At 42.5% G+C, this 72,089-nt stretch overlaps 1 protein-coding gene across 1 annotated transcript; it reads right to left on the bottom strand.

Annotated features, from left to right (window-relative positions):
• Positions 1-11,784: 11,784 nt before the first annotated feature.
• Positions 11,785-58,616, bottom strand: LOC126335663 (uncharacterized). The gene is made up of 4 exons (XM_049999118.1): positions 58,449-58,616; positions 55,319-55,375; positions 35,698-36,202; positions 11,785-11,918 (listed from the first exon to the last, which is right to left on the bottom strand). The coding sequence occupies exons 1-4, from the start codon at positions 58,614-58,616 to the stop codon at positions 11,785-11,787; spliced, it is 864 nt and encodes a 287-aa protein (XP_049855075.1).
• Between the last annotated feature and the right edge of the window lie 13,473 nt (positions 58,617-72,089).

The raw sequence follows: 72,089 nt of genomic DNA, 5'->3' as shown, positions 1-72,089 counted from the left end.
TCTTCGATGAAACAAGTGTAACTTAGAATGTTTATCTTGATGTACTGTAACAATGTCCAGCCTTCCCCAAAGTTGCAAAAATGAATCAGAACGTTATTTGAGAATTATTTGGCCCCTTCTTGACATCCACAAACTTCGTACGGTACTGATAGCCATTCGATGTCCGAGCATACGCCAATACTTCTCAAGTGACAGTACGGTGTGTGGCAAAGAGTACTTCAAATGCTGTTTATATCACCTCCTTTTTTTTCGAAATTGCAAGTGGTGTTCGAGTAGAACTGCTGTCGTTAAGGATCAGTATAAGCTCAAATATACACCCGAAGAAAAAAATTTTAAAAAATTCTACGCACAACGAAATAATTATCCGAATCTGATGGAGATCGATAGATCAGATGTGCACGTACGGCCGAAAAACTAGACGAGATTTCAGAAAAATGGGATGATTTATTCAAGAGAAAGAGTTTCGCAGATCTAGAAATTCCGTAACACGTTGGTCCACCTCTCGTCCTTATGCGAACAAGCTGTTGTTCGGCTCGTTATTAAGTGACTACTGGGCCAATTGAACAGAATTTGGTACGATATCCCTCAGTAGGAGATCCAACAACTCTATCAATCGACGCCAAGCCGAATAACTGCTTGCGTAAGGGCCAGAGGTGGACCAACGTGTCTTCAGTTTCTGAAGCTCATTCTCTTGACCAAATTACTGAATTTATCTGCAATTCTAAGCAACTGTTTGTCTGTACATGTACACCACATTTACTGATTTCCGTCACGTTCGGATAATTCCCCCCGTGGTGCGTTGTCCTTTTTCTTTCAGTGCAATTTTCACCGCTATGGACTTTTCACACAATGTATGTAACAGAAACTAAAACGTTCCATTGCCTTTCTTGGAACGTGTGACTTGATTACTTTAGCACTAAATTTCTCCTTAATGGAAAATGCCTTTCTCATATAACCTGTGCTTGTAGTTCGACAAGGGACACCGTCACAACTTTCAAATGTTCAAATGGGTGTGAATTCCTAAGGGACCAAACTGTTCACATCATCGTTCCCTAGACCCATGCCCGAGGGAGGACTCGAACCTCCAATGGGAGGGACCGCGCAGTCTGTGACATTACGCCTCAAACCGCTAGCCACTCCGAGCGGCTGACAATTTTCACACTTGCTGTACGAACCCAAGGACTTTATTTGGAACATCCATATCTCTTCCATTAATCCAACTTCATATGAATCGTAGGCTGGTGAGCAACACTAAGGATTCAATCTAACGAAAAATCTGTAAGTTATTCAACTGTCAATCGTGTAACCAAACGCCAAGGATTTATCTTCCTATTCTTTGTTGAGGATCAACTTTCAATCGCTCTTCTTATAGTCTGTCCTCAGGAGCCGCTTGGTGCGCAATGGACCGAATAGCAGGGATACGTTGTCACTGTTTCCACGTTCTCTGTATCTGATTTTATTTTAAGGAGGTCATAAAAGTTAAAAATGCGTTGTTATGTCACTCCAGCACCAGATCACCAACCTGACTTCACAAGCACTATGAGGCGATTGTGCATCAGTTACCGCAGAGCTGCTGTTCAGTCTGTGGGAAGAACTCTCGTAACAGCAGAATGTATGCTTTGTGGTCAATAATGTTGACATTGATCACTTCAGGACAAACTATTTGAACTACTTTTTGGTTTCATGGGTCAATCGTGTCTTCAGAAATACGGCTTAAGGATCCTCCTAATGATAGTATGTATTCTGTCTAATCAATAGCTGTCACATTGTATACTTTAGCATAAACTATTCGAAATACTCTTTAGTTTTACATGTCACTCAACCCTTCACAAACACGGTTGCAAGGACGCTCGTAACGTCAGGAAGCCTGCTATGGAGCCAACAGTAGCCACGTTGCACATTTCACGACAAATGATTCGAATAACTGTTTGGTTTTGTGTGTCACTCATGTCTTCAGAAAGACAGCGGAAAGAATCTTCGTAATGGTAGAGCGTGTACTGTGTAGTCAGCAGTGATCACACTGTACCTTTAGCACAAACAATTACAACTATTTTTTTGATTTCATGAATACTCACCCCTTCACAGACACAGCTGAAAGAACTTTTATAATGACAGGCTGCGTGCTGTGTAGTCAACAGTTTCCGCATTATGTATATTCCAGGACAAACTATTTGAACTACTCTTTGGTTTCATGTATCATTCATGCCTTCAGACACACGGCTGAAGCACGTGTCGTATTGAGCGCCCTAGACACTCTAATCAGAAAATCTGTTACTAACAGCATGCCTAACGTGTGGCCAATGGTGCTCGCATGGTACAATCCGAATTACTTTTCCATTTCATCTATCACTCGTCACTGTAAGTCAACGTTAATAAATACTGTTTGACGAAACTGTGTGCCGCTCTGGGACACCAGCCAGTATGCTTTTGTCTCTCGGAGCATAGCGCTTAAAGAATGGGATATGCAGTTACAACTCATGACCCGCCATTCACAGCTTCAGTTCTATCATTACGTTTCTCTTGCTGTCTTCACTACAGATGAAAGAATCTTTCTCAATCTGTTTCCACAACTATGATAAACATTAAATATAACATTATGTGACACCATAACCTGCTTTTTAAAATATCAGTTGATGTGTTAGCAGTTTCGGTCAAAGACCTTTATCCAACACAAGTCGTACAAAAGGTCACTAATAAAGAAAAATTCAGACGGAAAGGACACGTCAAAACCGTTGTAAATATACAAGCGACACTTACAACATGACTACGCATCATTTATAAATACAGGTACTATATTCCTAACCTGTGCGTTTTTGATGTATGTATGTAACTGTTGCTGCTACCCCAAGCTGTAATACTGTTTATTTTCAATTTTAGAACCTCAATTTTACGTGAAACTTTTCTATATTCCTGACATTTGTACAACAGATACTGAATCTACATCTACAGCCACAGACGTATTCCGCAAGCCACTAAATAGTGCATGGCGAAAGGTAATTCGTGCTACTGCCAGTGTTACTCTTTACCGCTCCACCCGCTAACGGAGCGACAGAAAATCGATTGTCTGCTGTCTTCCTTTACGAGCCCTGATTCCTTCTGCCTTGTCTTCACAATTCTTACACGACTCGTAAAGCTGCCAGTAGGGCTGTGCTGAAGCAATTTCTGGTTGTTTAAACTCTGGCAAAAGTGTTCCTGTAAAAGAACGTCTTCTTCCTTCCAGTGAATCCCATTTGAGTTCGGTTAGCATTTCCGTAATACTCACGAGTTACTCGAACCCACCGGCAGCTAATCTAGCAGCTTGTCTCTGAATTGTATCGATGCCTTCCTTTAATCCGACCTGGTGAAGATACAAAAACTCGAGCAGTACTCAAGAATGGGTCGCACAAGTATTCTGCACGTTCTATCATTTGTCATGCAGCACACCTATAATATTGTGTTCGAGCACAACAAGAGTATTTTTCTTGCTTACCTGCTTGATGTACATTGTACCACACTTTAGCAAACCGTAGTTCATCACACAAAATAAAAAATTACTCCAAATCATCCCGTGTTTTTCCACAGTCTATGGGACACCAAGAAATTTTTTCTTTGTTTGTGTGTTTTGTGAAATACGAACTATATGGACCAGAGAGTCCACAAACGTTAACAAGTACTTCTAGTACTGTCTGTAATCATAAAGGAAGGGGCAGCCTTCAAATTTCCTGTGCTGCCAGCAAAGGGGTGACTAGCTGTTTCTTATCGTCTCTTGTTCTCCAGCTTTCGCTACGTAAGCATCTGTCTTGTTAGCTCTTAGGGACCATGAATGTATTTGCATTTATTTAAATTATTAATACCTGTCAGATTTATTTATTTAACAACTCAAACATACCCCTTCATATTAATCTCTTTTAGCTAGCAGCCTTGTTTGCAGCTATTCGTGACAGAAATTCAAGAGTGCCAACGTGGAGCCCATCCGCCATTGGGGTAATCGAAATACTGATTAGAAAATTATCAGATCTTTTATCGTTCACAAATGAACCTGCAGTTTCTCGTAAGTCCGACACTCGGTTAACCATAAAGCATAACGCGATTGACCGATTACGTTATACGCTCACCTTTTCCAAATTATGCTGAGCCACGTCTGTAACTTTGTGTTTCTCTCCAGCACCAGTCTGGAATTACAGAAAATCACAAGAGGAATCAACAAGCACTGCTCCGCTGATTTAAGTTGACATTACTAAGTTGATTTTCAACTGGGAAGTGGCAGGTGATTGCGACTACATTGCTTACGTTCTCTATCTTCCTTCCACCTTGCAAAGCAGGCAAGGTAGCGGTTACAAATCAAGTCACCTAGAGAGGACACTGTCCGCAACAACAAGTAGCACAGCGTTATTAGCAAACAGTCGCAGACTGTTGCTTATACTATCGGTCAGAGCTTATATGTATGTTGAGAACAAAACTGGTCGTTATTAGCAAACGGTCGCAGATTGCTGCTTGCCCTACTGGTCAGAACTGTTGTGTATATTGAGAACAAAAGTGGCCTTATCACACTTTCCTGCGCACTCCTGTCGATACCTTAGGCTCCGAGAAACATTCGCCATCCAAACAACGTGCGGAGATCTATTACTTCTTCTTCTTTTTCTTTTTCTCTTGTTAAGGCGTTTGCAGAACCAGGCATAGCATTTAGTTCTCTTGTCCCCAAAATCTATTCATTGTCCCTTTTCTTATCTTACACTCTTATTCTGAGATCTTCAGTATCCTCTTCTCTTGTCTGCTCCACTGTCCTTTTCCTCTGTCCTTCCCTGTCATCGATCTCCGGCGTATTGGACAGTGCGTACTCCCTACTCGACTTTTCCTTTCATTCCACTTTGTCCCCAAATCTGACCAGTCCTTCCGGAGTTCAACAATCCAGCTGGTTCCTGTCTTTCTTCTTGTCCTCCACGTTGTTCCTCATACTCTTTTGGTCATACTGTCCATACACATGCAGCTCACATGTCCGACAAACCTCGCCCTTTTCAATCTGACTTCTTCTGATATCGTCCTCATGCTCCTGTACAGTTCTTCGCAGCTCTCACCACCTCGTTTAAGGCCAAGTCTATTCCTCAGTATTTCTCTCCTCTTTTTTCTAGTTGTTCTGCATCAAAGCTTTATAGTGTTGTCCTCTAAGCAGCATATGCCACTACACTTCTCACTGTTAGACTACTGAGGATCACATGAAAGAACTTACGTCTTCTTTCTTTTTCCTTCCTTTTGTTCCACTAATTTTATATTCTTTCCTTTGTTTTTCTCTTATTCCTTCTGTCCGTATTACGGTTGTATTTTTCTCTGTTTTCCCCTAGAAGTCCTTGAAACGTTTTGCTTTTGCTCTAAATTTCTCTTTTTCTCCTATTTTTTTCTCTGTTATTTCCATTTCCCTCAGTCTGTTTTAAGTTCTTTGATCCACGTCATTGATGTTTCTGGGCTTGTGTTAACAAAGTTAATTTCCACATTGCGATTTTAGATGTCTACATAGAATATAACTCGTCATGTCTAATGTGTTGGATATTCGTTCTGTAATTTCATAAACTTCACGTTTAAGTAATCATTTCCATTTCTGAAATAGTATCTTGGTCTTAGATCTACCTTGTTATTTCCCTTTATTCTTTTATATTTCACCTAATTCTTTGGCTGTTTTTAACAAAAGGCACCTTGAAGGATGAGGGCTTCCTGGTCTTATGACAGTGTTGTAATATCAGAGACTTGCATTAATGGAAGCGGACTTCATGTTACATAAGTTTTCTGTTAACTGAAAAGCCGCTTTCTTTTTTCTTGTCCTCCCAAATTAGCCTCTCTATCCAAAGCATTTCGTTGTCATTTCACCAATATATTTAAATTTCTAAAACTATTTCCATGTTTTTAGGTACCTCCTTTGAGTATGTCATAATCTCTGCAACTTCTAAAGATATAATAAGGCGTGCTTTTGAAACTTTATCTTGAAGAGAATTATCTGCATTGTTGCCTCTTCTATACTGGGCGGTTAGTCTGGAAAGCTTGTAAGGCTGTAGGAGGGGTAGGTTGTGCTAAGAAATAATTGTAAATTCTGAAGGATGGGACTTTACCTTTTCCAGATGTGCTAGTCCGCCGCCAGAATGATGGGTCATTGAGACATTCTGTGCGCAGAAAACCTACGCACACAGATCTATATCTGCAGGCGCCTAGCTACAATCATCCCGCACAAACCGCCATTGTTCTTAGTACCTTAATACATCGGGCGCACGTAACATCGGCCGATGAAAACCTTCGCGCTAAATTAGAACACCAGCAGAAGGTCCTTAAAGAGAATGGCTACAAATCACGCACAGCTATGATAAGAAACAACGCACTGAGGACACAACGTTCCTTCCACACGGCGGGAATGTGTCTTCTAAAACAGGCAGATTGCTTAGGAAAACTAATCTCATCGTTGTCTTCAATCCACCAGTGAAAAGCTTGGCCCTGGTTGGATCCGTTAAAGACGACTTGCAGTTCAAAAAAAGCGGGCGTTTACTAAATTCCCTGCATACATAGTCCAGGCGACACGAAATGTCCAGGAGCGTTATGTAGAACACGAAAGATGCACTCGAATACAATAGAACATAAATTTTAGCACAAGTTTCCAGTTTTTCGAATTCAGCAATCAAACAAAATCGACGGGGTCATTCGATACTCAGTGATTAAGCATCGCTCACTTCCACTACCGAGGGCAGCACACGCAATTCGTCTATACTCCGCATTTCATCACCTGACGCATGCACCGAAAGACGCCAGAACATTTCGCATGCGCGAGATTCGGCATAAATCCATAAATGCACCCGGGCTCTCAACAGCCACCCCTCTTTTTCTATGTCCCCTCCCTCCATCGGCTCCCCCCTTTTTTCTTTTCCTCACCCCCCCCCCCTTTTCCCCTCATCGGTCCAGGTCCTCCCTCGCCCCATCTGCCGTCGTTTCACCTATAGTGCTGTTTTAAGTGACTGTTGAGTGTTGTGCGTCCCCTGTCAGTGTTGCGAAAAGCCATCATACTGTCGCTAGTGTTTTTTTTTTAACCTCGTGCGAACAGGCTGCAGAGCAGTGTAATGTGGTGCTGCCAGCCCCAACCCTCCGGGGGAGGGGGAATCGAAATTAAAGAAAAAAATTAAAAAACTGGGCTCTTCAGTAGCTGTCTACTCAAATGAAGGTGACTCGATGACCCTGGGTCGAAATATCATGGCAAAATGTCGACAGGATCCAGGTGCACATCCGAAAATTATTATAACTGAGATATAATTATTAAGAGAAGTACTCGATACGTTGCACCGTTTCCGAGTTAATTACCACTGAAGCTAGTCAATTGTGCCTTTACACGAACGAATTGAATAGGGCCGCCAGATAAAATTAGTGTCAGTTGTTCTCTTAGGGTAGTCGAAAGCGCACGATACTGCTCAGCCTTTGCTTCGGGTTCGAGTGGCATCTCAATTTTTGTATCGCTGTCTTGTTTGGTTTTGGAAACAAACGAAGAACACGTTTGGCGACACAAATCTCTGGCGGGCCGCTTGAATTTCCGTGCGTGAGCTTGATTGCCTAACTTAAGTGCTAAGTAACTCGGAAACGGTGCAGCATAGCGAATTATTTTCTGAACAGTTAATTCTCAGCACAACCTACCGTGCATTACACTTACCAGCTTTTCAGACTCTTCCTGACTAAGTTTTTAGTTCCTTCAAGGGCGTAGCCAAAGGGAGGAGGGAGAGAGGAGTGGTGGTGGTGATGGTGGGGGGGGGGGGGGAGGGGGGTTCCACAGTGCCAGCGCCCTCCTATTACTTAAACGGAATTCCACACCTCCTAGTGCCCATGTAGTGAAAGTGTAAGATATAAACGGCGATCAGAAAGTTTCCGTTAGCTGGCGTTACTGCAGCTTATATGAGACGTAGCACGACTCCTGAGAGGGTAAATCAGCACCTGCTCGTGGGCAAGGAATTAGTGCGGCATTCGTGCCTTTCTGGCGTGCATGCAGTAAACGTGGAAGCGTTTACTATGGCGACGTTATTACCAAATGCTTCTAAACAGGATCAACGTGCTCTTATTCTTTTCTTGGTAACCATCGGAGAACTAAGAGTGTGTATAGCGCAGCACGTCTGACGAAAAGCACCGTTGTGGAACTGTGTGACAAGGGGCGCCCCCACTTCATGTTAGCGCACGTCCCCATATCGTAAATGTCGTATCACAAAAGTTACGCCAACTCAAGCCGGAGATAGTCGAGGACACATCCTACAGGCCTGATAACTCCCTATGCGATTATCACGCATTTGGCCCCTTAAAAAAGGACTTGATCGACAATTCCTGGTCCCGGTGGAGGTTCGAGTCCTCCCTCGGCCATGGGTGTGTGTGTGTTTGTCCTTACGATGATTTAGGTTAAGTAGTGTGTAAGCTTAGGGACTGGTGACCTTAGCAGTTAGGTCCCATAAGATTTCACTCACATTTGAACATTTTTTTTGACGGTTCCTGTCGGACGAGAATGTACAGCAGTCAGTTACGCACTTCTTCACGAATCAGAACATAGTGTTTTTACCAAACGGATATCTTCAACCTGATGCGTCGGTTGAATGATTACCTCCACGAATAGGCAATTTTTCTTGAGTGTCAGACATATTCTGTTATGTACGCCCTTCAAAAGGAAACGTTTTGATCGACCCTTGTAATTTGTTTTCATTGTTATGACGAGAAAGAGATACACATTATCGATAGTCAAGAAGACCGTAGACAGATTTAAACCATCTATGTATCGATTGCACTACCGGCTGTCACCTGTCCCTACATTAACCAAGGCCAATTGTCCTACAGTTTTGGCCTTATTTGAGTTCAGTTGTTATTGTGCTAATCAGTTCAGATCTTATATGTAGTTGAATTTAATGTAAGTGCCACCGTTTATTGTTTTTGTGCTGTGTGCTGTTCTGACAGTTTTTAACTTTGGATAACTTTGTAACAATAAATAAGAGGAATACCGAGTTCGATTTTTCCACCTGGGTTTTGGTACATTGAAAATATGTTTGCAGTACTATAAGAGCCTAATTACCTATTTTGTAACAGTTTAATGTCGGCACTGCTGTCGTCATTAGGAGAGTGGTAGAACCTTAGGGTTGTAATATTTCAATATTTTACAAGGCAGTGGTGCGGTAAACAGCATTGCGAATAGCATTAGAATGAGTGCATAAAAATACACTTGGATTTGTCTGTGTCGTCGCGAAATAGCGTTGATCAACAAAATATCGCTCAGTCGGCGACTGTTACGTTTATTTTAAAAAAATTGTTCAACGTTATATCATTTGTAGCTTAAATGGAAAAATATTGCCCAGTCTGGTCACCCGGGCGGTACTCAAATTACGAAAATGTGCTTCTATTCTGGAAGACGGGGAAGGGTTTGTGGAGAACGGCAGGGATACGTGATGACAGGACATTCTGTAGTTCGTTCGTTTCTAAAAAAACATTTTTTCAGTAGGCTGCTCAAATTTCTCAAAGCCGCCAATATCTACATCACCCCTCCTTTCGTCCAAAATATATTTTCGCTCTTGTAATACTGTTTAACTGAAATTACGAATTCCTTGTGCTATTAAATCTTTAGATATGCATGCATTCATGCACTATCATATAAGGAAATAAGCACATCTAAAGGAAAAACATGCAGTATAAGAGTGCCATCTTTTGTTGCGTTGCATTATATTTTATTTAAATACAGTGTACAACCACCAGTTTTTCCAAAATCTCCACCGACCGGGGTAGGTCTGCGGCTTGAGGCGTTGAGCTAGCAGTCTATGGAGTCAGAGGGCGAGGTGGTTCAGTAACACTGAAAATGGTTTTTTCTGGTTTCCCATTTTCAATTTAGGCAAATTCCGCGGTTGGTTCCTCAATATAGGGCACAGTCAACACCTGCCAAATTCTTTCTTTCCTGGCAGATTTCAGCCTCTCCGATTAAATTGAAAGACTTGCACCGAAGGCCTGGCGTACATCTCTTGGGAGACTCTCAGCACTAAAAGGCACATTTACATCGGAATGCGGCTATCAATTGTCACTTTGTACTATGTATCTCCACATAAAGATGCCTCACTTGAGGAACGGCGATGTATCATGTCTTCAAGTTTTACTACAACAATTATGCTCTGCTGTGAAGGGTCTGATTCGCCATGTCCGCGAAACAGTAAGGCCAACCGTCAGAGCTCTAACGTATTTGTAAATAAAAGTCGTATTAACGACGACGTATGTTATACATCAGAGCAGTTTATTAGCATCAAAGACTGTGTAAGCATATTATCATGGGAAATTAGAAACTGATTTATGACGTCGCACACATTAGACACTATTTGAAATTAACATGTGAATCAAGGTTAACATTCCAAAACTGTAGCTCATAGCTTCTGTGTATTCCGTTTCATTTAGCAAATAAGTTCGGTTGTTATAGTTCCGAGCTGACTGTTGAAATAATAATTTAAAAGAAGTTCTTCGTCGGCCAAGGAAATTGAAACATTTAAATGAAATGAAAGACATTTAATAAAATTTGAGTACGAATCGAAGAACCTGGGATGCTTTGTTATGCTGAAACAATTCTGACTTGGTTTCAGCTAAGTTGTAATTTTAAATAGAGTATTGTAATAGGAGAAAGAGCGCAATTGTCAAAAGAGATTTGAACACGTTTAAATGTATATGTTATCCATCAGAATGTTCAAATTCTTGTGCTCTGCGATAGTGAAACGTATATTACAAGATTGAGCTGTGTTTTGTTAGCAAAAGAGCAATACATTATATTTGGATTTTAATTGGTTTGGCAATAGAGCGAATGTATCATATTGCCGAATATGGAAATATTTCATTGCGCATTTGGGTGTTTCTTATGTATATACTGTTGAGAATACATGCTATAATGCAATACATTTTTATAAAATACTTTTCTTGTTAATTTTTATAGACCACTACAATTTGTATGAAGGGAACCGGAAGGCAAATTATCTACGTGTACATAAAATTAATAAATGAATAAACAAATTTTCAGAATAAAACGTTAAACAAGAGCCTTCGTAAGGTCTTCTTTAACTAATAGGACTCCCCCCTTTTGATAAAATCCTGCCTGTGTCCTTGATTCCTTCTTCTTCTGTTGCGTTCCTCCATTCCCTGATTACCTTTTCTGATTCACATCTGAATTGGTGAGCGAACAATCCATGTCCTCAATTTACTTTAGTGTCGAATTTAAAATGCTTGGTCGTTTCACGTAAAATCTTTTTATCCTGTCTGTTATTCCCTTATTGCACCTTTTCACTTCTGTTATTTACTCTCCCGGTGGTTCTGTTACTTGCGAAGTCTTCGAGTCACCCTAATATGGATGATAACGAACTTTGACACAAAGCGGTGAGCTGTTACGGAATAATTGAAACAACAACTTACGATATTGTGTAATGTCATTTGCGGATTAGTACAGACCCTTAAAAGTTAAATCTTGTTCCTGCAACACTCTGTACACTTTCAAACAATGACGCGTCGAAAACCTAGAAATCACATACGATCACAGCTGACAGTTTGGTTCCAGTTGAGACGACAGACAGGCCGGTGCTCAGCTGAACATCATGAGGTGCGAGGCTCGCCTCGAGTCGGCCTCTCTGTCCGGCCGCCCGTCTCCGCAGCCGACGCAGCCGCCGCCCCCGCCGCTGCCTCCCACGCCGTCGCCTCTCCCCCTCCCCTTACCTTTACCCTTTGCCGTGGGTTTGGGTCTGGGCTTGGGTTTCTCCTTGGCACGCCGTGACGGAGCAGCCGCGCGCCGGCCGAGTCTTTTTACGGGCTTGCCTCGCGCACTGCGCAGGCGCCGGGCGACGGAGCGGCATCGCCCACTGGACAGCTGGCGACGTCTACTCGTCCTGGAGCAACAGGTGCGGCGCCCGGCTGTCGCCCTCGGTGGGACTCGGACTCTGTGGTGACAGGTGCAAGCGGTTAGCGCACACTGTCGCCACGCGTTTACTGCATGCGGCGACAAAAGATACTTCGGGCAGCAATATGGGATTGTTGGTCCGCCTCCATGCAACACACTTTTGTCAGATATAGCGGGTGATCAAAAAGTCAGTATATATTTGAAAACTGAATAAATCACGGAATAATGTAGATAGAGAGATACAAATTGACACACATGCTTGGAATGACATGGGGTTTTATTACAACAACAACAAAAAATAATACAAAAAGTTAAAAAAATATCCGACTTATGGCGCTTCATCTGATCAGAATAGCAATAATTAGCATAGCAAAGTAAGACAAAGCAAAGATGATGTTCTTTGCAGGAAATGCTCAATATGTGCACCATCATTCCTCAACAATAGCTGTAATCGAGGAATAATGTGAACAGATTAAGGAAAGGCAAACCTACATTTCTAGCATTTGTAGATTTAGAGAAAGCTTTCGACAATGTTGACTGGAATACTCTCTTTCAAATTCTAAAGGTGGCAGGGGTAAAATACAGGGCAAAAGACTATTTACAATTTGTACAGAAACCAGATGGCAGTTATAAGAGTTGAGGGGCATGAAAGGGAAGCAGTGTTTGGGAAGGGAGTGAGACAGGGTTGTAGCCTCTCTCCTGTGTTATTCAATCTCTATATTGAGCAAGCAGTAAAGGAAACGAAATTCAGAGAAGGTATTAAAGTTCATGGACAAGAAATAAAAACGTTGAGGTTCGCCGATGACATTGTAATTCTGTCAGAGACAGCAAAGGACTTGGAGGAACAGATGAACGGAATGGACAGTGTCTTGAAAGGAGGATATAAGATGTACATCAACAAAAGCAAAACGAGGATAATGGAATGTAGTCGAATTAAGTCGGGTGAAGTTGAGGGTATTAGATTAGGAACTGAGACACTTAAAGTAGTAAGGAAGTTTTGCTATTTGGGGAGCAAAATAACTGATGAAGTTCGAAGTAGGGATGATATAAAATATAGACTGGGAACGGGAAGGAAAGCGTTTCTGAAGAAGAGAAATTTGTTAACATCGAGTACAGATTTAAGTGTCAGGAAGTCGTTTCTGAAAGTATTTGTATGGAGTGTAGCCATGTATGGAAGTGAAACGTGGATGGTAAATAGTTTGGATAAGAAGAGAATAGAAGCTTTCGAAATGTGGTGCTACAAAAGAATGCTGAAGATTAGATGGGTAGATCACATAACTAATGAGGAGATACTGAATAGAATTGGGGAGAAGAGGAGTTTGTGGCACAACTTGACAAGACGAAGGGACCGGTTGGTAGGACATGTTCCGAGGCTTCAAGGGATCACAAATGTAGCATTGGAGAGCAGCGTGGAGGGTAAAAATCGTAAAGGAAGACCAAGAGATTCAGAAGGAAGTAGGTTGCAATAGGTACTGGGAGACGAAGAAGCTTGCACAGGATAGAGTAGCATGGAGAGCTGCATCAAACCAGTCTCAGGACTGAAGACAACAACAACAACGGCACTGTAAAGTATGTCCGGAGCTATGGTGAGGCATTGGCGTCGGATGTTGTCTTTCGGCATCCCTAGAGATGTCGGTCGATCACGATACACTTGCGACTTCAGGTAACCCCAAAGCCAATATTCGCACGGACTGAGGTCTGGGGACCTGGAAGGCCAAGTATGACGGAAGTGGTGGCTGAGCACACGGTCATCACCAAACGACACGCGTAAGAAACCTTTCACGGGTCATCTGTAGGACATTTTGTCAACTCTGTTTTTTTTTGTTCTAATAAAATCTCGTGTCATTGCAAGCATGTGCGTCAATTCTTACCTCTCTATCTACATTATTGCGTGGTTTATTAAGTTTTCAAATTTATACTGACTTTTTGATCACCCTGTATATTTGAGGTGATCCATTATACGTGACCGGGCCAAATATCTCACGAAATAAGCATCAAACGAAAAAATTACAAAGAACGAAAGCAATCTAGCTTGAAGGGGGAAACCAGATGGCGCTGTCGTTAGCCCGCTACATGGCGCTGCCATAGGACAAACGGATATCAACTGTGTTTTTTAAAAATATGAACCCCCATTTTTATTAATTATTCGTGTAGTACGGAAGGAAATATGAATGTTTTGATTGGATCACTTTTTTCGCTTTGTGATAGATGGCGCTGTAATAGTCACAAACGTGGTATCACGTAACATACCGCCAGTGCGGACGGTATTTGCTTCGTCATACATTAGCCGTGTTAAAATGGACCGTTTACCAATTGCGGAAAAGGTCGATATGGCGTTGATGTATGGCTATTGTGATCCTAATTCCCAACCGGCGTGTGCTATGTACTCTTCTCGGTATCCTCGACGACATCATCCAAGTGTCCGGACTGTTAGCCGGATAGTTACGTTATTTAAGGAAACAGGAAGTGTTCAGCTACATGTGAAACGTCAACCATGACCTGCAACAAATGATGATACCCAAGTAGGTGTTTTAGCTACTGTCAAGGCTAATCCGCACATCAGTGGCAGACAAATAACGCGAGAATCGTGCATCAACAAAAACGTCGGTGTTGAGCATGGTACACCAACATCGATTGCACCCATACCATATTTCTATGCACCAAGAATTGCATGGTGACGAATTTGAACGTCGTGTACAGTTCTGCCACTGGGCACAAGAGAAATTACGGGACGATGACAGATTTTTTGCACGTGTTCTATTTAGCGACTAAGCGTCATTCACCAACAGCGGTAACGTAAACCGGGATGAAATGCACCATTGGGCAACGGAAAATCCACGATGGCTGCGACAAGTGGAAGATCAGCGACCTTGGCGGGTTAATGTATGGTGCGGCATTGTTGGAGGAATATAATTGGCCCCCATTTTATCAATGGCAATCTGAATGGTGCAATGTTTGCTGATTTCCTACGTTATGTTCTGACGATGTTACTACAAGAAGTTTCACTGTATGACAGAATGGCGATGTACGTCTAACATGATGGATGTCCGGCACATAGCTCACGTGTGGTTGAAGCGGTATTGAATAGCATAATTCATAACAGGTGGAATTGTCTTCGAAGCACCGTACCATGGCCCGCACTTTCAAAGCATCTGACGTCCCCGGATTTCTTTCTGTATGGACAATTGAAGGATATTTGCTATCGTAATCCACCGACAACGCCTGACAACATGTGTCAGCGCGTTGTCAGTGCATGTGCGAACATTACGGAAGGCGAACAAATCGTTTTGGGGACGAATGTCGTTCCCCGTATTGCCAAATGCATTGAGGTTGACGGACATCATTTTAATCATTAATGCATTAATGTGGTATTTACAGGTAATCACGCTGTAACAACATGCGTTCTCAGAAATGTTAAGCTCACAAAGGTACATGTATCACGTTGGAACAACCGAAATAAGATGTTCAAAAGCACCTACTTTCTGTATTTTAATTTAAAAAACCTACCTGTTACCAATTGTTCGTCTAAAATTGTGAGCCATATGTTTGTGACTATTACAGCGCCATCTATCATAAAGCGAGAAAAGTGGCCCAACAAAAACATTCATATTTCTTTACGTATTACACGGATATATAATAAAAAATATGGGTTCCTATTTTTAAAAAGCGCAGTTGATATGTTGATATCCGTTTGACTTATTGGAGCACCATCTAGCGGGCCAACCATAGAGCCACCTGGTTTCCCCCTTCAAGCTAGATTTCTCCCTTCAAGCTAGACAAGTTTCCTTCTTCGTAGTTTTTTCGTTTGACACTTATTTCGTGAGATGTTTGGCCCAGTCACCATCAATGGACTTCGTTGGATGGCTTGCAGCTAGTTTTAGGTACAGAGAAACATAATCACCTTGGCCGCGATCCAAGTCGGACCCAAAATCCGATATTGTTGTTTTTGTATGAAACGACGGACCAAACTGAAGAGTTTCAAGATAAAATTATTGACATTCTGGGCTTTATGGGAGGGTCCGAGAGACTGGGGAGAGAGCGTGGTAGAAGGTGGCTGTAGTGAAAAGAACAACAGAGATCCGAAGCACCCATAACATGTCTTCAAACCGCCCGTTTTCTAGGGACTGTACTCCGTGTTCTCTGACTTTACTCGACCTGTAGATGGCTAAACGGCATTAGTTGGTGAGTGAAAATAATGAGTAGGGGGAAGTGCCGTCAACTGGACTCCCCCCGTCTCCCTATCCCTTTCCCCGACCTCCGCCAACCACTAAAGCGATCCCCCCGGTCTCTTGCCTCTACATTCTTCTGAACTCTAGTGGAAGCAGTAGTTTAGGCTTCTGACACTTTGTAGTGGAATGAGCAAGTCGCCCACTTCACTCGTTATTAGGTTTGTGCATAAATTCGCAACGTATTTCTACAAATTTAATAAACTCAACAGACAGACATAACAGAGACATTAGCCAATAGTAATTATTCTCCTTCACTATTTACCCCAGTCTGGCAACACTGGGGTAGCTTTTCGATTCCGTGATTGCAGAAATACGATATTTCGAGGGGAAAAACTAGTCGATCCATGTTGGGAGCGCAGTTTCACTCGGAAAGGAAGTCCCTTGAAGGTTGTTCGATAGAGAGCGGAAATCTGAGGGCTTCAGATCGGGTGAATAAGTTAGGTGAGAATGACTTCTTTTGTAAAGCCTCGTCACCAGTTTTGTAAAGGCCTCGTCGCTGCTGCTGAGGAGGCCGAGTTGTCACTGATGTCGCGGAAGACCGAGTTTGTCGAAACGGCTTCTGGTGCAGTAAACGGCTAAGACAATTTCTCCCTGCCACTGGTACACAGGTACGCCCCAAGGTCAGGTAACAGGATATGAGAACAAAGGTTCGACAATACTCCAACAAATTAGTAACAAAGTCACACAAATGGGTTAAAAAGGCTTACTTATCTTAGTGACTAGTAGAATAATGAAGTCGGCAACAATGCTTGTAATATAACATCAGAAAAGCTCTCACTGGATAAGTGCAAATAATCGTAGGTAAACTTCACAGTACGTAGCAAATGCAATTTACAAGTGCCTGTTCCCTTTTAACAGTTCACTAAACGACGTTTCCTGTTGAATACACACGTGTACGACGACTTTTAACCAAGTGGGCGAGAGCTGCTCCTCTCTCTTCCGTGTAGACTTCTGTCAGTTGCCGTCAGGTCATTGGCGGATTGTACTCGGCCGGCTGTTGCCCGAGGCGAAGTCGATATCTTCATCATCAGCGCCGCCCGTGGCGCAGCTGGAACTCGCGAAAGTGGCGAGTCTCTGCGGCACTGGCACCGGCTTGCTTCTTTGCGCCTGTGGTGCTTTTGCCCTGGCTATGTCCTGTTCGGACGACACAGCAAGTTCCCAACCCAACTCCTGTGTAGTGTTTTTTCTCAGTCAAGCAGAATGCGGGCGAGCGTTATAGTGGAGCAGCGTCACTTCCCGCAGTCTTCCTGGTCAATGTTCTTGGAGTGCGTCGGCAAGATGTCTCAGTTGTTGACAATAAATGTCGTCAGTAATTTCTGCACCTGGGAGAAGTAACTCGTAGCACTCCACACCGTCGCTGTTTCACCAGAAGCATAACAGTACCTACTGCTTTGCTTAGACTCAGTCATTCCTTTCATTACCTACTGTTATCATAACGACACCGTTTCTCGTCACCCCTAACGATACAGGATAGGAATGGTCGATGTTGCTCACTAGCCAATTGACGGAGCAAGCGAAAATGCACATATGGCCATTCCCAGATTTTTATTATTTTGGCTAAGAGAATGCGGTACCGAGAGCCTGATTTTTGAAACTTTTCCATCGCAAGAAAATGTCACACAATCGTGGAATATCACAGTTCATCACATTCGCCAGTTCTCGAGTACACTCACGTGGATGTTTGTGGAGTGACGCATTTAAACCAACTTCATCAAACCCCGAATTTCTTCACGAATGTGGAGAGTCACTAATGCCAAAATGATCCTACTTAAAACTAGAAAACCATTTTCTGGCCGTGCCCTGTCCAATGGCATTACCCCTGGCTCACTCCTCTATTGAACTCAAACAGAAGAATATGTTGGAAATGTTCCGATTTCTTCACTTGGCATTCCATTTTCTAGCATCCACAGCTCCACTCATTATTTCCAAATGACAAAATGACAACATGTAAACTCATATAGTAATAGTGAACTACAAATAAAAATTACAATAGATAAACAACTCATAATAACCAGAATACCAACTTGCGACACAAAAACGTTGCGAACTGATGCACCAACCTAATACCTACCAGTTCGACATTACACATCGTAACAATGGAAAGATATTTTACACTTTGTTACATTTTTCATTATACACTGTATGGTCAAAGATATCCGGACACTTGTCTGAAAATGACTTTCAAGTTCGTGACGCCCTACATCGGTCACGCTGGAATTCAATATGGTGATGCCCCACCCTTAGCCTTGATGACAGCTTCCACTCTCGCAGGCATAGATTTAATCAGGTGCTGGAAGGTTTCTTGGGGAATTGCAGCCCAGTCTTAAGGGTGTGCTGCACTGAGGAGAGGTGTTGATGACGGTCTCTGAGGCCTGGCATCAAGTCGGCGTTCCAAAACATCCCAAAGGTGTTATATAGGATTCAGGTCAGGACTCTGTGCAGGCCAGTCCATTACATGGATGTTGTTGTCGTGTAACCACGCCACCACAGGCCGTGCATAATGAACAGATGCTCGATCGCGATGAAAGATGCAATCGCCATCCCCGAGTTGCTCTTTAACAATGGGAAGCAAGAAGGTGCTTAAAACATCATTGTAGGCCTTGCTGTGATAGTGCAAGCAAAAGAACAAGGGATGCAATCCACCTCCATGAAAAACGCGACCACACCATAACACCTCCGAATTTTACCGTTAGCACTACACACGCTAGTAGATGACGTTCACCGAGCATTCGCCAATAACCACACCGTGCCTTCGGCTCCCCACATTGTATACCGTGATTCGTCACTTCGTACAACGTTTTTCCGCTGTTCAGTTGTCCAGGGTTTAACTCTTACACCAAGCGAGGCATCGTTTGGCATTTACCGGCGTGATGTGTGGCTTATGAGCAGCCGCTCGACCATGAAATCCAAGTTTTATCACCTTCCGCCTGACTGTCATGGTACTAGCTGTGGATCCTGATGCAATTTGGAATTCCTGTGTGATGGTCTGTATAGATATCTGCCTATTACACATTACGACCCTCTTCTACTGTCGGCGGTCACTGTCAGTCAACAGACGAGGTCGGCCTGTACACTTTTGTGCTGTACGTGTCCCTTCGCGTTTTCACTTCACTTCACATAAAAAAAGGTGGACCTAGGGATGTTTAGGAGTGTGGAAATCTCGCATAAAGACGTGTGACACAAGTGACGCCCAAACAGATGACCACGTTCAAAGTTCGTGAGTTCCGCGGAGAGCCCCAATCTGCTCTCTCACTATGTCTAATGACTACTGGGGTCGCCGATATGAAGTACCTGGCAGTAGGTGGCAGCATAGTGCACCTAATATGAAAACGTATGTTGTTGTGGGTGTAGGATACTTTTGCTCACATAGTGTATCTCCTAAACATTGAAAGGTGAGTCTCTCTAACTATATATGTCCTCGAATATCAAAATTTAACGATAATGTTTATGACTGTATCGTTTCAGTTGGATGCCTGGATCTCAATCTATTTGGCTAACGACCTGTAAAGTACACTGGCTTAAACTGAAGCCCCTTAGTTAATTAAACCAGACCCCTTGCATTTTCATGTTTAAAAGTCTGCCGGTATGACTTCATTTGAATTTTTATTTCAGGTTCCAAGAGGATAATGGGAATGTTAATCAAAGATTAAGGAAACCATCAAAGATTTAGGAAACCGTTATTAGAAGCTGACTGCAGAACGATTCAACTGCTGCCGACGTATAATTCGAGCAAGGACCACGTAGATAAGTGAAATTAGAGCACGCACGGAGGCATACAGACAGTCGACTTCCCCTCGCATTACTTGGTAGTGGAACACTAAATGAAACGATTAGTAATGGTACAAGGTACGGTCAGCCATGCACCGTCCGGAGTATGCACGTAGGTGCAGATGCAAAGGCAACGGAGAACAGTAATTATACGCACTGGAAAATCCAAGTTTATGCCTACTTTTGTTGCTTACATAATGAATTCTTGACAGTGGTATAATTTTGGCTCAACAATGATCCCTAATAGTTGCTTCAGGCCTTCTTGGTTTTTGCCGAGCGTAAAAATCTTCTTCGTTTTTCTCTCGATGCTTTGCATATCCACATTTCTGCAGTGATCATTGAGACTTCAGTTGCTTATTCAATACGAGCGATCGGGCGACCGCATTCTCACAAACCAATAATACGGTCCGTAGTTTCGTGTGATGAATAACGCATGTTTGGAAAAGAACCCCCTTCCCCCTTATGTTATTCATTTCCTCCTCTTTGAATGCAGTTCTGAAGCGTCGACTACACACCGACCAGAGCAGCGCCACAAAACTGCATCAAGAAAGCGCTGATCGCCAATAGAGAGACTGGGCAGCTCACACCTCCCGGAAGACAAGAGTTCAGTGCCCCCTGTGAACACTGACAACCATCCGCCCGTCGCTGGTCGGTCGAGTTCGGTCGCATACTTCGAGAGCTTCAGTACTGAGTAATAGGAAGACGCTACTTAGCTTGCGTTCTGTAACGAGTAATAGTATGTGAAAGTAATTGCATGCAGGAGGTACAGGAAGCACATCAAGCTACCTCATAACGAAAAGTTACGTTTCTTTCCTTTTAGTCTGCAAGTGTTCTGTACCCATCATTTTGGATTCCTGCTACCTACCATCGCAACTTCTCTACTTCTGTGTCGGTGCTGCCTGCCACAGTAGCCGAAACAACACTTTATACAGGGTGTAAAGAAACTACGTATACAAAATTTGACACTGTTAGAGGAGATAAAAAAACTTTTTTATGATATAAAAATGTCAACTGTGCACCGTTTTTCCACTAGGGTCTATGAAAGTTGCTGGTGCTGCTAATGTTTAGAGGTGGTGTTCAGGTTACCGTGTGATGAATATCGTTTTAGAGATGTTGCTGAAAATGTCGTCCGTTTCCGTGAATGATCAGTTGGCATCTGCGTAATAATCATTGTCTAACATGCTCAGAACAACCAGGTACTTCAAGAATAATGGCTGCAGATTCAGCCAATCGGGCAGCCAGACATTCTCGAGTATCTGTCGGCGTCTCATACACCAAACGCTTAACGTTCCTCCCAACAAAAAGAAATGCATACGAGTGAGATCGGGAGAACGTTGTGACCACTGTACTGGCCCACCTTTCCCAATTCAACAGCAGCTGAAGCCATTGTCTAAATGTTCTCTGAAGTCAACGGCAAATTATGGTCGAATCCCGGTCACGGGAAATCATACACGCTGCGAGACTGCTAGCGGGACGTTCTTCAATATATGTAATAGTACTTGACGGAAAAAGAAACGGTAATTTTCTCTACCTAGCTTGGTGGGAAGAACATACGGCCCAACCAGATGGTCGTGAACACTATCGGCCCACACATTTATCATAAACCTTTGACGGTGGTGGAACACACGAAATGCGCTGGAATTGTCCAACTCCCAGTCATGGCTGTTTTCTCTTTTGAATATTTCTTGTCTTGTGATATCAGCCTTGTCAGAAAACAAAAGACACATTTGAAACTCAGGGATGTTTACAGTTTGGTGTAGATACCGTTGGTACAATTCCTTGCGCTGTGGTGTCATCGGCTGACAGGTCTCGTACCTTCTGATACTTGTATGGACGCATGTCCGCCCCGTACAGGACGTTCCACACATTAGCACTAGAGGTTCCTTACCTCTCGATCGTATACTGTTGCTTGGGATCTCCCTAACGCACCTGCTATTTTAACTGTCCTAATAACGCTGCAAACTAGTGTACATAATATTTTTGCAAAATCATAGTTGTAGGTCCATCGCACACTTAATACTTGAGAATCTCTTACCCTGCAACACCGGAAATAACGAGCTCGGAAAGGTCGTATCTGAGCAGGAAGGAAATCTGTTCACAGTCAGAATTATTGCCAATATCACGGAAAGGTCACTTTGATCGCGATCGTCTTCAGCAGCAGTTTTTACTTGGCAGATCTCATCAACTATGTTATTATCACGGCAGCTGTACGTTTTAAAGAAAGTTGTTAGTGTATGTTGGATTCATAGCAAAGGCAGTAATGAATAAAGTAGTACGAGAGAAGCAGATTTCACAAGCGTATAGGCTGGGTACTGACACTACTAGGAGTTGCTGGTGAATTATTTCAAAGTATGTGGACAGGTAATATCTGCCGTCACTCAATCACGAGACTGCCAACTGCAAAGGACCTTAAAAAATACCAGACACCCAATGAAGTATCAGATCGACGACTAATAACGTGGGGAAAACATATCAGTTGCCGTCCTTTCACAGTTCCAGAGTGGACGGATAAACTGTAAATACAAACAATTTAAATGAATACTTAAAAACATGATGGAAAATTTTTAGTGACAATGGACTTTAGAATGTAGTTAGATGATTAAGGTTCGAAGAAAATAATTTGATCTCTGTTCAAACTGAAGAATAGTTCGCTCGCATAGAAATGTATTATCTGCAAAGGGAAGATGCCTTATTCGGAAACTGGCTTTGAGAAGTAGGGAAATGAGTATTTGTTACTTTCATTTGGTAAGTAGTTACAAGTGGTTATTATTTTTAAAATTACGTTTCACCACTTCATGCTGTCTAAAGATTAGTATAGGAAATGTAGTAATAGGGTCGATCTGTTCTTCACCAGCAGCTTAACGAGCGTCTTCTGGCTGCCACCATTTAGAGTCAGCAGTTACCGCATAACTATGCGAGGGGCTGCTCTCAAACCTCGCCACAAGTAAAATCAATGTCATCTCGGAGAAATTCAGTCTTCTCGCATAGAATCAAGTGAACCCAAAATTATGTACCTATTACATTCTAAAATAAGTTGAAAACATCTTCAATGTAAAAACAAATTTCAAAACAAATCACCCTTGCAGCAAGCAATTTAGGTTTTCTAGTTGGTGTGATGTACCAAATGTCCATCAAAATGGAAGTAGATATAAGAACATTAACAGAAGAAAGCCGCCCATACTGTCGCACAAACTACAAAACTAAAATTTTGCATCAATATCGACAGACAATCAAAAATGGAAGTAGATATAAGAACATTAACAGAAGAAAGCCGCCCATACTGTCGCACAAACTACAAAACTAAAATTTTGCATCAATATCGACAGACAATCAATACTCATGGCGATACATTAAAGTATGTTCCATCTTCTTGTCACAGAGCTAGCACCCAGAATTATGCTATAAATAGTGATGTAACTTCCAGAAAACCATCTAAAGATTAGCCTCAAAAGATTCGAAAACCGGTTCATGGAATAATAAATAACTATTCGGAAAAGTGGCTGGCTGCAGTTTTGTATATTTACATTCAATTAACAGTCACGGGTTCTAACATATCCGTAATGGATAAGCTTAATCTATTTGTCGACGGTTCTGCTGATACCACGTACAATTTCGCTCTCAAACCGACTAAGCTCCCAACAGTGCAGCAATGTGACGATTTGTATAGCTGGCCCCGCTGACTGATCGAAGTGGAATGTATACCCTAGTCTATACTGATGTCCCGTATACACAACTATTTTCACTTTCTCGCGAAATTAAAAATAAACACTTCTGGGCAAGGCCGTCAAAACCGAATGTATTTGGAAAGCTTTGGATACACAGAACCACTTAAACTGAGCGAGATGCAGCAGTGGTAAGACGGTAAAGATGCGTCTGGGAGTCCGACCGCTCAGGTACCCGTTACGCCTTCCAAAACCAGGTTTTTTGTTTGTTTTCTAAATCACCTAAGGAGCCTTAACATGGAAATGCTCAGAAAATTGAATTTTTCGTTTCATTTTCATGACAATATGCATCTTTTTCTGACTGGAAAATGTTTGCTTTACAAATATTTGAACTAGTTCTTTGATCTTCAACGCTGCGAATAGTCCACGCCCCCTCTCTGTTCATCGATGATGCAAGCGAAGTGAAAAGTATTGCTAGAGTTCTGGCTGTCACTCTGACAGAGCTTTGCTATAGTCGTCTTCAAGAAGGCTGACCAATAACAGCTTATATGCGCGCCGTTTTATTCTTCATTGTCGTGTGTTATGATTGTGTACCGAGAATGATTCCATCGTTTATTGTTGTGCCTGTGATATTCAGAGTCGCAGAGTAGAAGAAATTTTGCAATAAACCTTAGTTTTACGACAATCACATTGCAACTACAGCAGTTACCTAGGATGCGATGGAAGATTTATCTGTGCAACATCACAAACGGTTGGCCTACGTTCATCAAAAGTCACTAAAATTAAGATTATGAAGGCACCTTTGTATTACGCGTAATACGTCCTAACAATTTGCTGGTATGGGTATACTACGTACCACTGTTGAACGTAATTCATAAACAATATAGTGAATTGTGTAAAATAAATTGTTACTGCATAACGGGTCCGTTATTGTTACCTAATACTAGCTACATTTATGTACGAGGAGCATTCCCTATACAGTGTTCTCTAGGTACCGTCTTGCTTGCAGGCACATTCATTCGGTTTTTTTCCCTCCTAGTTGGGTGAAAGTGCGTGAGATTCCGACCGTGACCGCCATGACCACTGGTGTCGTAGTGCGAGCCTTTGTTTCATGTCTGGGAAGAAGTCGTAGATTCCTTTTTCAGTGTCCTCTCAGCGTTCTTGCCAGAAAAGGAGAACCTGGTATTCTACTTCTTTTCTGGGAACACTGTAACTAGAATCTGGACATGACAAAGTGACAGTCATTCATCTTATATCAGCAGATAGCTGTTTGCTTTTGTATTTGCAGGTCGCGTGGAGATATTCCAAGCACTAGTTGAAGTGACTCCACGGATATGGTGCCCAACGTTCTTGACAACCTCATGAATGCTTCTCGTCGTATTCTGTTTCTTGTATGTTCTGGTCGTTACTAGTAGCTGCCTATAACACGAGATACAGCTGTTAGCAACAGTGACATGAAAGTAGATATCTTAGGTGTTGCGAAACAATTCAAATCAATTAAGAAAGGCAAGTATTCCGGTCCAGATGGTATATCAATCAAGTTCCTTTAAGAGTATGCAGACACAATAGCGCCTTTCTTAGCAATCATATACCCAACCCCTCACTTGACGAAAGCTCTGCTCCTAAAGACTGAAAAGTAGCACCAGGTCACACCAATACTCAAGAAAGGAAGTAGGTGTAACCCATTGAATTACAGACCCATATCACTGACCTCAATTTGAAGTAGGATTTTGGAGCATATACTGTACTCGAGCATTATGAATCACCTTGAAGAAAATGACTTATTGATACATAACCAACACGGATTCAGAAAATATCGTTCTTGTGCAACAGAGCTAGCTCTTTATTTCCATGAAGTAATGAGTGCTGTCCACAAGGGATCTCAGATCGATTCCATATTCCTAGATTTCTAGAAGGCTTTTGATACCGTTCCTCACAAGCGACTATTAATCAATTTGCGTGCATATGGAGTATCGTCTCAGTTGTGCGAGTGGGTTCGTGATTTCCTCCCAGAGAGGTCACAGTTCGTAATGATAGACGGTAAATCATCGAGCAGGACTGAAGTGATATCTGGCGTTCTGCAAGGTAGTATCATAGGCCCTCTGCTGTTCCTGATTTACATAAATGATCTAGGTGATAATCTGAGATGACGCTGTAATTTACCGTCTAGTAAAATCATCAGACGATTATTTCCAATCACAAAATGATCTAGAGAGAATTTCTGTGTGGTGCGAGAAGTGGCAGTTGGCACTAAACAAAGAAAAGTGAGAGGTCATCCACATGGGTTTTTGAAAGAAATCCGATACATTTAGGGTATACGATGAATTGCAGAAATCTAAGGGCAGTCAATTCGACAAAATACCTAGGAATTACTATTACGAGCAACCTAAATTAGGAAAACGACACAGCTAATATTGTGGGGAAGGTGAAATAAAGACTGCCCTTTGTTGGCAGAACGCTTAAAAGATGCGATAAACCCACTAAAGAGACAGCCTACATTACACTAGTCCGCCCTCTGCTGGAATACTGCTGCGCAGTGTGGAATCCTTACCAGATAGGATTGACGGAGGTCATCGAAAAAGTGCAAAGAAGGGCAGCCCGTTGCGTGTTATCGCGCAGTAGGGGTCAGAGTGTCACTGATATGGTACGCGAGTTGGAGTCATTGAAACAAAGGCTGTTTTCTTTGCGGCGAGATTTATTTACGACATTTCAATCACCAACTTTCTCTTCCGAATGCGAAAATATTTTGTTGACACCCACCTACGTAGGGAGAAACGATCATCATAATAAAATAAGAGAAATCAGAGCTCGAACCGAAAGATTTAGGTGTTCCTTTTTCCCAAGAGCCATTCGAGAGTGGAGTGGTAGAGAAGTAGTAAGAAAATAGTTCGATGAACTCTCTGCCAGGAACTTAAGTGTGAATTGCAGATTAACAATGTAGATGTAGATACTTGTACATCAACCCCAAAATTGCAATTTCGTCACCTACAGCGGATACAAACACTTGTATCGAGTGCCCCAGGTGAAAATAACAGGACCGTTCCTGTTCTCAGTATACATAACACATCTGACGGATAGGGTGACAAACAATGTGCAGCTGTTTGCTCATGATGCTGCTGCGTACTGGAAAGTGTCGCCTTTTAGTGACTGTAGGAGGACACAGAATGACTTGGGTACAATTTTTATTTGGTGTATTGAACAGCATCTTGCTCTAAATGTGGGAAAATGTAAGTTAATTAAGATGAGTGGGAATACCATGCTGTAGAGATCGGATACAGTATTAGCAGTGCGGTGCTTTAGACGGTCACGTCTATTAAACACCTGGGCGTAACGTTATAAATCGGTATTAGATGGATCGACACATAACGTGCGTTGTAAGGAAGGCGAAATGACGGCTTCGGTTTATTGGGAGAATTCCAGGAAAATGTAGCTCATCAATAAAGCAGACCAAGCACGGAACGCAGGTACGACCCATCCTTGAGTACTGCACGAGTGTTTGTGATCCTCACCATGTAGGATTAAAGGAAGACATCGAAGCAGTTCAGAGGCAAACTTCTAGGTTTATTATCAGTCGGTTCGAACAACACGCGAGTATTAAAGAAAATCTCCGTGAACCAAAATGGCAATCCCTAGAGACAAGAAGACGTACTTTTTGCGAAACAGTGGTGAGAACCTGCATTTTAGACAGACTTCATAACGATCCTACTGTCACCAACACACATCTCGCGTAGTGACTGGGAAGACATGATAACAGAAATGTGGTCCTGCACAGAAGCATATAGACAGGTGTTTTTTCCTCGCTCCATGTGCGAGTATAACAGGAAGGGGAATAAGTAACAGTGGTGGGATAACTTAGTTGTCCGGCTGCCTGTCTGTCAGTCTAACTGTTAAGACCACTTTATATCAGGAGTGGGTAGACGTACTAAGTTGATGCTTATGTCACACACATAGGTCTATGTTTCCTTGGCGGTGTGATAAAGTTAAGCTCCTAAGTAAACGCACTCGAAAGATATTGGTCACTTAGTCGTCGCATATTTTGACGATCGCAAACTCACTCATCAAAAGCTATAGGATACTTCCCGTTGACCTAGAATCATGAAACTTGGCAGGAGTCAATATTTTACAATGTAAGTAAAGGAAAAAAATTCGAAACTTTAATTTGTAGTTATATCAGAGGAAAAAATTGTTTGTCATTTGTTATCCGACTGTCTGTTAAATACTGTTAAGTATCAATAGCAACCAGAGACAAAAGTCGGCATAAATCCGCACATGCTCGCCGAAGTATAGGACGAGTTTGATGTTTGTCATGTGTGACGTGATGGCACATTGAGCATTTATGGAATGTACCAGGTGGTTGTAACTGAAATGCAGCTACTCAGAGTGGTGCAGCGTGGGCTGTAACCAACGTGTGGCAGCGGAACTTGGTAGATATGCTAATTGTCGGGGATAGGTGAACAAACATTTTCCGGCGTGCATAGTGGCGCACAAGATATGATGTGCAGAGTGCATTAGACTCTGTGGAGTATACATGTTCTGTGTTTGTTGATGGGGCAAATATAACTTGGTAGTCAAATGCATTAATGTGTCATTTAGCTGCGTTAATCTGCATAAACTACAACAAGTTATGGATTACAACAATTTATTGGATTAAAGCGAAATAATAAGCTTTAAGGTGTCGTGTATTTGCGCAAAAGGTGCACGGAAGTTCGTATAAAGTAGGATTGTGTCCGCTATACGAAGAAGAAAATAACTGTAAACTGAGTACAACAAAGATACCGCAAACAGAGCGGCTTGTAGGGCGCGAAAATGACGCGACCTGCAAGTTTGCTGTTGAGGCGTATTTTCACTTGGATGACATATGGGAAGTCGTAAACGGTAAACTGGCACATACGGAATCAAATTTTGCTGCTAAGGATCGGATGGCGAAATCAAAACTAATTCTTCTGATTGATCCAGTGAATTATGTTCACATAGAAAGGCTATGTCAGCAAAGGAGGTATGGGACAAACTGAAAAACGCATTTCAATATGGTGGTTTAACCAGAAAGTAGGATTACTTCGTGAGCTGATAACCACAAGATTGAGTAAGTGTGAAACCGTGGATGAATATGTGAATAAAACAATTTCAATCTCCAATCTTCTGAGGAATATTGATTTTCAAATTGCTGATGAATGGATTGGAACTTTATTGTTAGCTGGACTAACAGACAAATATTCGCCAATGATAATGGGTTTGGAAAGTTTGGGAATACCCATTACAGCGGATAGTGTTAAAGTAAAGATTCTACATGACGTGAAGAATGAACCAGCGTCGGATTTATACTCTAAGGACAAGAAGAAGAAGCCAATAAGATGTTTCAGATGCTAGAAAACTGGACATATTGCTTCAAAGTATAAAAGAAGAGAAGCATGTTAATTCCAGCAGTCCTGAGAGAAAGGCTACAGACAAAGGTAAGACATTTTCTGTTTTTTACTCTTTTAATGAAGCGAGTAACGATCATGTAGAATAGTTTCTATATTCAGGAGCATCTGTGCACATTACCAAAGCTCCGTCAGGTTTGTATGATGTTCACTCAGGGACTGACATTGTAATTTCCACAGTTGACGGATCTAAGTAATGTGTACTCGCAGGAAAAGTGGATCTTAATTTGCTTGTGAATGGGGAAAATGAAATTGTTACTGCTCATGATGTACATCATGTAAAGAATATTACAACTAATTTGTTGTCAGTAAGCGAAATAGTAAAGAAGAGTAATAAAGTTATCTTCGATATAGAGGGTGCCAAAGTGATAGATTCTTGTGGTGATATTGTAGCTACTGGAAATAATGTAACAGGTATTTACAAAGTGTATACTGTTCAAAATACTGTTGAAACAGGAAATCTCTCTGTTTATGCTGCAAAAGGTTTCTTGTGGCATAAGAGACTGGGACATTTGAATGGGAAAAGTATGACTTTACTAAAGAATATGGCAACTGGAATGGGAAATCATGGAATGAATAATGTTCAATGTGAGGTGTGTTTGCAAGGGAAGCAGGCTAGATTCAAAATGATTCAAATGGCTCTGAGCACTATGGGACTTAACATCCGAGGTCATCAGCCCTCTAGAACTTAGAACTACTTAAACCTAACTAACCTAAGGACATCACACACATCCATGTCCGAGGCAGGATTCGAACCTGCGACCGTAGCGGTCGAGCGGTTCCAGGCTAGATTGCCATTTAAATCGAGTCAGAGCAGATCTACCGAAGTCTTGCAACTCATACACTCAGATCTCTGTGGGCCTATGGAGAATAAATCCTTAGGAGGTAGCTTCTATTTCCTGACATTTACAGATGATTTTTCTAGATACATGCATGTTTATTTTATAAGTAGCAAGGATCAAGTGAATGATGTACTTGTTGTTTATTGCAAAATGGGCGAAAGACAGACTGAGAAGAAAATTAAAATTATTAGGTCAGACAATGGATCAGAATATGTAAACAGACGGTTTAAGGAACAGTTGAATGGAATGGGTGTTAGGCATCAGACCGCCGTTCGCTACAGTCCTTCTCAGAATGGAGCTGCAGAATGAGCCAACCGAACAATTGTAGAAAAGGCAAGTAGTATGTTAGGTGATGCTGAACTACCTAAGTGTTTTTGGGCAGAGGCTGTACAACAGCAGTGTATTTAATTAACAGACCACCTACCAAAGCTGTGAGACACAAGACACCTTATGAAGTATGGAATGGGAAGAAACCAGATCTAAAGCACTAGTCTTTGGATGTGAAGTCATAGTTCAGATTCCGAAACCATTAAGAGGAAATTGGGATGTAAAATCTCAAAAATATATTTTTGTTGACTACTGTGATGATTCAAAAGGCTACAGATTTAGTAAGAATATAATAAGTAGTAGAGATGATTTTTGGAGGATTATAGACCTAAAATAAAGGAAAGTAGTCAAAATGATACAGCAATTCAACCAGGTGTAGTGTTTGATAGTGCTGAAACAGAAATGTAACTGCAACAGAGGAAGACGAGAATAAAGAGGAAGCTGATGTTCTGCCTGAGAATCAAATTGAGGAAGAAAATTCAACAGAGGAAGTCAGTTTAAGGCAGTCTTCACATATAAAAAAACCAAAAGAATATGCAGATTATGAAATGTATGCTGGCGGAACAATCAACAATGAACTAATCACACTTGATGAAGCTTTAGCAAGTTCAAATGCTCAAGATTGGAAAAAAGTTATTGAAAAGGAGCTGCAATCTTTTGTGCATAATGATGCTTATGAATGGGTTGACATGCCTGAAAATAAAAAACCAATAAGAACAAGAAGGGTGTTTAGTATTAAAAATCCTGAGAGTGCAATACCAAAATTCAAAGCCAGATTGGTAGTTAAAGGATATTCCCAGAAAGAAGGAATAGATTACAATGATACTTTCTCACCAGTGGTGAAGTATTCATCATTAAGATACCTTTTAGCTCTTGCAGTAAAGGAAGTCTTACTAATTCATCAAATAGCCTACCTGAATGGAAGACTGGAAGAGGAAATATATGTGATTCCATCTGATGAAGTTAAGCGACCTTATCAAGTGAAAAGGAGAATTTGGCGTTTGAAGAAAGGAATATATGGATTACAGGAAAGTGGCCATTGCTGGAGTAAATGTTTGCATAAAAGTTTGATAAAACTAGGCATGTTACAGTCAAAGGCAGATCCCAGTATATATCATAAAAGGAGCAGTGACGAAATTGCAATAATGGTCATATGGGTAGATGATTTTTTAATTTTAACCAATAGTGAAAGCCAGATGACTTTAAAAACAGTTACGGTCAGAATTTAATATGCACGATTTAGGGGAAATTAATCAATACTTATGCATGAAGATTCTAAGAAGTGCCAACAGAGACGAATTATGGATTGATCAATCTCTGTACACAAGGAAGATCTTAGAAAAGTTCAATATGTAAAATTGTAAACCTGCAAAACAATGAAAAACTGATAATAACTGATGATGGCAAGAAATGTAAGGAAAGTGTATCCTATTTGGAAGTTGTAGGAAGTCTACTGTACTTAGGACAGACTTCCAGACGAGACATTGCATTTGCCACAAATGCAGTGATCCGAGAGAAAAACATTGGATGGCAGTCAAGAGAATATTCAGATATTTAAATGGAACGGCTGATCATAAGTTAAAATGTTCTAAAACTGGAAATGTAAATTTGGAAGGATACAGTTATGCAAACTGGGGAAATGAGTTGGAAAGCAGACACCCCATCATTGGAAGTTGTCTCATATTAATTAGAGGATTGATATCATGGTCATGTAAGAGACAAGGAACTGTTGCTTTGTGTACTGTAGAAGCTGAATATATGACCTTGTTCTCCACCGTCCAAGAAGCACTTTGGATCCGTACACTGATGAGTGAAATAGAATCTCCTCCATCATTGAAGACAACTGTGGTATTTTGTAACAATATGGGAGCTATTAAACTTGCAAAAAATAATGTCACCAATGTAAGATCCAAACATATTGACATAAGGCATCACTTTATAAGACATCATGTGGAACAGGGGAATATAATCCTCAATTATCTATACACAGAAGAAATGTTATCTGATCTCCTAACCACGCCTTTCAGTAAGGACAAATTTCAGAAGGTGGTGAAACATTATGGTTTAACCTTGGATGCATAGTGTTGAGTATCTGAAACTATTTCTTCATGGGGGAGTGTTGGAGATATATGAACAAACATATTCCAGTGTGCATAGTGGCGCACAAGATATGATGTGCAGAGTGCATTAGACACTGTGGAATAACATGTTCCGTATTTGTTGATGGGTCAACGTAATATAACTTGGTAGTCAATGTATTATATATGTTGTTCGAATAAAGCTTACGTTTATATTGTCCCTTAAATAGTTGTTACCTGCATTTAGGTGCGTTAATCTGCATAAACTATAAAACTAATGCGTTAATGCAGAATCGACTTATGCTGGGAAAAAATTATTTCCAATTTTGTCCACAAGGTGCAAATCTGGCGCTGTGAATGCAATAAAGATGTATAGTAATGTTTCCGAATGTGATGGATTAGAAACAGGATGTGGGTAGAAAAAGTCAAACAAGAGAGAAAGGCATAAATCTGATTTTATTATTACCCGCTGCTTACGCAGTTTGTTCAGTGTGAGCACCGACCAACAGTTTCTCGCAGCATTTCCGGTGGAATTTGAGCAACAAATAATCTTGCAGGCCATGCATCTGGTAAGGCTCTACAGATAGCATCTTCATGGAGGATTGCATTAAGCAAATCTTTCACTCAGCGAGTTACATGAAGTACTGCCTTATCTCGTGAAAACAATTGTTTCCACACAGTTGCGCTCTTCCAAACCAGGAATCACGTGCTGTACAAGGAGGTCTTGATAATGCGAGGACTTCAGTGTACACCTGATAAGCCCTCTTGGGAGCATTTTCTTCAAGAAGAACGGACGGAGAATAAAGGCGCTGATGAATCCACACCACACAGTCCCATACGGTAAGTGCAATGGCCCTTTGCGCATGGTTTTGTAGTATCAGAAATTCGCCAGTTCTGCATATCTGCTGCACCCTCCAGTGTAAAATGTGTCTCACCACTACACAGGAAATTTTTCGACCACGGTTTATCTACTTCACTCCATGCCAGAAACCGAAGAGAAAAGTCAGAATATTGCTGCGGATCATTAGCTTTAGTTGCTGCACGATTTGGGTTTTGTACGGATACCGGTGTAAAATAGACCACAGAAATTTCTGTACTGTTGACTAAGGTTCACAGTCCTCGTATCACTGCACGAGCACAAGCACTGCCTGGGCCACATAATGAGTGATCAGTTACAACAACAGCACTACTTCCTCCAGGTGCTCACCCGCGTTTTGTAATGTAACTATCATCTTCTTTAAACCACTTAATGACATCGAGCCTCTCCTCTCACGTTTAAGTCGGCGATACTCTCCCAATGCAGCACTGCAATTGCTGCCGTATACATAAAACAGTTGTACAGCGCACGGTCTCCCTTCTCGATAATCGTATTATTCGCTCACGTTATGGCTTGCCAAATGACAGCGTGGTTGCCATATCGTCATACAAAGACAGTGCAGCGCCAGATTTACAACTCGTGACCAAAGTTGGAACTAATTATTTTCCAGCTTATATTTGTTCTAGGCAACGGCCTTGCCGCAGTGGCTACACCGGTTCCCGTGAGATCACCGACGTTAAGCGCTTTCGCGCGTGGTCGGCACTTGGACAGGTGACAATCCAGGCCGCCATGCGCTGTTGCCATTTTTCGGAGTGCACTCAGCCTCGTGATGCCAGTTGAGGAGCCACTCGACCGAATAGTAGCGGCTTCGGTCAAGAATAACATCATAACGACCGGGAGAGCGGTGTGCTGACCCCCGCCCCTCCTACCTGCATCCTCCACTGAGGATGACACGGCGGTCGGATGGTCCCGGTAGGCCACTCGTGGCCTGACGGCGGAGTGCTTTTTTATATTTGTTCTGCATTAAAATATTAGCACATCTGTCATACAATAATTGCAGCCCACACTGGACCTTCATGAGTAGTTTCATTTTAATTATAGCCACCGAGTAGATTAATCCATCATGCTAAAAGTAACAGTTTAACTTACCCCAAGCTTTTATACGTTTGCTTATAAAACGCATACCCTTGTGAAATTGGTTAGTTCTTTGAAAAATATTCGTAGATTATAATTCACCACAAGTTTATATCTTCATTCATGTATAAGATGTATTGTTGTGAAATCAGCTGTTTTAAAGTGCCCCGTACTCTGATAGTCAACATAACGTACTACAGTGCTGTGCAAGCAGTGATATCTATACTACCTGGATGTTGAACTTCAGCTGTCTGATCGTGCCAGTCACAGAAGCTCATACTTCGTTTCTTGCCAAATTACAACATGGCTGGTAGGATACGTCACGAGAACACGAAAAGAAAATACTTCTCGATTCCGCTCCCACACCAGCCTGTTACATCACATATCGACATAAAGTTTGAAAAAATAAATCAGTCTGCAATTCTTTGTCACGTACAGTCCGATGGAAATTTGTTTGCCAAGCTGCAACATGGCGCACGATGCAAAGCACACGTGTCTGCACACACGCTCCAGTCCTATACTCAGAGACCAGACTTCTCCCTCCGGCATGTATAGAGATCACTGTGTGCAAGTAAGAAGGTGGCTGCCTTGTGCGCTGTGCTTTGTTCGTTGTGTACAGACAGGGACAGAGAATACCTGCAATGGCGCCAGCTTCCTCTTTGTCTCTGCCCAATGCCACACGCTCCAGCCAATACCTATCCTGGCAACTGGCAATGTCAAGATAAGCGGTAAATTGTTTCTGCTAGTGACACTTCGTAGAGACATTTTGGTACTTGAAAAATTATCGCAGTCGCTTCTAAGGATAATACTTGTCATGTTTGCTTTTTGCCACCCATAGTGCATTCTCTAGTTGCTAAGTACCTTCACTATACCTGAAGTAACGTGAAAATCAATGGTGCATGTTCTACAACGAATGGTGAATGTTCTACGTGCACCCTGAAGCACATGGCACATATACACACTGTAGAATACTAAAATGTAGGCATTCACGGCCGGAAATGTCATGTCCATTACGATTCAAATGGTTCAAATGGCTCTGAGCACTATGCGACGTAACTTCTGAGGTCATTAGTCGCCTAGAACTTAGAACTAATTAAACCTAACTAACCTAAGGGCGTCACACACATCCGTGTCCGAGACAGGATTCGAACCTGCGACCGTAGCGGTAGCTCGGCTCCAGACTGTAGCGCCTGGAACCGCACGGGCACTCCGGCCGGCCCATTATGATTATCCGGGCTTTTATGCCGTGGTCGGTTGATAAATTTTGTCTCAATTCCCAACGCTTCGTCCCCGTCTGCGGGAGACATCTTCAAGGGGGTCTGTAGCTGTAGCTAGCCAGCGGGTGTGTTGGACCTTCCACCGAGCTACAGACCCCCTTGAAGATGTCTCCCGCAGACGGGGACGAAGCGTTGGGAATTGAGACAAAATTTATCAACCGAGCATAAGAGCCCGGATAATCATAATGGACATGACACTGTAGAATGACGCTATTCATTGGAGCGTCATGTGGTACTCTACTCTTGCCACTGTGCACTGACCCACCACCAGCATTCTTGGTGCACACCGCTATAGTAGTAGGGTGGCGGTACCTGTGCGTGCTGCGACGGCTCATGCGCTTGCTGCTGGAGCGTGTGCAAGCGCAGCAGCGCCTCTTGGTGCTGCGACCCTTCCGCTGGCGGCGGTTGCGCGTGGTGCTGGAGCGTGAGCAAGCGCTACAGCGCCTCCTGGAGCTGCGACACTTCCACTGGCGGCGGTGTCGCGTGTTGCTGGAGGGTGCGCGAGTGCGGCAGCGCCTCCTGGAACTGCGACACTTCCACTGGCGGCGGTGGTGCGAGCTGCTGGAGGGTGCGCGAGTGCGGCAGCGCCTCCTGGAGCTGCGACACCGCCGCTGACGGCAGCATCTGACCTGCGGTCGAGCGTCTTGCTGGCGTCCCTTGGGGCGACCACCTTCCATGGCCAGCTTGTAGCGGCATCCATGCTTCTCGAGGACACCTTTCATCACACCATAGCGTAGGCCAGTCAACAGGCGAGCCTTGTCCTTCCGCATCTGGAACGCCACGCGAATTATGTATCCAAACACATATTAGAGACGTACACTTACGGCATAAAAATCGATCACCCTTCAGGAGGCATGGTGATAGTACTGTTTAGACCGCGTCTAGCCTTGAAAGATACCTCGATTCGTCGAGGAAGAAGTTCACTATGAATTATACGGTCAAAAGCGAGGTGCACTCAGCCTCGTGATACTGACTGACGAGATATTTGACAGATTAATAGCAGCTCTATGGCCTGGAAAATCAACAAACCGCGGGGGGAGCCGTGTCGTGACCACATACCCCCCCATACCACATTTTCAAGGCTCCAAGTGGCAGAGGATGACACAGCAGCTGGTACACATCCCCTGAGTCTTCACCTCCTGGACGAGGAGCTCATATGGTAAAAATTATGTGGACACCCATTACTGCACATTTGTATGGGCTATGTTTACCCTATGCCTTTATGACAGCTTGAACTCTGCTGGGGACACTTTCAGCTTTCAGTGATGTGCCTGAATGTCTTTGGAGGAATGGCAGTCCATTCTATGAAACCAGAGAAACACGTTGGACTAGGTTCAAGAGTGAAGTCGACGTTCTAACTCAAGCCGATCTTTCATTAGTTTCAGGACGGGACTGAACAGACCAGAACATTTCAGGTATGTCACTGGTCACAGACTGCTTCACAGTTATTTCTTTATAACAGGGTCCTTTATCATGTTGATACAAGCAGTCATCGTCTCTGAGCAGTTCCTCTACTATATCCAGGACAGAAAGCAGTAAAATATTTTCACATTCTTCTGAATTAAGTGCAATAAAGCCTCCGCATGCTAAGAAAGAGAAACTCCTTACTATCATAACACCACCTCCTCAATACTTCACCTTTGGTGGTACACGTGCTGGTATGTAACGTTCTTCAGGCATTCGGCAAATCCAAAGCCATCCCACTCACTGTCACAGGACATAGGTCGATCGTAACTCCAAATCAACTGTGCGGCGGCTCCGTACACCGCCCAAAGAGTTGCTTGACATTGCCTAAAGAAATGTGTGTCTTATGAGGAACTGCCCGACCACTGCAACTCATCCTCTTTAACTCACAACGCACAGTCACTGTGCTACCTGAACTACTGGTAGCACTTTGGAATTCACCAGTGGTTCACTCCGCTTGTTTTACACTACTGGCCATTAAAATTGCTATAACAAAAAGAAATGCACATGATAAACGGGTATTCATTGCACAAATACATTATGCCAGAACTGACATGTGATTATATTTTCACGCAATTTGGGTGCATAGGTTCTGAGAAATAAGTACCCAGAACAAACACATCTGCACCTAATAACGGCCTTGATACACCTGGGCATTGAGTCATACAGAGCTTTGATGGGGTGTACAGGCACAGCTGCCCATACAGCTTCAACACGATACCACAGTTCATCAAGAGTAGTGACTGGCGTATTGTGACCAGGCAGTTGCTCGGCCACCATTGACCAGACATTTTCAATTGGTGAGAGATCTGGAGAACGTGCTGGCCAGGGCAGCAGTCGAACATTTTCTGTATCCAGAAAGGCCTGTACAGGACCTGCAACATGCGGTCGTGCATTATCCTGCTGAAATGTAGGGTTTCGCAGGGATCGAATGGAGGGTAGAGCCACGTGTCGTAACATGTCTGAAACGTAACGTCCACTGTTCAAAGCACCGCCAATGCGAGCAAGAGGTGACCGAGACGTGTAACCAATGGCACCCCATACCATCATCTCGGGTGATACGCCAGTATGGCGATGACGAATACGCGCTTCCAATGTACGTCCACCGCGATGTCGCGAAACACGGATGCGACCATCGTGATGCTGTAAACAGAACCTGGATTCATCCGAAAAAATGACTTTTTGCCATTCGTGCAGTCAGGTTCGTCGTTGAGTACACCATCGCAGGCGCTCCTGTCTGTGTTTAAGCGTCAAGGGTAGCCGCAGCCATGGTCTCCGAGCTGATGGTCCGTTCTGCTGCAAACGTCGTCGAACTGTTCGTGCAGATAGTTGAATCATGGATTGAGACGTGGCTGCACGATCCGTTACACCCATACGGATAAGATGCCTGTCATCTCGACTGCTAGTGATACGAGTCCGTTGGGATCCAGCACGGCGTTCCGAATTACCTTCCCGAACCCACCGATTCCATATTCTGCTAACAGTCATTGGATCTTGACCGACGTGAGCAGCTATGTCACGATACGATAAACCGCATTCGCGATAGGCTACAATCCGACCTTTATCAATGTCGGAAACGTGATGGTACGCATGTCTCCTGCTTACACGAGGCATGACAACGTTTCACCAGGCAACGCCGGTCAACTGCTGTTTGTGTATGAGAAATCGGTTGGAAACTTCCCTCATGTCAGCACTTTGTAGGTGTCGACACCGGCGCCAACCTTGTGTGAATGTTCTGAAAAGCAAATCATTTGCATATCACAGCATCTTCTTCTTGTCGGTTAAACTTCGAGTCTGTAGCACGTCACCAGTTTTAATGGCCAGTAGTGTATTTAAAAACAACAGCACTCCGCGAAGTTCTACGGTCCCTGACCGTCATTACATGAGGTATGCCTGGTCTTGTGGTTGTTCCCCTGGGTTTCCACGCCACAGTGACATTACCAACAGTCGACAGTTTTAAAAGGTTTTAAAAGACCCTGATGGAGAGGTTACTCACGTATCTCCGATGACTAGTTCACGTTCGAAGTCACTGAGGTCTGCTGAGCAACCCACTCTGCTGTTACAGCTTCGCTACTGACATAGTACTATTCCCTGTCTACTTTTATGCTAGCGGATATGTAGTGGTCCATTCGATTTTACATTGGGGGGGGGGGGGGGGGGGGAGGGAGGAGGGGACGAGCGTCAGGATACTTCTGAGCAGACAGTGTAATTGTATCCAGCGGAAACGGTTCATTGAGGATTAGATGCCATAGCGTTACCAAAACGCGGGTCTGCTGCTTGCTGTGTTTCTGTTACAAAGTATCTCAGACATTTTATGCGAGCTGAAAATCGAGTGACATAGCGGTGCACTTGAGGTACGACTGCGTGCTTGATGTGCATCAAACTAGGAAAGTATATGTGAAACCTTGTAAACACGACGGTTATCGTTGAGCTGTGGTAAGAATTGCTCTTTTGAAGAGCGCGTTGCAGCGCGTAGTGTGAAGCAGTCGCCCTCCGTTTCTGGCGGTGGGGCCGCTGTAGCAATCGCATCTTTGTTGTCCCCCTCTGGTGGGAAAGGGGAAAGGTTGCCTGTTCACCTGCATTTAAGGGGCGCTATGAGCTCGCCAGTCGGTCTTTTGGAGTCTGTCTGGATCAGTGTGTGTCAGTCTCTCGTCCCCAGCTTGCTAGTCTGTCTCTCGTCCGCATTTGTTAGGCAGTTAGTGTGTCTGTCATTCGGAGTGCTAGGATGTCTGTCGTTCGGATCAACGTTTAAAGCCGGCAGAGCGAGAGTCTTTCCACTCCGCCAGTAACAAAACTCAGCGAGGGGTAGTGGCTTCGCGGTCGACACTAGAGCAACAGGAGTCAACCCACATCAGTCTCGCCGTTGCGAGCTGCGACGCCGTAGTGTAATTCGTTCTCCGAGCGCTTGTGGGCCCCTTCAGTTACAATCTTGTGGAGGTTGGCTCGGTCCTTTCCTGGTGCAGGGATGTCGTTTTGCCAGTGGGCGTGTTTCCTCTGCATGGTTGGGTCCGAGCCAGTATTTCTGGCGTCGTGTGTCTGGAAGTGAGTGGGAGACGCACCAGCAGTGCAGTCGCGACGGAGCAGCAGTCGCAGACGGAGCAGCGGGCAGTCGGTCGGTAGGTGGGGACCAGGAAAGATGGGAGATCGACGCGCCTTCCTGCGTCCGTTGAAGCGGCTGGAAGCGGACGGTTCGTGAGAGCGATTTGGGGGTGCTGCGCCAAGTCCTCTCGAGAAATCGCAGTTTATCAGAAGTTAAGCGATTGGTGATATGTTGTGTGATTTACTTTGGTTAAGTTCTACTTGTTTTCTTGTTCAGTCTCTCGTCCCCAGCTTGCTCTTCTGTCTCTCGTCTGCATTTGCTAGGCAGTTAGTGTCTGTCGTTCGGAGCTGCCTCTGTCATGTTTGTCGCATTCGTTGTGTTAACGAATTTATTGCTTGGAGTGTAACGGCCTTATTCCTGAAATATGTTTTGATCTTGCCTATGATCTTGAGAGGGGGTATCTGTGTACTGTAGAGCATCTGAACTTGTTTGGCCAGCCTTGTATAATTTTATATAAGATTGCATTTCATGGACTTTTATTTAAATGGTCATTTTAGTATATAATATTGCCGCCCTTCCAGCGTAAGACTTTTCTTGCAAGCTAAAACCAAGTTGCACCTTCGGTGGCAAGTTAATCTTTTAATTTAGTGTTTTGTACCATTTCCATTCCTCCTACGGGGTGCATAGTTTGTGTGCTTGTGTGAACTATTAAAACTCTTACTTTAAGGTAATATGGTGTGTTGCAGATTTGCACCTGTGTAGTCTTTCAGAGGTTGTTGTGAGCGGTCGTGACTACGGCCGTGTCAGAAGGGAGCGGCAAGGTTCTCAGCCCGAAAGCTCATACACTCAAAAATTTGTTTCTTTCTACATCTGAATAATTGTAACTTGATATTTAGAGAGTGCTTTCTGCTTATAATTTTAAATCTTGTCTTCTAAAAAAAAGCTTTTAGGAATAAAATTCCCATTTGTTAAAAGCAATTTGATTTTGATTTCATGAGTTACTCCGTGGCAACTACTTTCACGCTCACATAGTGTGACTAAATGTGTTAATGTTCTTGATGAATCGCTAGTAAATAAAATAAATTTTAAGTATATTCTTTGAAAAATAGTGATGGCTCAATCGTCTTGGAAGGTGGGAATGTCCACAGCATACTAATCTCTATACATAACATTCAATTGCCTGACTGGCTCATCATTTCCGAAATTCAACCCTAAGGGGGTGAAATAGGGGCTGAAGTATATTTTTTTTTAAATACCGCTATTAATGCAATTTCGAAGCTAGACCTACGAAAATTGGTATATTGTTCCTTGGCCAGAAATAAAGAAACACCTATTTCATCATTTTTGAAAATTTAACCCTATGGGGGTGAAATATTGGGTGAATCTTTTTTTGAAACTATATCATTATTATAAAACTGCTGAAGTATTTTTAAAGCTACACCTATGAACACTGGTATTTGACGTCTAGGTTACAAATAAACAAATACGTCTTTCAGTGTTCCTGGAAATTAACCCATAAGTGGGTGAAATAGGGGATGAGATTTTTTTATGAAATATTTTAATATGAAAGCATTTTTAAAGTTAAATCTATGAAAACTTAAATTTGGCTTCTGAGTTAGAAATAAAAAAATATGTTTTTCACTGCGTTTGGAAATTTGACACCTATGGGGTGAAATGGAGGATGGAAGTTTTCGTGGAAATCTTTCATTGTACAAGCAAGCATTTTTGAAGCTGAATCTAAGAAAATTTTTATTTGGCGTCTCTGTTGGAAAGACAAAATAGGGGGTTAAACGTTCTACGAAAATATTTCATTGTGAAAGAATTCTTAAAGATAAATCTTTGAAAATTGGTTTTTGGCTTCTCAGTTAGGGATGAAAAAGTACATGCTTCATTGCTTTTGGAAATTCAACCCCTAAGAGGGTGAAGTAGGATCAGACTGATTCACTGACTCATCATCACTCACCCCAAACTGCTAAGGACAGAAACTTGAAGTTTGGAGAGGGTGTGGACTTATACTATAGACATCATTTAAGAAAGGATTGTCCGAAATTTCACTCGCAAGGGGTGGAAAGGGAATGAACGGCTTTCTGTATGTATTTTGAAGCAAGAATTAGTGTTAGGTTTCTCAGTCAGAAAATAGAAAATACTTACTTGGAAATTCAAGTACTACGGGGGTAAATTATGGGTGGAAGGTTTTTTTTAATAAATAATTACTTAAGAGATACTATAGGATTTTTAATGTCACATATTTGACAATAGGTATCTGACTTCTGTGTTAAAAATAAAGATAATAGGTGTTTCAGTGCAGCTGAAAATTAGACGCCTAAGAGAGTTCAATAGGGGATGAAAATTCTCAAGAACATATTTAGTTACAGAAAACAAATACAAAACTAAATTTATGAAAATTGGTGCTTCACTTCTCACTTATATACACTCCTGGAAATGGAAAAAAGAACACATTGACACCAGTGTGTCAGACCCACCATACTTGCTCCGAACACTGCGAGAGGGCTCTACAAGCAATGATCACACGCACGGCACAGCGGACACACCAGGAACCGCGGTGTTGGCCGTCGAATGGCGCTAGCTGCGCAGCATTTGTGCACCGCCGCCGTCAGTGTCAGCCAGTTTGCCGTGGCATACGGAGCTCCATCGCAGTCTTTAACACTGGTAGCATGCCGCGACAGTGTGGACGTGAACCGTATGTGCAGTTGACGGACTTTGAGCGAGGGCGTATAGTGGGCATGCCGGAGGCCAGGTGGACGTACCGCCGAATTGCTCAACACGTGGGGCGTGAGGTCTCCACAGTACATCGATGTTGTCGCCAGTGGTCGGCGGAAGGTGCATGTGCCCGTCGACGTGGGACCGGACCGCAGCGATGCACGGATGCACCCCAAGACTGTAGGATCCTACGCAGTGCCGTAGGGGACCGCACCGCCACTTCCCAGCAAATTAGGGACACTGTTGCTCCTGGGGTATCGGCGAGGACCATTCGCAACCGTCTCCATGAAGCTGGGCTACGGTCCCGCACACCGTTAGGCCGTCTTCCGCTCACGCCCCAACATCGTGCAGCCCGCCTCCAGTGGTGTCGCGACAGGCGTGAATGGAAGGGACGAATGGAGACGTGTCGGCTTCAGCGATGAGAGTCGCTTCTGCCTTGGTGCCAATGATGGTCGTATGCGTGTTTGGCGCTGTGCAGGTGAGCGCCACAATCAGGACTGCATACGACCGAGGCACACAGGGCCAACACCCGGCATAATGGTGTGGGGAGCGATCTCCTACACTGGCCGTACACCTCTGGTGATCGTCGAGGGGACACTGAATAGTGCACCGTACATCCAAACCGTCATCGAACCCATTGTTCTACCATTCCTCGACCGGCAAGGGAACTTGCTGTTCCAACAGGACAATGCACGTCCGCATGTATCCCGTGCCACCCAACGTGCTCCAGAAGGTGTAAGTCAACTATCCTGGCCAGCAAGGTCTCCGGATCTGTCCCCCATTGAGCATGTTTGGGACTGGATGAAGCGTCGTCTCACGCGGTCTGCACGTCCAGCACGAACGCTGGTCCAACTGAGGCGCCAGGTGGAAATGGCATGGCAAGCCGTTCCACAGGACTACATCCAGCATCTCTACCATTGTCTCCATGGGAGAATAGCAGCCTGCATTGCTGTGGAAGGTGGATATACACTGTTCTAGTGCCGACATTGTGCATGCTCTGTGGCCTGTGTCTATGTGCCTGTGGTTCTGTCAGTGTGATCATATGATGTATCTGACCCCAGGAATGTGTCAATAAAGTTTCCCCTTCCTGGGTCAATGAATTCACGGTGTTCTTATATCAATTTCCAGGAGTGTATAAAGAAACATTTGTTAGTGGATGAAAGTTGTTACGGTAATATCTCCACAAGAACGCAAAAGTCGTTATTAACAAAAACTTTGGACTTCAGCTAACAGAACCGCTTTTTGATCAGATGAACTTTCGGAAAAGACCATGCTTACATGGCCTTAACCAGCGTGAAAAGCTTAGAAGGTGTTGCGGTTTGTGAACAACACTAAATTTCGAATAAATAAAAACGAAAAACCATCTCTGCAGGCCATACCGTCTACACGAGTGAAGCTCAGGGCCCTAAGTCATTCTCTGTTCATCATAAGAATAAACCTGATGTAAACATTACACCATGTATTCTTCCACTTTTGCTTGAATCTCGTCGAATTTCGGTTCACGTGGAGCGGAAGCCAAGCTGTGACGAGTACAGTCAAGTACGATCATAAGGATACGTTTTATGCTGTTACACGCACACAGGCTGAGCGATAATGTACGGGACAACAGCTTTACCGGCGCACTAAACTCGGGCAGCACTGGCCAACCAACGGTCCAATTAGCCTGCAACGATGTGAGCTGTTGCAGTTCAGACGTAACAAGAGACGGGCAAAGAAGCAATATAGCTTCGAATGTCATTTAATTTTTAAAGAGAATGAATCTATGTTCGGCAAAACTCCAGCACTATCGCGCGCTTCTTAGGTGACCAGACGGAAAGCAATGCCCTCGTTCTCACCTGACACAGTATTCTTATTACAAAAACCGGATAAGTTTTATGAGCGAACTATGAGGGATGCAAAAGCATACGGCGTGGATTTCACCGTACTGTTGAATACTGAAGCAACTGAAGGTATTAATTACAGTCAGTCGTCTACCAATCTCTTAGTTCCTTCCTTATCCCAATCCGAGAAATACATTGCAGTACTGGAATTGGCATGTGATACGTTGATAACGAGCCTGTGAACAACAGAATCCACGAAGCCACCCAGGCGCCGCATTTTCTCCTCTCCTTTTATGACGTGCCGTTCTGCATCCCGCTAACGTTCGGCAGTGTCATGTGGAAAAGCTGCGTGCGTTGGTTCCAGTACTTCTGGCAGCCAAAGAGTCTTGTTACCTCTCCGGCCAAGTCCCTTAACTTGGCTCCAGATCAGTTCCGTTGGCTACAACTTGTAATAATACAGTGGCAACTGTAAGAATTCATCATTTGTATGGCGTGCTTTATGCTGTGCTTTTCATGTTTCTACTACACATATAAAACTATTTATAAAACAATTGACGTAGTCCAAATAAATAGTAGTTTTTCATTTTTGCCTTAAAAATTAATTGTTACGTTTTCTTAATTTAAGCAACCTTTTTTAACAGTCTTTCATAAAATATCGATAGTTGAGAATTTATATTTGAAATGAAAACAGGAATTTCACATGCAATATGTACTTTTAAACAAGAAGACATGTATTATTCATAAAAAATGACGATGAAGTTTACAATTACGAGATGTAGGCAGTTCAAACTGAACGAGGAAAAAAAATGACACAGGGGAAACTCGAACCACCATTCCGCTATACACGCATGTGCGCTAGGATTTTCACAGTATCTATTATAGTCGGCCGGAAAACTTCAAAGCCGATTATCTCTGTAAATTTATGACAAACATTAAGAACAACCTATTTCTCCACATTTTTAAGCGTGTACCACACGAGTGTTTCACTACGGAACAGGAAGCAGCCTCAGCCATTTTTAGACTGCGTATTAGCAGCGCACCAATCAGAGCACAACAGTGCAGAGACTGCGACTACACACGATTTTTTAAATAAAAACAACATAACTAAAGAGTGGTTAAGAAAAACGTCGACGGCTGCTAATACATTTGAATATCTTAATGTTTCATTTAACATAACTTAATAATAATATATCTAATACTTAAGTAGGACCAATTTCCAAGATCGCAGAAACACTAGTGCACGTATATTACGACTTCTGACCAATCATCGCGTTTGTCTTTGTTTACATCAGGTTTATTCTTATGATGGACGGAGAAGTATGGGGCAACACTTGGTCACTGTGAATGTTGAAAGACGGATAAGGGTTCAGCTTCACGAAAACCAGAATCGGTGGCCCCAAGGCACGGTAGAGAAAACACACCCAAAATATCAGAGAAACACCTTAGACCTAAAAAATAAAATGGTTCAAATGGCTTTGAGCACTATGGGACTTAACATCTGAGGTCATCAGTCCCCTAGACCTTAGAACTATTTAAACCTAACTCACCTACGGACATCACACATGCATTCCCGAGGCAGGAATCGAACCTGTGACCGTAGCGGTAACGCGTTTCCATACTATAGGGCCTAGAACCGCTCGGTGACTACGGCCGGCAGTCACGTCTCCCCTTCGACCCTCCGTCTTACTGCGCTCAATCCATGCAACTTGAGTTTCGTGCACACGACTTCACTACCATGATTTATATCAACGGTGGAGCACTATATGGCCGCCTCGTACCATTTACACACTATCAACAGTGCACCAGAGCGACCACTGTATGCTTTTAAGGGGGTGATTATTATTTGGCTGGTGAATTTATTGTGAAATGGAGAAAACTGATACTGTACTCGATGAACGTTTAATGCTGTGAGAAACTGTACTGACCAAGAAAATAGTGCAGTGTGTTCTTCTGTTCCTGTTGCACACATAACCATTGCAGGGAATTTCATCAACACTAACTAATACACATTGGGGCCCAGATACACGACAGTCTGTGGCAAGTCGGATGTTTCGATGTCAACATTCGTGGCTGGCGTAGTCCACGGAGCTGAGTGCTTTATGCTTCCTCGTGTCGATAAAGATCTGGCTCTTTGGGTCTCTTGTACAGAAGAAATTACGCAGCATACATCAGGTTTTGGGCCAAATGTTTCAGAGCTTACTGCACGGGTAAAATTCCTGGAGTAAACACACAGTGACTGAAACGTATCGAGCATTTTTGTAGTTAGCTGAAAATCTTGAATATTAGTGCGAGAGTTAAAAAGTGAGTAACGTGGGAATAGACTCAGCGGATGTACGTTACTACATAAAACTACGTGGTAAGTCCATCTACAACATGTAGCTATCTACATTAGCAACTGCTTAGCAGTTTGTATGTTATGTAAAGCTGTCCTCAACTCAATGGTTGCTTTCAACACGCAGTGTCTTAGTATGTATGCTTCCATTGAAACGACTTATGTAGCAAGTTGGAGGGAGAATTACAGCTTCAGCCCTTAATAACATATAGTCAAATGTTAGTAACGTTCTCTTAGCCTAGTTTTCATCTCTGGTTGAGAAACGTACCCCAGCCTGGCAGAATAAGTGACAAGTCGAAACCAACATGAACCGAAAATATAATGGAATTTTCTGGCAACAGTATTTACCTGAAATTTAAAGGAAGATTATAATATTTCAATAAAAAGTTTATAGAAGTAATTCCTTAAGTCGAGTTTTCAAAAGTACGTACTGCATTTTTGAGTTCTGTCAGAAAGGTTTATAGAATTAATTCTTTAAGTGTAGTTTATGCAACTACTGCATTTTTGAACTATGTCACTGTTCTTGCCGGGATGCGATATACATGACGTCTAGTTCATCAACCTGTTCGACTCCTCTACCACACGCTGAAAATGTTCGTGAGAGTGATCAGAAACAGCGAGGGTATGTTAACGGCCGCAATACCAAAAATTAAATCCATTGCACACGGCTACTGATGAAAAGCGATATAGAGAAGCGTGTACACTTCTTTGTGTCTAGAATATTCATCCCAACCCCATATGACATCATCTGGCGAGCTCTTCGTTGTCATGAAATCTGAGGTCTATGCAAGCTGGGTAGAGCGTTTGTACCGCAATCTCACTCGCATTGTATCCAGTCCAGCAGGAATTTCTCCACCATTTGGTATAACTGTTGATTGTTCTTCAGGCCTCTGTTTTATCACCCTGTTATTCATTCTTTGAATAGACAGAGAGAGAAACCAAATACATCGACTTGAACCATACGAAGAAAGCTGATAAATTAGAAACTATGAAGTGGCCAATGGTGAATGTAGGCTATGACGAGTAAAGCAGTTGTATTTGAAGCAGTCGATTTGGAATAGGACAATTGGTCGCAATCCATGTTGGATTTGGGAAAAGGGCAGAGACTTGCTCAGAATTATCTCCCAAGTTATTGCCTTTGACGATTTAGGAAAACAATAGCTTTGAGCTTTCATGGAGGGCAGTACATAGCAGCGGATTTTAAAACATTTTCATTACGTTCTCGTAAAATTGCACGTGATAGTTGAAATTTCATAAGCTGTACTACACTCCTGGAAATTGAAATAAGAACACCGTGAATTCATTGTGCCTGGAAGGGGAAACTTTATTGATACATTCCTGGGGTCAGATACATCACATGATCACACTGACAGAACCACAGGCACATAGACACAGGCAACAGAGCATGCACAATGTCGACACTAGTACAGTGTAATTCACCTTTCGCCACAATGCAGGCTGCTATTGTCCCATGGAGACGATCGTAGAGATGCTGGATGTAGTCCTGTGGAACGGCTTGCCATGCCATTTCCACCTGGCGCCTCAGTTGGACCAGCGTTCGTGCTGGACGTGCAGAACGCGTGAGACGACGCTTCATCCAGTCCCAAACGTGCTCAATGGGAGACAGATCCGGAGATCTTGCTGGCCAGGGTAGTTGACTTACACCTTCTAGAGCACGTTGGGTGGCACGGGATACATGCGGACGTGCATTGTCCTGTTGGAACAGCAAGTTCCCTTGCCGGTCTAGGAATGCTAGAATGATGGGTTCGATGACGGTTGGATGTACGGTGCACTATTCAGTGTCCCCTCGACGATCACCAGAGGTGTACGGCCAGTGTAGGAGATCGCTCCCCAAACCATGATGCCAGGTGTTGGCCCTGTGTGCCTCGGTCGTATGCAGTCCTGATTGTGGCGCTCACCTGCACGGCGCCAAACACGCATACGATCATCATTGACACCAAGGCAGAAGCGACTCTCATCGCTGAAGAGGACACGTCTCCATTCGTCCCTTCCATTCACGCCTGTCGCGACACCACTGGAGGCGGGCTGCACGATGTTGGGGCGTGAGCGGAAGACGGCCTAACGGTGTGCGGGACCGTAGCCCAACTTCATGGAGACGGTTGCGAATGGTCCTCGCAGATACCCCAGGAGCAACAGTGTCCCTAATTTGCTGGGAAGTGGCGGTGCGGTCCCCTACGGTACTGCGTAGGATCCTACGGTCTTGGCGTGCATCCGTGCGTCGCTGCGGTCCGGTCCCAGGTCGACGGGCACGTGCACCTTCCGCGGACCACTGGCGACAACATCGATGTACTGTGGAGACCTCACGCCCCACGTGTTGAGCAATTCGGCGGTACGTCCACCCGGCCTCCGGCATGCCCACTATACGCCCTCGCTCAAAGTCCGTCAACCGCACATACGGTTCACGTCCACACTGTCGCGGCATGCTACCAGTGTTAAAGACTGCGATGGAGCTCCGTATGCCACGGCAAACTGGCTGACACTGACGGCGGCGGTGCACAAATGCTGCGCAGCTAGCGCCATTCGACGGCCAACACCGCGGTTCCTGGTGTGTCCGCTGTGCCGTGCGTGTGATCATTGCTTGTAGAGCCCTCTCGCAGTGTCCGGAGCAAGTATGGTGGGTCTGACACACCGGTGTCAATGTGTTCTTTTTTCCATTTCCAGGAGTGTATTTGTACCGCCGATGCATTAGTTGAGTTGACGTAGCATAAGTTAAACTAAATCCCGTTGTAGTGCTACTACCAATCAAAGAGCCCCGTCTCAGAATAGCTCGCGCTTCTCCCCCACCCTTCCCCCTCCGTCAGCACACCCAGCTGTAACAGAAGACGAGATGGTTGCCGGCACATGCCAAACCCATTCCAAGAAGTGCGAGAGGCATGAGCGTAAGACGCTACACGACACGGGCTCTTGTTTACACTCGCACAGGGCGGTATGCACCTAGGTTTGTGTCAGTGAGAGCGTTCCTACACCTTGAATCAATATTTTGTGAAATATTAAGCTCATGTCTCAAAACAAGTAATAAGTTTGTGGCTATTTGCCAGAGTCTCTCAAAATAGTTGTAAATAAGCAACATCCCTCATTCTCTAACGTAATCGCGTTGATAGAATTCAGCAACTGTATACTAGTAGATATTTAAGATAATTTTCGTCTATTGTTGCGTCTCAGTGTCACACTTTTATAATTCGATTACATCTTTCGACCACACTGGATCATCTTCATATCTAAGTAACTGACTAGACAAAATGAGTTTCTAATACAGTTACTTTGATCTGAAGATGATCCAATGTGAAAGAAACATGTAATCGAATTGAAAAAGTGTGTAACTACGGCACAATAAATGAGAATTATGTTAAATATCAACATCCAGTATGTTTACTGTCTCATTAATCATTATCCATTGAGGCGTTGAAGCTAAATCGATTGTAAGAACATCTCTGTACAAGGCATCCAAATGATAAGGACAGGTCCACTGAATATTTTCGAGAATATATAAAAAATATTACAAAATTGTTCAATGGTAGTTGCATCGTATCAGAAACAACAGGCAGTGAACTACTAAGACGGATCAATTGCCACTTATCGTATTCCACAATTAATTGCTAGAAAAGGTGGTAAACTCTGTAGTATTGGAGAAACGCTAATAGTTTCCTCTATAAAAAGATTTGTCTCAATAGTAATGCATCAGGGTATACATAAAATTTTAAAGGCATTGTCCGCAGTCGATATCACAGAAAAAGGGGACTTTGTGAAGAAATGTTAGTTACTATTTAAAAAACTTGTAAATATGCTTCAAAGCTCTTCCTTTTCCAAGCAGCTGGACACGTCTACCATCATACATAATAGTGATGTATTAATTGCATATGTAGCTATTTTAATGAAAACAATACACTGAAAGAAGAAACGCTGTTCACAATAAATGTCATTACAACTGCATTTGGATTATCTATTTTAATACCGTGACGTCATACTTTACAAAAAATCGTATTCCTTCACATAATATTGTGGAATATGCTAATGATGGAGTACTATCAACGGTAGGTCGCTGTCGTTGCTTTGTTTCTTATCTGAAAGAAGAATTGCCATATTTTTTATATACTAATTGTGTGATGCTGAGACAACATCTTGTAGGAAAATATTTAAGTACAAGTTGCCATTCTCATTAAATATTATAAATTGAGCAGTACATCAGTTGAAATCCAATTCAAAAAATGATAAAATTTTCGACAGATTTGCCAGGACAACAATGAAGATTGTATTAGGCTTCTTTCGCACACAGCCGTTCTGCGGCTCTCCGAGAGTACATCACTGCTTCGTTTTGTAGCATTATGGGATAGGGCCATAAATTTTTTGAAGCTAATAACGTGACCAATTTGTGTAAACAATTTAAAACAGTAAAGAATGATTCTTTTTATTTGGTAGATATTTACAAGAGATTTACTGATGTTAGTTTGCAGCTTCAAGCAACTAGTAAAACTGATATAGCTTGCAAAAGTGTTGTGTCATCTACTGACAAACTTGAAATACTTCATTAGAATCTACCGATGAGATAATTTTATAATTTTCCTCAATTATTAACTACAAAAGGTGATTTAACTCCTGAGAATATGGACACATTTAGTAGTCACCTCAACAAGCTTAAATTGGCTATGGAAGAACGATTTTGTGAGATTTTGAAATTGAAGGAGAATGACTGGATGCAAATCCCTTTACTGCGAACACTGAAGAGGTTGGTACAACTTCCGAAGAAGAACTGTTCCGAATTAGATATAACGAAGGAACTGAACATAAATTCCCTAAAGAACCTACAAGAAAAAAATCTGTGTTACGTTTAAATGTGCGGAAAATGGTATTCATTTTTTGATACTTTTCCTTCCCTCATATCTTGTGGACTTAGGGTCCAGTGTTGTCAATACTACTATGGCCAGAGAAAGAAACTGCCGGAATATTTCCGAACGAGAATATCTTCGTCCATTCTTTACAAAAATCGAGCCAGTATTTAGTTTCGCAGTATCAGCTTCAGGAATCTTATTAATAATAATTTCATCAGACCTTATGCTTATACGTACACAAAGAATAAACAGATAGATTTAACTGGAGTAATTTATTTTATAAAGATTCATTCTGCCAAACTTATCTAAAGATCCATATAAAGTATTTGGTAAGTAATCATTATTACGTTCATTAACTTGCTGTGTATATGCTTCATCAATTTTATAAAGTAATATTATTTCCCTACTTTATAGATGACCAGTACCGTGAAACTTTTTGATGACTGGAAAATGTTATGCTAACAGTGATACAAAAGTGGGTGTTAGGTATAAAAAGGTCACTATCCCTCAAGTTCAGGTAAAACAAGGACTGGGATTCGAACCCCACTGCTGCTGAATGTGAGTCTTGTGTCATGACCATCGTAAACGGGCTTGATAATACCCAGAGAAGTAAAAAATAGTCGTTTAATATTTCCGATACCTAGTTAAAAGAAATTTCCTATTTTTCCTCCTTAAAATCTTACCTACATACATTTCATAACAAATAAATCACATATTTCCTACCCAACTTTTTTAAGTGAATGGCATGTTAAGTAATGTGTTCCTAAATTGCGAATATGCTTATAAAACCACTATGAAATTTACTAGAAACACATGAAAATTTTTCCCCACCGGGTCTCAGAACCGGTTTTCCCACTTGCCACGAGTGGTCGTTTAAACATTTTCGGGTATACGAGCACGCCTCGATGACCGACCCAAACCTCCATAGGTCTTCGTGCCCACGCCCCATAGTGCTCGCGCACAGTTCATATCACCCTGCATAGGATGAGACATTTTTGTTGTAGGTTGCCGTGCTTTGGCATGAAATTTGTGAGTATGTTATAGTGTCTCTATTTTGCAGTGTCTATTTAGTTTGATGTAATTTTCGTTGTTATGCGTACATATTCAAAGGAACAGAGACTGTTGATGATTGGCAGTCGTATTATACACTGAAGCGCCACGAAACTGGAATAGGAATGCGTAATCTAATAAAGAGATATGTACACAGGCAGAATACGGCGCTGCGGTCGGCAAGGCCTGTTCAAGACAAGTGCCTGGCGCAGTTGTTAGATCAGTTACTGCTGCTAGTATGGAAAGTTATCACGATTTAAGTGATTCTGAAAGTGGTGTTATAGTTGACGCACGAGCGATGGGACACAACATCTACAAGGTAGCTATGAAGTTCGGATTTTCCCATACGACTATTACACGAGTGTACCGTGAATATCAGAAATCCGGTAAAACATCAAATCACCGACATCGCTGCGGCCGGATAAAGATTATGCAAGACTTGAGGAATTCCAGCAGGACAATGCGACACCCCACGCGTCCAGAATTGCTACAGAGTGGCTTCAGGAAAACTCTTCTGAGTAAAACACTTCCGCTTGAGCACATCTGCGATGCCTTTCAATGTACTGTTGAGAAGAAATCTCCACCCCGCCGTACTCTTTCAGATTTATGCACTGCCCTTCAGGAGTAATGGTGTCAGTTCCCTCCAGTAGTACTTCAGACATTAGTCGAGTCCATGCCACGTCGTGTTGCGGCACTTCTGCGTGCTCACGGGGGCCCTACACGATATTAGGCAGGTATACCAGTCTCTTTGGCTCTTCGGTGTACATTATGTTTAGTTCACAGGCCACCGCAATTAATTGTTACTGAGGTACTTAAAGTGGGAAATATTAGATTTCCGACAAGCGAGTTCTTTACTTAATTAGTAATTCAGAGGATATGCGTAGCGTTGGAAGATTTAAAGGGATAATATATGTGGGAAAATTACATCTAGCATTGGGAAGAAAGACGATTTGACAAAGAAGTAGCCGCATACGATATCTCTTACTATAGACTGAGGTGCTGCCGAATGAGGTGACAGTGCTTAGCACACTGGACTCGCCATTCGGGAGCTCGATGTTTCAATCGTCATTTAGGTTTTCCGTGATTTCCCTACATCACTTCAGTCAAACACCGAGATGGTTCCTTTGAAAGGGCACGGCCGATTCCCTTCCCCATCCTTCCCTAATCCGAGCTGCGCTGCGTCTCTAATGACCTCGTTGGCGATAGGGCATTAAACACTAGTAATCATCATCACCATAGATGGTGCTGTTTGCTGCTTTTTTGTAAGAAGAACCTATTTCTACTTCTGTTCGTAAGTGTTCCTAGAATTTTAATGTTACTTTATTTATTTCGTAATTTATTTAATGATTTTTAGTGTTATCTTCCTGTTTGAAACTCATAATTGGTGTCATTTCGTTAATGCGACGTTTTCGTTGGCTTGGTGTAAGTGATGATTATATTCCAGAATGAGATTTTCACTCTGCAGCGGAGTGTGCGCTGATATGAAACTTCCTGGCAGCTTAAAACTGTATGCCCGACCGAAACTCGAACTCGGCACCTTTGCCTTTCGCGGGCAAGTGCTCTACCAACTGAGGTACCGAAGCACGACTCACGTCCGGTACTCACAGCTTTACTTCTGCCAGTATCCGTCTCCTACCTTCCAAACTTTACAGAAGCTCTTCTGCGAACCTTGCAGAACTAGCACTCCTGAAAGAAAGGATACTGCGGAGACACGGCTTAGCCACAGCCTGGGGGATGTTTCCAGAATGAGATTTTCACTCTGCAGCGGAGTGTGCGCTGATATGAAACTTCCTGTCAGATTAAAACTGTGTGCCCGACCGAGACTCGAACTCGGGACCTTTGCCTTTCGCGGGCAAGTGCTCTCTGGTAGAGTTCTGCAAGGTTCGCAGAAGAGCTTCTGTAAAGTTTGGAATGTAGGAGACGGATACTGGCAGAAGTAAAGCCGTGAGTACCGGACGTGAGTCGTCTTTCGGTAGCTCAGTTGGTAGAGCACTTGCCCGCGTAAGGCAAAGGTCCCGAGTTCGAGTCTCGGTCGATGATTATATTATTTCTTCTTACAAATCTCCAAGATACTATCTGTTTCTCCGTAACGATTTGGTGTTCCGTTCAGCATACGTTACTGTGAAGTAAAAAATAATCAGCAAGTAACTAAAATAGTTTCTATGTTTGCATATCCCTGAGTATAAATACAAGTAACCCCCGTTAGGTAATTTAAAAATGTGATAAAGCGTGCATCTTCGTTATCTACAGAGATGACACTATGCACTGAAAAACACACACCGTTAATGAAAAATTTCTAAAAATTAGTAACGATATAATCTTGTGCAGGAAAAAGGATGAAGCTTACAGTTTGCCGGGCACACAATAGCAGTGAGAATGGGCGAACGTCAACAAACGAACACATGTGCTCTCAGGAGCAGGGCTGACATAAAGCGATAACGCCAGCTTTTCACAATATACAAATTCAATACAGAATATTTTACATTGAGCAATGCAGGAGGCTTAGACAGAGTGCAGACTAAATTTGAACTAAAACTATTACTGAAGGATATGTAATGAGTATAACTAGGAATTGTTAACACTGATAATTATCTGGATGAAAGATGACTTACTGTAATCCAAAACATAGGTTGGTCATACAGCGATAAAATGCAGTGGGATGGCCTACTCTGCAACAAAATTCAAATAGAATTAAAAATGGGTGGCATACACTTCGGCGTAGCACCACAAACTAAAATAGTTCACTACAATACTGCATTTTAAAAAGAGCAACATGACACTATGTGCTTCATCAATAGCTGCTACGCAATATATACCTCATACGTGTATGAGATTGTATTGGACTACGAACAGTGACACCTCACGGCCGTAGGGTTAAACTTGACGGGCATAATATGCTCTTTGTATGTTTACAAATAATATGAGAGTATCTTGAAGATTTGTAATAAAAAATAATGTAACCATCACTTATACTAAGCCAACGAAATACGTGTTTAAACGCTAACTTGGTAGGAAGGACGAAATGACAATAATTACAAGATACAACCAGAAATTTAGCACTAAAAGCCAATAAATAAATTACGAAACACATAAAGCAACATTAAAATGCTGAAAAATAATCTTTAAACATAAGGTAACCTTTTCCGTGACTGCTATTGATTGACATGGCATGCTACAATATACACCAAGCAAGTTTACGTGCTCACTATCAATAATATCCATTAAAGAGCCCTCGAATACAGATTAAAAAATAAAGAGATTAAAGGTTGGGTCTTCTGCCTTTACATGAATTACGCAACTTCTTACGTGTAGATAATAATGAATTAAAAACAGTATGTGACCGTGTTACTGAAAGCAATTCTGTTGCAATCAAATATAAGGTAATATACAAATGTAATTTTCCATCACTCTCCATAATAACAGGAAACAAAAATAAAGGATACTCGATGCAAGGGAATAGTAAGAAGATAAGAACACATGGGCTGTGCACAAGCGCGAACCGGACACATAATTAGTTTTGCGTAATCATGAGTGTAATAATCAGTCTGTGATAAAAACACAGTAAGCCAGTACACTAAACAATGTTCAAGCCAGACCCCACATGAATGTCATTTCTTACTCTCAGCAAATAATACAGAAATAAAAATTTCCAGTTATAATGAAACTGTAAGAACGTTTACGTGTATGAAATAGCAGTGCCTGTGTTATTATGAAATACGATGTGAAGTTCCCTCGGACATGCATGCCTGTCCGAAGGGCCATTGCATTGTGCAGCCACTTCTATTTCGTATGTATCTGCCACTACCAGGCTCTCGACTCTCAATAAATATGCCCTTCCTGGAAAGGGTGTTTACGTAACGCATTATCGTAGGTCGTGACACGTGGACGACCACACATGGAAGTTGGGTTCTGGCTGTGATTCGTACTCGGATGGCCGAAGAGTGTAACGCGACCGCTCGCGTAAATCGGGAAATCCGGTTTTGAGTCGAAGTTCAGCACAAATTTTCAATGTCGTCATTCCAATATATAGTATCGACGGTGGTTCATACTCGCAACTGCAAATACTTAATTATTATAAATATTATAAAACATAAGGGATAAAGTGATAAAGTGATAAATAATCAACGACAACAACCAATGCAACTAACCGTTGAATTCGAGCTGAGGAATCAAAATTAACGACTAATATAGAAGAAGCACGTACATACAGACACAAATAAGTAATATAGAGCGATTGGTAGATGTAAATGACTTAGTAAAATCGTATAGCGAAATGGACTAAAAAATTTTTAGTAGGTGCAAGAGATGTAAAATGGAAAGAAAATGATTTAATTAAAACCTTCTGTAAAAAAATATGCACCTCTAGAAAGACACGAATTATTAAACAACTAACGAGAGTAATACAAACTGAAGATGGTTGGAAAATATTAAGTAATGAGGAACTCTAATAAAACATTCGGGAAGAATTGTTAGTTAAGGGTAATTTTCTTTGGCCAACTCTACCAAGTAAACGAGAGAGTACAGTCAAATGTAACATATTCCTGTACTGATGCAAAAAGAAGATGAGAATAATATGGATTACAGTAACAAAACACAAACTAAAAAGAAGTAAAAACAAAGAATCGTAAATAATAGAAAGAAAGTTCATTCGAAATAAATTTTAAAAACCTTAGAAGTCATCAAAGACCGAAATAACAAAATTGGCCAAGTGCGACTAGGTTTCTCGCAATTGGGGTTTTCTAGAAACTTTATAGCTAGTTCATCCGTCACGAGAATCGCGAATCTCGATCGTTTTTGCCTGTTATAGACAATGATACTGGCAACATATCAGTCTCAGAGATACCAGTATTTTCGAGACTGTTTCAGTTTCAGTAATGTAAGTGTGACATAAAAACAAGCAACAGGCAGACTACCATTATTATAATAATCAGCAGTTCTGCTTGCAGGCTGACTGGGTCGAAATGATAAAAGTGAGACATCAGGTAAGGAATGACTATTGCACATGTGACGCGTTTAGGAATTTATCTTTCGTCAAATATCCACGAGCGATTACTGCGCATAGATATGGCGCCTCGAGTTGTATTATGAAATAAATATCCACAGTCTAGTCATATGGGCAATAAAGTCATTCTTTGCCTGCTGTATGAATTTTACCGTTGTGACCCAGTCAGCCTGAATGCAGAACTACCGATTGTTTTAAAGTCAAGTTTGACGTTGATTAACAACTGACAAAAGGAATATTATTTTCGTGTGATACAATTACAAATTAAAAGTTTTCGGATATTTTTTTCATTCACTTGTTCTGTGAAACCTCACTTCTTACCAGATTATAGGGCAACGGGAAGTACTACACAGCTTTTGATGAGTGAGATTGCGAGTATTAAAATATGTGACATAAATAGCGGTATATCTTAATTACATTGACTTAAAATCTTCAGGTATTTTTTATTTTTTTTATTTTTTTTTTTATTTTTTTTTTTTTTTACATTTCCAAGGGACCATAGACCTTAGTATGTGACACAAAATTTCAACTTAGTACATCTACCCGTTCCTGAGAAAAAAATGTTTTTTAACAGTTGAAAACACAGATGGAAAACAAAGGGATCCTGTAAGAGTTTCCTTTCTACCGACTGAGGCAAGAAACCCTAAATATAAGAAATTAGGTAGAAAATGGACAGAGGAATAGTAGTGGTCAGTACGAAGATAAAAATAAGGTAGAAGGCATGTGCAATGCCTACGTACCTCGCTGTCGTTGATGGGCAAGTGATGACAGCGGTTGGTGCCACAGGGGTGGTGCGCGTTCCACTCGACGATTTCGTGTGCGGTGGAGCCGTGAGGGTTGCAAAGTCCGGCGACGGCCGCCACCAGCTTCCGCAGTGTACGCAGCCGGCCTGCCACCCTCAGCGCCATCGCATATCAGCAGCGCTGATCCGCGCCGCCCCACCAAGTCTCCAGCGACACCGCACCACGCCTGCTCTCACCACACCAAATCAACGTCGTGACCTGCGCGCAGCTGCTCTTCTGCTGTCTCCCTGACGTCACCGAGAAGTGCTTCTTCTGTCTCTCTCGACTAAAGAATTTCACATGCGACGGCGCCGATGTGATGCTACGTTGTGAGTGTGGAAAGAGATACATGCTTTCTTGCGGCACCCTCATGTGATACCGTAGACTGTTTCAAGAAAAATAGACCTAGGATTAAGACAGAGGCCTTACATCTTTGTAGCTTCGAGCGTGTGAGGAGTATATATATCTTTGATTTACATATTAGAGTAGAATATCTATGGAATGAACATAGCGTACTTCTTCTGTCGCGTCACGGGCAATATCGACAGCCGTAGAAACTACTATCGACTTTGTATCAAGGAAGAATATCGATGTAGCTGCTCCTCTTTTCACTCGCAGCAATTTCAGCTGTCCTCTTAGACTCCTGCCTAACCACAGATTCGGAAATCACCATGGATTCGTAAATAAGCAACAAGTAATTGTGAGAAGGAAGAACATGAATTTATTGCTCCTCGTTTCACTCTCAGTCATTTTAGCTGTCTAGCTACACACTCGGAAATCGCTAAATATTTGTTTCATTGTTCATTCTGTAATCCGACGGAAATGTAAATATCATCTAATATTACAGAACATACTCGTATTAAATTCGTGAGAAAGTCTCAGAATGTGTTAATAACACTAAGATGAAAAAAAAAAAAAAACATTGTGTCTTGAGATGAGAATTTACATCCTGCGACAATATAAACCACAGCATTATCCATTACGCTACCACTTTCTCATGTAATATTAGTCACCTGTCTCCGTTATAATTGTATGTCCTGAAGGTTTGTATCATTGATGCATTTTTAACTGACACTTAATGATAATGGTCACATGTTTTGTGATAAACTTTCCGTGCGCGGTTCTCTGAAACGGCATCCTGATAGCTGTAACACAGGTTTGTTTCATGAAACTTCCTTGCAGATTAAAACTGATTGACGAACTTTGCCTTTCGCGGGAAAGTCCTCTACCGACTGAACTACCCCAGCATGACTTAAGACCCGTCCACACAGCTTTTCTTCCACCAATATCTCATCCCCTATCTTCCAAACTTCACATAAGTTCTCCTGCGAAACATGCAGGACTAGCACTCCTGGAAGAAAAGGTATTGTTGGATATTGCTTGAAATGCCGCGGGAAGTAGAGTTGTGAGGACGGATCCTGTGTCCAGCTTGGGTAGACCAGCTCAGTAGAGCACTTGCCAGCGAAAAGCAAAGGTCCACAGTCCGAGTCTCGATACGGCACACACTTTTAATCTCTCACTCCGATACAGAGAGAAAATTTCATGTTGGAGGTGTATTTTATGCTTAACTTCTAAATTATTGACGATAACAATTCGCTTCTGATATAGCACTTTTATATGAAAGCATTAACCGTCGATAAGCCATTATGTGACATTTAATTATTATAATAATTATAATAAACCGTACAAGAACGGCACGTAAATCGCCGATTCGCATTCATGAAGTCTTGTGAAAGGCCCGTATCGAACGCTACAGGAAGTCAATAGCAGTTCTGCAGCCGTCAATAATGACGTCACATTTGCAGAAAGTCTTGTGAAATGAGTGTTACCCGTCGCCAACATCCAAAGAATACCTGCATGCCAACATCAATATGTGTATATCACGTGACTTTTTGCCTAACGCTACTAGTTTCCATATTGCGTTAAGACCGAAATTTTGATATTATACACGTATGACATGTTTTTATACATTTACTTGTCAGTAACAGCAGTTGCTACTGCTACCGATGCCAACCGAAATATGCCAAAAAATGAAAAATAAGTAGGCCCACCGCAGAGTTCTAATCATTATTATCACACTAATAAGAAATGCTTTGTATGTTGAAAAATATCGAGACGTAATACCGTAGGCCTGGACTCGTGTACACGTATTTACAACTGCGAGATAAATGAGGTAGTGTGGGAGTCAAAACGTTGAACAAACTAAAATTTCAAGTAGACTTCATCTTCAGGTCAGATGTTTAGAATATTTTGAGTAATTTCCTCTATACTGTACAGATCTCGAAGCCATTATGCCTATTTTTAAGTATAAAGGCAATTGTACTGGACCTAAGGATGATGGAAGTTTAAAAAAATTGTATCAGAAAGTAAAGATGAAATAACTTTGTCCCAAAAAATATCTGAAAGCGTGACAAATTGCCTATTTGGTGCATTTCATAGATCCAAATTCAAAGTTTCCTTACACATTTTTGCATTATTGTACAAACACGTAAATTCTGAATGCTGCCGCAGCATAATTTGTTGAAAGAGAGAGACGGTAGCGCAGTACAAAAGGTAAAAATATAATTGTCGCTATCCATTCATTTACTGTAACAAAAAAGTGACGACATGCGAACTGTGATACTTCAAACTAGTAAAATGCCCTTTTAAGCCAAGTTTATTCCAGTTTGTCAAAATGCCTCTGAATAGTGTATACAGATTTCGCCATGTTTTTACTGGGTATGTTTGCAGTAGAGGCGTAACGACATTCAAAATTTGCATGACGCTTAGGGGCAAACTTGAAGTTGGCACATACACTCCTGGAAATGGAAAAAAGAACACATTGACACCGTTGTGTCAGACCCACCATACTTGCTCCGGACACTGCGAGAGGGTTGTACAAGCAATGATCACACGCACGGCACAGCGGACACACCAGGAACCGCGGTGTTGGCCGTCGAATGGCGCTAGCTGCGCAGCATTTGTGCACCGCCGCCGTCAGTGTCAGCCAGTTTGCCGTGGCATACGGAGCTCCATCGCAGTCTTTAACACTGGTAGCATGCCGCGACAGCGTGGACATGAACTGTATGTGCAGTTGACGGACTTTGAGCGAGGGCGTATAGTGGGCATGTTGGAGGCCGGGTGGACGTACCGCCGAATTGCTCAACACGTGGGGCGTGAGGTCTCCACAGTACATCGATGTTGTCGCCAGTGGTCGGCGGAAGGTGCACGTGCTCGTCGACCTGGGACCGGACCGCAGCGACGCACGGATGCACGCCAAGACTGTAGGATCCTACGCAGTGCCGTAGGGGACCGCACCGCCCCTTCGCAGCAAATTAGGGACACTGTTGCTCCTGGGGTATAGACGAGGACCATTCGCAACCGTCTCCATGAAGCTGGGCTACGGTCCCGCACACCGTTAGGCCGTCTTCCGCTCACGCCCCAACATCGTGCAGCCCGCCTCCAGTGGTGTCGCGACAGGCGTGAATGGAGGGACGAATGGAGACGTGTCGTCTTCAGCGATGAGAGTCGCTTCTGCCTTGGTGCCAATGATGGTCGTATGCGTGTTTGGCGCCGTGCAGGTGAGCGCCACAATCAGGACTTCATACGATCGAGGCACACAGGGCCAACAACCGGCATCATGGTGTGGGGAGCGATCTCCTACACTGGCCATACACCTCTGGTGATCGTCGAGGGGACACTGAATAATGCACGGTACATCCAAACCGTCATCGAACCCATCGTTCTACCATTCCTAGACCGGCAAGGGAACTTGCTGTTCCAACAGGACAATGCACGTCCGCATGTATCCCGTGCCACCCAACGTGCTCTAGAAGGTGTAAGTCAACTACCCTGGCCAGCAAGATCTCCGGATCTGTCCCCCATTGAGCATGTTTGGGACTGGATGAAGCGTCGTCTCACGCGGTCTGCACGTCCAGCACGAACGCTGGTCCAACTGAGGCGCCAGGTGGCAATGGCATGGCAAGCCATTCCACAGGACTACATCCAGCATCTCTACGATCGTCTCCATGGGAGAATAGCAGCCTGCATTGCTGCGAAAGGTGGATATACACTGTAGTAGTGCCGACATTGTGCATGCTCTGTTGCCTGTGTCTATGTGCCTGTGGTTCTGTCAGTGTGATCATGTGATGTATCTGACCCCAGGAATGTGTCAATAAAGTTTCCCCTTCCTGGGACAATGAATTCACAGTGTTCGTATTTCAATTTCCAGGAGTGTAGTTACGTGGCTTTGGACGTAATGCATGTTGGCGCTTAAAATTCTGTTCTGCACAACTGAAGAACTAATTATCAACATTTGTAGTAAAATTATTCATAGTTTTGTTCAATGTTAAGTGACATTTTCAAAATCTTACTTCAGAAGCCCTTGCATCCCACTTTATATTTCGGTTTTTCATGTACCAACTTGTCTTTTTCGAAAAGTGGATGGTGTACTACGACACGAAATTTAATCGGCAGTTAACAGCGAAACGGTAAAAGTTAATATTTGTAAGATCACTACTGCTTCAGCCTCCATTTCCGATACCGAGATGATTGCTTTCAACATCCGTGTACCCGCATAAAGGTATAAGAATTTTCTTAGTTAAAGAAATTTATAATTTTCTTATTTGGGTGATTACTTTCAACTTTTGTGGTACGGTTATTTGCGGATTCGTTCACTGTTAAACCAGTAAAATAATTGCTTCAGAATCTTTCGCATCCTAATGTTAAGTATTTAATGTTGTTGAGCAACAAATTTTCTCTCTTGAGTACTGCAAAGATTTAGGGACATGAGACAAAATTTGGCTTACAATTTAACGGCGAAGAAGCAGCAATTGACATCAGCATATTTGACACTGCAGTTGAAAAGACTCGCGGGGCGGAGTTTTTTTCTCTAACATAGGCTACGTTATCTCCAAAGTCACATTAGCATGGTAGAATGTTATGTTTGGCCTACGCATCCTGCAGATTTTGAACCTCATTGAATCCTTCGACAGAGAGGTCTCGTTCAGAAGTATCATGACGTACATAGATATCTTAACAACTTGCACTCAATATCTGCAATGATCTTGGCTTAATCACAGTCTAACGGCTCCAGTCCCTACACTCCTCCTCACTTTTGTTATACTCCGCGACAGCAGCGTTCCAAGCGGTCAACAAGCAACACTGCTAAATACGATATATGACGTGTGTGATTAGAATCGATTTTATTGACGTGTAACATAGTTTTTACAACAACGAGCATATATAGGGCCATAAAAATCGCCAACATCTACAAAATGTTCGTTACATTTGGGGTTCTTTCGTTTCCTAAGGACCGTGGCAGGTATAAAACAGTACATCACAGAACAATTATTTACGATTTCTTGTGACCAACAGATATTTATTGAAGAATGTCGTTTCATTTTAAGAACAGAAAAATAGTAATAGAGAAGAGCCGACCATTTGAAGAACGACTCATATCAACAACGGAAGTTTTGTTCACTACAGTTCCAGAACAATCGGTGTATTTGGAACGAAGGAAATTTTTATGGCACACAACACCTAAATTATGTAACGTGCCAAGAAAGCCGCCACAACTAGTTGAAGAGAAATACACCGACGTGGTATTAAATTAATAAAACTTTTATCCAACAGAGAAGGCACCATTTCCACTACTGTTGCTACATCTGAGCCACAAAAGACAAAACCTTCAACACTTTCGCTTTTGAAGTAAAAATAGTTACATTTACAAAAATATTCGTGCATTGATAAGTCGAGTGAAGTGTAATGATCTGCGAATCATAGGACTCAACACAGAATTGTTAAATTTCAAAGAAAGTGTCTACGGTATCATAATGAGAATAGACAATTACAAATATATATATTCCGCATGCATGAAATGCGAGTTTACATTCTTTTGATTTGAGCTGTATAAGCTGCAATTATTCGCGTGTACGAAACTATTTCTTCACGAATAAGTTGTAGTTTATTGGCACTGAATCAGTGATATCTTGCACTTTTTTACATTTATTTCACGATAATCCACGTCTTTCGATAATTTACTAATGCTTCGAACGCAACAACAGAACTATTAGTTCTTTAATTAAGAAGAAAAATAATTAAAAACAAACGTTTGGTTTCTCGCCCCTAGGAGCGCTAGCGTTGTTCGAACTGTCACACAGTATCAATTTTCACTGAAGGGTGTGTCGTGACTGTGTATATTAGACTGTGGCTTAATGATTTGAAGAGATAAACGCAAGCGCATTTCAGCTGTTTTTGACGAGAGGCACAGCTCACATGTTGCTGCTTTTTCCTTCCTGAAATTTTTCACGTTATATACTGTACTTTATTGTATTTGATCTCTGTTTTAACAAATTATGTGACGGCGAAACTGAGAAATTCATTCCCAGTACGATAAAACGAAATATCAGCAACAAAATGCTGCAAAATGGCGACTTACCTTATTTTGAAACTTTTCAGAGAGAAAATTCTTCCATTTTAACTTCCTCTTACAATCCGTTTAACTTTTGTTCATGCTTAGGAATGTTAAACTATTAATGATACTACAATTCTCCTTGTCCTAGGAACTTTAGTCCGGTTTCTTGTTGTAGCTCGTTTAATACTTCAGAGTAAGCTTAAATGCTTGGGAAATTGTATAACCTGGAGAAAATGGCTGTCAATAAAACTGTTTAGGGTATGTGCCCGCAACATCAACGTGTAAAATTCTCCTACGTTTCGGCCACTGTTGCAAATTGACTAGCTCAGACTGATTTTGATGACGGGAAAAAAGAGTCACTGTCGTAGGGTCTACATGCTGTTTCCCTGCTGGTGAAAATGACTCGAACTGTTTGTACATCCAACGGATTGACTGTCAGCACACTCCCGCACTAGGGAATTTATCCAAAAAATATCTGTCCTACAAACATATGGCCAGTCATTAAATAAATTGGTCGTGCGGTATTAACCATTTGTTACACTATGCTTCGATAGTTTTCCGTGTATAATGCACTCAGTAACTGTAACTCTGCCATTGGTGCGTGCTTGCATAAAAAAGATATGGAATTATGTGTTGACATTGATGACAAACACTTATGACTTATTTTTATTTTCTTCCCAAAACTAGTTTCAGCGACAATATCATCATCATTAGTTGGTTTTTCTGTATTCTAAACCATGCTAAATTAACATGGTTACAATCATTGCAGAACGTTGTTACACGTGTAATTTATGTTTCCTGGCCAATAGAAGTTTACTAGTATTGAACATAGGCCATAATTCGAGGAAGAAATTTCTATGAATGTACGTTTGGAGCACAGCATTGTATGGTAGTAAAATATGGACAGTGGGAAAACCGGAACGTAAGGCAATCGAAGCGTTTGAGATGTGATGCTACAGAAGAATGTCGAAAATTAGGTGGACTATAAGGTAAGGAATTAGGAGGTTCTGAGCAGAATCGGAGAAGAAAGGAATATATGGAAAACACTGACAAGGAGGAGGAACAGGATGTTAAGACATTACGGACTAACTTTCATGGTACTGGATGGAACTGTAGAGTGCGAAAACTGTAGAGGAGGACAGAGATTGGAACACACTCAGCAAATAATTGAAAACATAGGTTGCAAGTGTTACTCTGAGAGGGAAATGCTGGCACAGGACAGAAATACTTATCGGGTCGCATCAAACTAGTCAGACGACTGATGACTGGAAAAAAAAGTAGGCTGACATTTAACACTGTAACACAAACGACTGCGACTGGAGAGGTGTCGTGACCAGGAAGCGTGGACTGCCGATAAATGACATCGAACTGTGCGCTGCGGTGAAACGCGGCTGTGCATGTTTCGGCTGACCATTGTTGAGAAGTACGACGGCGACCTGGTGAAAGGTCCCGTTCTTCGAACCTTTTGGAAAGGCTCAGCTGTGTTGCTGTTGGCGGTAGGGAGTGCAGAGACGTCGGTGTGATTTCAGGTCACGTCTGGTGGGGTTTGAGGGAATCTGACAGACTCCTCACTTGTTACCTTCCAAGCGAAAATATCGAGGTATCATTTTTCAACAGGACAATGCTCAGGTCACACGTATGTCTACTAGAACTGTCTGTGTGAAGTGTTCCCATGGCCAGCAAGATATCGAGATGTGTACCGTACACAACATCTGGTGGACCATCTAGAACTTCAACTTCGTCTCACTACCAGTATACAGAATATTCAAAAAATGTTCAGATGTCTGTAAATTCCTAAGTTACCAAACTGCTGAGGTCATCGGACCCTAGTCTTAGACACTACGTAAACTAATTTAGTCTAAGAACAACACACACAACCATGCCAGGGGGAGGACTCGAACCTCCGTCAGGAGAGGCCGCGTAATCCGTGGCATGGCGCCTCGAACCGCGCGGCCATTACGGGCTGCATACAGAACATTATGGGCCAGTTACAATAGCTGAGAGTTAGCTTGCCTCAAAAAGGCTACAGTGTCTTTATGACAGCCTTCCCAGACAAGTTAGTGCAGGCATGCAGGTTAGATAAGGTTCAGTGTCATACTGATCAGGGCGCTCATACTTCTAATTTCTTTGTAAATGTGACTCAATTTTGCACTAACGTCGCATACACTCTCAATCTGTGAACTTACGTCTTACTTCGTCCTCCCTTTTTATATGTTTCACCCTTTTTTCGTGTAATATAACACTATGGTAATGTTTGTCCCTCCAACTGGTTGACTTTCTTCAGCAAAGAATTGAGTGTTTAGGTACGGACTATATCGATAGCAGAAGTGCGATTTTCCCTTCGAAGTCCAGCTAAACAGTGACAACGTCTGTAGTCCTTGGATATATATAAATGACCTAGTAGATAGTGTCGGAAGTTCCATGCGGCTTTTCGCGGATGATGCTGTAGTATACAGAGAAGTTGCAGCATTAGAAAATTGCAGCGAAATGCAGGAAGATCTGCAGCGGATTGGCACTTGGTGCAGGGAGTGGCAATTGACCCTTAACGTAGACAATTGACCCTTTATTGTATGATTATAAGATAGGGAACAAACACTGGTAGCAGTTACTTCTATAAAATATCTGGGAGTATCCGTACGGAACGATTTGAAGTGGAATGATCATATAAAATTAATTGTTGGTAAGACGGGTGCCAGGTTGAGATTCATTGGGAGAGTCCTTAGAAAATGTAGTCCATCAACAAAGGAGGTGGCTTACAAAACACTCGTTCGACCTATACTTGAACATTGCTCATCAGTGTGGGATCCGTACCAGGTCGGGTTGACCGAGGAGATAGAGAAGATCCAAAGAAGAGCGGCGCGTTTCGTCGCAGGGTTATTTGGTAAGCGTGATAGCGTTACGGAGGTGTTTACCAAACTCAAGTGGCAGACTCTTCAAGAGAGGCGCTCTGCATCACTTGCTGTCCAGGTTTCGAGAGAATGCGTTTCTAGATGATATATCGAATATATTGCTTCCCCCTACTTATACCTCCCGAGGAGATCACGAATGTAATGTTAGAGAGATTCGAGCTCTCACGAAGGCTTTCCGGCAGTCGTTCTTCCCGCGAACCATACGCGACTGGAACAGGAAAGGGAGGTAATGACAGTGGCACTTAAAGTACCCTCCGCCACACACCGTTATGTAGCTTTCGGACTATAAATGTAGATGTAGATGTAGATACCTTCTGAAACTTACTCCCTATCAAAACCAGTCCACTGAAAAGACTGCACTAGTTTTTGTGTAGCTAATAAGATCTAAAGAAATCGCTTCGATGAACAGGCGTTGGCGACATGTTACGGTACATTTCAACATTCAGCTGCACCTCTACTCAAAAAGAGGATTATTACGTTCTTAGGTTATGCAATGAATTTCATATGGTAATATCGAATATTCTATCCAAAAATATGAAGAGAAGGAGGTATACCTGGAAAAGGTTGGGAAACATTGGAATGTTCCACTTGGATTACATCAAGGTCAGACAAAAATTATGAAACATGATGCTGGACTTTAATGCGTACCTAGGTGCAGATTTAGACTCCGATCATAATTTAGTAATCATGAAGAGAAGACTGAAGTTTAAGAGAATCGTCCGAAAAGATCAGTGTGGGAGGAAGTGGGCCACTAAAGTACTGGGGAACGACGAGACGTGCTTAAAGCTCGCTGACGATGTGGATACTGAAATAAGGAATACCAGAGTAAGAAGCTCAGTCGAAGAAGAAATTTGTTGTTGTTGTTGTCTTCAGTCCTGACACTGGTTTGATGCAGCTCTCCATGCTACTCTATCCTGTGCAAGCTGCTTCATCTCCCAGTACCTACTGCAACCTACATCCTTCTGAATCTGCTTAGTGTACTCATCTCTCGGTCTCCCTCTACGATTTTTACCCTCCACGCTGCCCTCCAATGCTAAATTTGTGATCCCTTGATGCCTCAAAACATGTCCTACCAACCGATCCCTTCGTCTAGTCAAGTTGTGCCACAAACTTCTCTTCTCCCCATTCCTATTCAATACCTCCTCGTTAGTTACGTGATCTATCCACCTTATCTTCAGTATTCTTCTGTAGCACCACATTTCGAAAGCTTCTATTCTCTTCTTGTCCAAACTAGTTATCGTCCATGTTTCACTTCCATACATGGCTACACTCCAAACAAATACTTTCAGAAACGACTTCCTGATACATAAATCTATATTCGATGTTAACAAATTTCTCTTCTTCAGAAACGCTTTCCTTGCCATTGCCAGTCTACATTTTATATCCTCTCTAATTCGACCATCATCAGTTATTTTACTTCCTAAATAGCAAAACTCCTTTACTACTTTAAGTGTCTCATTTCCTAATCTAATTCCCTCAGCATCACCCGATTTAATTTGACTACATTCCATTATCCTCGTTTTGCTTTTGTTAATGTTCATCTTATATCCTCCTTTCAAGACACTGTCCATTCCGTTCAACTGCTCTTCCAAGTCCTTTGCTGTCTCTGACAGAATTACAATGTCATCGGCGAACCTCAAAGTTTTTACTTCGTCTCCATGAATTTTAATACCTACTCCAAATTTTTCATTTGTTTCCTTTACTGCTTGCTCGATATACAGATTGAATAACATTGGGGAGAGGCTACAACCCTGTCTCACTCCTTTCCCAACCACTGCTTCCCTTTCATGCCCCTCGACTCTTATGACTGCCATCTGGTTTCTGTACAAATTATAAATATCCTTTCGCTCCCTGTATTTTACCCCTGCCACCTTTAGAATTTGAAAAAGAGTATTCCAGTCAACATTGTCAAAAGCTTTCTCTAAGTCTACAAATGCTAGAAACGTAGGTTTGCCTTTTCTTAATCTTTCTTCTAAGATAAGTCATAAGGTCAGTATTGCCTCACGTGTTCCAACATTTCGACGGAATCCAAACTGATCCTCCCCGAGGTCTGCATCTACCAGTTTTTCCATTCGTCTGTAAAGAATTCGCGTTAGTATTTTGCAGCCGTGGCTTATTAAACTGATAGTTCGATAATTTTCACATCTGTCAGCACCTGCTTTCTTTGGGATTGGAATTATTATATTCTTCTTGAAGTCTGAGGGTATTTCGCCTGTCTCATACATCTTGCTCACCAGCTGGTAGAGTTTTGTCAGGACTGGTTGTCCCAAGGCCGTCAGTAGTTCTAATGGAATGTTGTCTACTCCGGGGGCCTTGTTTCGACTCAGGTCTTTCAGTGCTCTGTCAAACTCTTCACGCAGTACCGTATCTCCCATTTCGTCTTCATCTACATCCTCTTCCATTTCCATAATATTGTCCTCAAGTACATCGCCCTTGTATAAACCTTCTATATACTCCTTCCACCTTTCTGCCTTCCCTTCTTTGCTTAGAACTGGGCTGCCATTTGAGCTCTTGATATTCATACACGTGGTTCTCTTCTCTCCAAAAGTCTCTTTAATTTTCCTGTAGGCAGTATCTATCTTACCCCTAGTGAGATAAGCTTCTACATCCTTACATTTGTCCTCTAGCCATCCCTGTTTAGCCATATTGCACTTCCTGTCGATCTCATTTTTGAGACGTTTGTATTCCTTTTTGCCTGCTTCATTTACTGCATTTTTATATTTTCTCCTTTCATCAATTAAATTCAATATTTCTTCTGTTACCCAAGGATTTCTAGCAGCCCTCGTCTTTGTACCTACTTTATCCTCTGCTGCCTTCACTACTACATCCCTCAGAGCTACCCAATCTTCTTCTACTGTATTTCTTTCCCCTATTCCTGTCAATTGTTCCCTTATGCTCTCTCTGAAACTCTGTACAACCTCTGGTTCTTTCAGTTTATCCAGGTCCCATCTCCTTAATTTCCCACATTTTTGCAGTTTCTTCAGTTTTAATCTACAGGTCATAACCAATAGATTGTGGTCAGAGTCCACATCTGCCCCTGGAAATGTCTTACAACTTAAAACCTGGTTCCTAAATCTCTGTCTTACCATTATATAATCTATTTGATACCTTTTAGTATCTCCAGGGTTCTTCCACGTATACAACCTTCTTTCATGATTCTTAAACCAAGTGTTAGCTATGATTAAGTTGTGCTCTGTGCAAAATTCTACTAGGCGGCTTCCTCTTTCATTTCTTAGCCCCAATCCATATTCACCTACTATGTTTCCTTCTCTCCCTTTTCCTACACTCGAATTCCAGTCACCCATTACTATTAAATTTTCGTCTCCCTTCACTATCTGAATAATTTCTTTTATTTCATCGTACATTTCTTCAATTTCTTCATCATCTGCAGAGCTAGTTGGCATATAAACTTGTACTACTGTAGTAGGTGTGGGCTTCGTATCTATCTTGGCCACAATAATGCGTTCACTATGCTGTTTGTAGTAGCTTACCCGCATTCCTATTTTCCTATTCATTATTAAACCTACTCCTGCATTACCCCTATTTGATTTTGTGTTTATAAGCCTGTAGTCACCTGACCAAAAGTCTTGTTCCTCCTGCCACCGAACTTCACTAATTCCCACTATATCTAACTTTAACCTATCCATTTCCCTTTTTAAATTTTCTAACCTACCTGCCCGATTAAGGGATCTGACATTCCACGCTCCGATCCGTAGAACGCCAGTTTTCTTTCTCCTGATAACGACATCCTCCTGAGTAGTCCCCGCCCGGAGATCCGAATGGGGGACTATTTTACCTCCGGAATATTTTACCCAAGAGGATGCCATCATCATTTAATCATACAGTAAAGCTGCACGTCCTCGGGAAAAATTACGGCTGTAGTTTCCCCTTGCTTTCAGCCGTTCGCAGTACCAGCACAGCAAGGCCGTTTTGGTTAATGTTGCAAGGCCAGATCAGTCAATCATCCAGACTGTTGCCCTTGCAACTACTGAAAAGGCTGCTGCTCTTCTTCAGGAACCACACGTTTGTCTGGCCTCTCAACAGATACCCCTCCGTTGTGGTTGCACCTACGGTACGGCCATCTGTATCGCTGAGGCACGCAAGCCTCCCCACCAACGGCAAGGTCCATGGTTCATGGGGGGGGGGGGGGGGGGGGGGGGGGGGGGGGAAGAAGAATGGACATCTCTAAAAACGGGAATTACGGTTGTTGAATAGACAAATGTGGGTCCAAGGAAGCTAACTGCGAATAAACCTTGCAATATGAATACCGCTGTTAAATACAGAGAGCAGATAGTT

This window comes from Schistocerca gregaria, chromosome 2 (assembly GCF_023897955.1).
Source record: "Schistocerca gregaria isolate iqSchGreg1 chromosome 2, iqSchGreg1.2, whole genome shotgun sequence".
Classification (NCBI taxonomy): Eukaryota; Metazoa; Arthropoda; class Insecta; order Orthoptera; family Acrididae; genus Schistocerca; species Schistocerca gregaria.
Note: the sequence above shows the minus strand (reverse complement) of the source record. Positions and strands in the feature narration are given on the sequence as shown.

Coding starts and splice junctions, on each gene's coding strand:
- LOC126335663 (XM_049999118.1), bottom strand. CDS start 58,616: ATGGCGCTGAGGGTGGCAGGCCGGCTGCGTACACTGCGGAAGCTGGTG. Junction 55,376..58,448: donor TGCCCATCAACGACAGCGAG/GTACGTAGGCAT, acceptor ATTTTGTTGCAG/AGTAGGCCATCCCACTGCAT. Junction 11,919..35,697: donor GTGCACCAAGAATGCTGGTG/GTGGGTCAGTGC, acceptor CTGTCACCACAG/AGTCCGAGTCCCACCGAGGG.